At 44.3% G+C, this 72089-nt stretch overlaps 1 protein-coding gene across 1 annotated transcript; it reads left to right on the top strand.

Moving 5' to 3' along the window:
• The first annotated feature begins 38369 nt into the window (after nucleotides 1-38369).
• Nucleotides 38370-46588, top strand: COX7A2L (cytochrome c oxidase subunit 7A2 like). Its single transcript, XM_069954419.1, has 3 exons — nucleotides 38370-38584; nucleotides 45638-45766; nucleotides 45945-46588. Exons 1-3 carry the CDS (start codon nucleotides 38399-38401, stop codon nucleotides 46083-46085), a joined length of 456 nt encoding a protein of 151 aa, XP_069810520.1. The 5' UTR covers nucleotides 38370-38398; the 3' UTR covers nucleotides 46086-46588.
• The last annotated feature ends 25501 nt before the right edge of the window (nucleotides 46589-72089 follow it).

Genomic DNA, 72089 nt, shown 5'->3' with positions numbered 1-72089 from the left:
TTTAGCCACCAGTAATAAAATGCTGCATGCTTAGGTTCGAACCTCCAGCAGATGTGGTTGGTAAATCTACAATAACTGAGTGTAAACCTGCCTGGTATAAACATATAGTGGTACCTTGGTTTAAGAGTAACTTGGATTTAGAGAGATTTTCAAAATTGTGACTTGGTTTAAGAGCATTGCTTTGTTTTAAGAGCTCCCTGTACCGGGTGGGAGGGGGAGTAGGGGAGGGACATGGTCTGCATAGCGGGGTCTACAGCACTGTACTCTGACCCAGGAGGTCTCTCTCACCTTCCAAATCATAGCAGATCCACTTCAGGCTGGGGCGTACATCAGGGGACAGGACTGTGGAGGTAATCTCTTCATAGCTGTAACCCCTCTCTCCCCGGACAGAGAGTGCTGCTATACTGTGCCCACATCTGCCCTGCTCATTCTTCCCTGCAGTCTATGTCCGCCCATGTGTTTCGCATCCTCTCCATTCCTGCTATAATCTGCCTGCACCTAGGGCCCTATTACACCAACAGATTATCTGACAGATCTTTTTAAGCCAAAGCCAGGAATGGATTTGAAAAGAGGAGAAATCTCAGTCTTTCCTTTATAACCTGTTCTCTGTTTATAGTCTGGGCCCTTACACTCAGCTTTATACACTGCTGCTATAATGTGCCTGCACTTATACTCAGCTACAGTATATACACTGCTGCTATAATGTGCCTGCACTTACACTCAGCTATACACACTGCTGCTATAATGTGCCTGCACTTACACTCAGCTATACACAATGCTGCTATAATGTGCCTGCACTTACACTCAGCTATACACACTGCTGCTATAATGTGCCTGCACTTACACTCAGCTATACACACTGCTGCTATAATGTGCCTGCACTTACACTTAGCCATTTACGCTGCTGTATAAAAAAGTTTCTGTCACTGTCCTCCTGCACAGCAATGTGATTCTCACTTCCCGATTGGTCCATGCTGAACACCTCCCCTTCCCCATTGCTGTCATGTGACCACACAGCCCTCTGACAGCAGCCCTGCTTCTAGCCTGTTGTACTACGCTACAGCATTATGGGGATCTGCAGCTCCATCCTGTATCTACAAACTGCTGCTGCTGTGTTATCAGGTTTATGCAGTTACTATACATTATACTCCACATGCTGATTGCTTTACTGTACACTAACTTATCACATATTCCGCCCTTTCTAAATGTTTGTTTCATTTGTTCTACATGTTATTCAGAATTTTAAAAAAATCATTATTTTTGGGGTGTGGAACCAATTGTCTGCATTTTAGTGATATTTTATGGGAAAATTTGCTTTGGTTTAAGAGTGATTTTGATTACAAGCGCCGTCCCGGAACGAGTTATGCTCATAACCCAAAGCACCAGTGTATATATATCCTTAGATAATAAGAAGGGAAATACTAAAAGGGCAGACTAGATGGACCAGAGGGGCTTTTTCTGTTTCTATGGTAAGAGACCTATATAGCGGAGGAGTAGATGATGGCTGCTCTTTAGAAGCACATGACCTTGTCTTTCCATTGATTCCAAGGTAATCTTAGATGTTAGCATTACTGACATTTCTAGAGTAGTTAAGGTCATATACCGGTAGTAGATTTCCACCTGCCCACACATACAGAGATCAGGGACTCTTCCATGGCTAATATCTGACAACAGCACATCTGATACAATAGACAATACTGCTGTATGTATGGCCACACAATTCTTCACGACAATCCTGGAATTTATTGTTTGTGTTCATGTATGGAATATGTGAAGAATTGTGGGTTTATAGGCTCGGTGTGCGGTTTAGGCTTTAGTTATATGTGGAGACTCAGCGACCATAAACACAACATAAATGGAATAGTCAATGGACTCCGCGACATTAACATTTCAGTCATGTATTTCACCATCGGAAATATTTGCTTTATCTTAAGTTCACAGATGTAGCGAGAAGCTATAAAACATAAATGGAAAGCTGAAACATTTCACTAAAACTGTCAGCCGAGTGTGAGAGCGTTGAGGCAACACATATGCCACAATGTATATATAAGAAGAGTCTCCGACGTTATCATTGGTGGGCACCCTGGCTTACTTGTCTTACTACGAAAAAGACTGTCGGTAGCATAAAGTGCAAAAAGCATAAAAAGTGCTGCTATATTCTACTGGCATATCCATAGGGCTATACCAGAGAGCTTGGGTGCCACTCAAACTTATTTTGCTCCACCCAGACTCTTATTGTTACTAACTGGACATAGTCCCATGGTCCCAGGATTAGAAAACAGCACCACACCTGTCCCTAGGTTGTGTCTGGTATCGCAGTTCAGCTCCATTCACTCAATAGAGCTGAAAGGCCGTACCTAAACTGAGGGCCCTATTACGCTGGACGATTATCGCGTGAAAAATCGTTATATCGTTCGAATTTAAACGATAATCGTACTGTGTAATGCTGCGTTTACATGTAGCGATAATTTGCCCAATCGATCGTATAACAATTTTGAAGCACAGGGGAGCACACAGGGGGGCTATATACTACTGGGGGAGCACACAGGGGTCTATATACTACTGGTAGGGCACACAGGGGGTCTATATACTACTGTAGGGAACATACAGGGGGTCTATATACTACTTGTGAGGCACACAGGTGGTCTATATATAACTGGGGGAGCACACAGGGGTCTGTATACTACTGGGGCAGCACACAAGGGGTCTATATAATACTGGTGGGGCACACAGGGGGTCTATATACTACTGGGGGAACCACACAGGGTGTTTATATACTACTGGAGGAGGACACAGGGGTCAATATCCAAGTGGGGGAGCACACAGGAGGTCTATATCCAAGTGGGGGAGCACACAGGAGGTCTATATCCAAGTGGGGGAGCGCACAGGGGGGCTGAATACCCCTGAGGGAGCACACAGGGGGCCTATATACTAGTGGGGGAGCACACAGGGGGTATATCCAACTGGGGGCAGCACACAGGGGGTCTAGATACAACTGGGGCAGCACACAGGAGGTCTATATACTTCTGGGGGAGCACACGGAGGGGGGCTATATATAACTGGGGAAACACACAGGGGTCTATATACTACTGGGGGAAGCAAACAAGGGGTATATACAACTGGGGGCAGGACACAAGGGGTATATACTATTGGGGGCAGCACACAAGGAGTATATATTACTGGCGGTAGCGCAAAAGGGGTATATACTACTGGGGGCAACACACAGCGGTCTATTGTTTTGGAATGTGTGTCGAGGGGGGGGGGGACCCAGACATAACTTCGCTTGGGGCCCCAGAAATGCCAAGACCGCCCCTGGTTACGGTGATAGCTTTGTATGTTTTAACAATCTGTCTGCTCATAAAACGCGTTTCGGGTAACACGGTTAACAAGAAAGTGTTGTTGTTGGAGACCCTTGTAGACTTGTGTACTATATCGCTGCGCCTTATACAAAGTGCTCCAAACAGATGTAAATCTCGGTGACAGGGAGCAATACAGACGATTTTATGTGGAATATATCTGTTGGCTTATTGCCAGCGGAATTCCAGATTGGGTTTGGAGTCGTTTCATAAATGTCTCACTTGCGCCTGACATTTTTATGTGAGTTTGTGTGTGCCTGGAGAGATGTAACCTAGAGAAGTGAGGACGTTGCGGCTGATCAGAAAGGCTCATCTAAATGAGTCATCTAAATGAGCATGAGGAGCAGCAATACCTGGGATTATTCATTGTTTGCCTTGTATCGATAACACTTTACTGCACCTGAGGCAAATATACCATGCTCTATCCCTATAGTTGAAAGCCCCCCCTCCTCCAATTGGCACCCAATGTTACTTAAAGGGATATTTCACTCAGACATAACTTTTATACATTGCTGCTTATGGTGAGACTAACAATTCCTGCCATACTTGTTATTATCTAACAAGTCTCCTTCCCCCAGTTCTCAGCTGCTGCTTTCTGCTGAAAACACAAAAATCTGTGTGTGAGCTTTTCTCTCATTCTCCCCCCTCCCCTCCTTTCTAAGACTGATGCAAACAAGTTCCTGGCAGCCTTTACCTGCAACATTGTAGCTTCTTTGTAATGGTGGGAGGGTTCATCTGAAGTCAAGTTGCTGATGAACTCACCGTTATTAATCTTCCCAGCATTACAAATAAGCTACACAGTTGCAGATAGGGACTAGTTTACATCAGCTGTCTCAGAAGGGAGGGGGAGACAGAGAAAAAAGCTCATGCACAGATTTTTGTGTCTTCAGCAGAAAGCAGCAGCTCAGAACTGTGGGAAGGAGACTGAATAAATAATAACAAGTATGGAAAGAATTATTAGTCTAACCATAGGCAGCAACATATGAAAAGGTATGTTTTAGTGAAATACCCCCTTTAAGATGAAAAAGTAAAGCTATAGAAAGTTTCTAGTTTCTTTTATACGTTTGCAGGCTATATTTATTCTGAAGACGAAGCTTCGACAATGAAGGTAAAATTAGGCTCCTATAAATTCTTACCCTGACGTGAAAGCTGAAGCTGTTTCTATCATCTGCTCCTTCCATACTGACACGGCCTTGGACGCAGCTCGTATTAACACTGATGGATGCGGAAATCTTGCTGCCATTCATACTTAGTATTAGTTTACATTCTGATCAATGCCATCTGGTCTAATATGTGGTGAATGCAATCTGTCAGTCTCTCCTTTACTCCCCAGCCCGGATCATTCTGCCAGTGCTTCCTAATCAAGCAATCATTGTTCACGTTGCTGTCGATGGAAATCATAGCGGCGTGAACAAATATCAAGGGAAAGACTTCAAGAAAAAAAAATGTAGAAAGTGATGGTTGATAAAATTGTAGTTTTCTTGTCCGTTATTTTCTATGACTCTTATACTGCGCCCTCCAATGACTGCAATCCCTGAAACTTTAGTTTTCGCCTTTGAAAGATTGGGTCATAGCCGGGGCAGAGTGGACGTGATTAAGTAATTTTCTTTGGAAAAACCAAAGGTATCGGCTGGCACACCAGTCCCTGCGTAGTGCAAGCCCGGGCTATGTACTGTAATTCATACCGCTGTTACACCATCGGGGGGTGCTCTGCCGGGAGCATAATTCATACCTTCTTATGTAGAGAAACAGTAGCGGCACTCTCCCATAGGTACAAATAGTTTATTTCATAGGCAGAAACAAAGGACAGACAGTGCAATCCACAGGAAGAGCTACGAATCGTTTCGCGCTACACGCGCATCAACAGGCTCATGTTCCCATACGTCACTGGCGCATCTTAAATACGTCAGCATACGTTGATAATATACAATATAACAGTGCAAAAAATACATACACACATAGTTATAAATGATAAAACCAAAGGTAACCAAAAAGACAATGAATCTACAAAAACAAAAACAAAATCTATAAGAGGGAATCTACAAAAAAGCTGACATTTCGTTCCTATCATTTAGTCCCAAAGGGCCCATGGCCCCCGTCCGGATGATCCATGTCGCCTCTTTTCTGGCTAAGGTTTTTTGCCGATCCCCTCCATCTGGGTTATTGTGGATCAATTCCAGTCCTGAAAATTTAAGGACAGTGGGATCACTATTATGCTTTTCCCTAATATGCGCTATCAGTCTAGCTGCACCTACTCCTGTGATTACTGATCGCATGTGTTCCCTGAAACGGATTTGTAAATTGCGGATAGTTCTCCCTATGTAAAACATACCACAAGGGCATACTAACGCATATATTACAAAACCTGTACGGCATGTGATGAACTGCCTAACTTCCCAGTTTACACCTCCCAGGGAAATAAATTTAGACTCAGCATTGTACCTGCAATAGGAACAATGACCGCATCTAAAGTTTCCCCTAGGTAGGTCCCTGTCCAGCCAGGTGCGGTTTTTCTTCTCTTCCGTGTGAATAGGTTTGGATAACTGATCTCCTATTGTGCGTGTTCTCCTATAGGCAAATAAAGGTAGTCATTGTAATAAAGGTATAAATTGTAGGTCCACTCGGCTTTAGTGCAATGATGGATGTCCCCAACGACGTTATGGAAGGTGCACTGTTACTGACCAGTTTAACCCATGATGTGGACATGCAGGTACCTCCTACTGTAGAAACAGATGTGTTCGTGGGGGGGGTTAAATCATCGTTTTGCCCCCCTATTCAACCAGGAGGTGCATTGGACGTGTTCTCTAAATTAGTTACCAAAGACGTCCAAGCACTTATCTACCCCAGGGATAAACCAAATCTGTCTCCAGCGGAGCTATCAGCCCTCAAATGGCTAAGCCACCATCCCCTTCTCATCTGTAAGAAGGCGGATAAAGGTGGCAACATAGTGGTTATGTCCAAGGAATACTATTTAGAGGAGGCTGATAGACTCCTTGGAGACACTGAGGTTTATCGCCGTCTACAACATGACCCCACAAACAAGTTTTCTAATCAATTACAGTCACTGTTACATAGACATGTGGAACAAGGTACCATACTTAAAAAGACTGCTGAAAGATTGCTCCCACCTCACCCCAGGAAGCCGTCCTGGTACTTTCTCCCGAAGGTGCACAAGTCGCTGAGCCGTCCCCCCGGCCGCCCTATCGTGGCGGGGATCGGCTCGGTGACTGAGTGCCTTTCTAAGTACCTGGATTGGCTGCTGCGTCCACTGTTGTGTACGATTCCCACATATTTGAAAGACACAGGGGAATTTTTAGAGGCTATCCAGGATGTTGCTTGGCAGGAGGGATTTTCCCTGGCCTCCGTGGATGTGGAGAGCCTGTACACCCGCATCCCTCAAGATGCGGGTGTGCAGGCTATCCAGGAGGTGTTGTCTAGTACAGACAAACCAGGATCTTTTATACATTTTGTAGGAGAAGCCTTAGCCTTTGTACTGTCACATAATGCATTTAAGTTTGGGGATCGATGGTACCAACAAGTGTCAGGAGTGGCCATGGGGACCCCGGTGGCGTGTTCATTAGCTAATTTGTTTTTGGCCGTTTTTGAGAAAAAATATATCTTTACTTTAAATAATCATTTCATGCGTTACATTGTTACATTTTTACGTTTCATGGATGACATCTTTATTGTTTGGTCGGGCACCAAAGCCCAGTTTGAACAATTTGTTGAGTATTTAAATGAGGGGACAAAAATGAATATGAAATTCACCTCCATTTTTGGGGGTCAGCAATTGGATTTTCTTGACGTGAGGGTGGAAATTGTGGATGGTAAGTTAGTCACTTCTGGTTTCCGTAAGAAGACAGCTACGAATTCTCTACTCCATTTTGATAGTTACCACCCCCCTCACGTCAAGAAATCCCTTCCTTATAGTCAATTTCTTCGCCTTAGACGGCTCAATTCGACAGAAGAGAAATTTCTCATACAGTCACAGGAGCTAACAGACCGGCTTAGGGAGAGAGGCTATCCAGCTGGTGTAATACTGGAGGCTTTTGAGAGAGCTAGGACACAGAAAAGGGAAAGAATCCTAAAAAATAAAAAGAAGACGAAAAATAGAACTGATAAACGATTTGTTTTTACATTTACACATACCTCCATGGACAGAGTAATCCAGTCAGCCATTAGAAAACATTGGCATTTAGTTGAGCAAGACCATGAACTGAGAGAGGTGGCACACAGACAACCTTTATTTGCCTATAGGAGAACACGCACAATAGGAGATCAGTTATCCAAACCTATTCACACGGAAGAGAAGAAAAACCGCACCTGGCTGGACAGGGACCTACCTAGGGGAAACTTTAGATGCGGTCATTGTTCCTATTGCAGGTACAATGCTGAGTCTAAATTTATTTCCCTGGGAGGTGTAAACTGGGAAGTTAGGCAGTTCATCACATGCCGTACAGGTTTTGTAATATATGCGTTAGTATGCCCTTGTGGTATGTTTTACATAGGGAGAACTATCCGCAATTTACAAATCCGTTTCAGGGAACACATGCGATCAGTAATCACAGGAGTAGGTGCAGCTAGACTGATAGCGCATATTAGGGAAAAGCATAATAGTGATCCCACTGTCCTTAAATTTTCAGGACTGGAATTGATCCACAATAACCCAGATGGAGGGGATCGGCAAAAAACCTTAGCCAGAAAAGAGGCGACATGGATCATCCGGACGGGGGCCATGGGCCCTTTGGGACTAAATGATAGGAACGAAATGTCAGCTTTTTTGTAGATTCCCTCTTATAGATTTTGTTTTTGTTTTTGTAGATTCATTGTCTTTTTGGTTACCTTTGGTTTTATCATTTATAACTATGTGTGTATGTATTTTTTGCACTGTTATATTGTATATTATCAACGTATGCTGACGTATTTAAGATGCGCCAGTGACGTATGGGAACATGAGCCTGTTGATGCGCGTGTAGCGCGAAACGATTCGTAGCTCTTCCTGTGGATTGCACTGTCTGTCCTTTGTTTCTGCCTATGAAATAAACTATTTGTACCTATGGGAGAGTGCCGCTACTGTTTCTCTACATAAGGAAGTAATTTTCTTTATTTTTGATGTTCCACATTGTAACTTTATAGCTAAGCATAGCTTGACGCTTCATTCCCATTACCTCTGTGCATTTTGTACATTTTACTTTGTATCTTGTTGCTTTTGTTGCTCTTTAGCTTCACTTAACCCCTTAAAGAGGTAGTGCGGGGGTTTAACATTTATTCACTAAATAACACAACTTTGTAATGCTCAGTGATAGAAAAATGCAAGGGCACTCACCGGTTAATGCAGTAGTCTTTATTATCTTCTTTCTTTAAAACATAGTATAGCAGGCCTGCTATACTATGTTTTAAAGAAAGAAGATAATAAAGACTACTGCATTAACCGGTGAGTGCCCTTGCATTTTTCTATCACTGAAGATTATATGTGGAAGTGCTTAATTGCCGTTCAGCGAGTGAGCACCACCGAGCATAGTTGACAAGAGTGAATTACTCCACTCATTCTGGTGTGGATCCTGGCCGCATGAAGGGAGTTGTAGTGCCGGTGTCTGTGACTTTGTAAATAGGACAACTTTGTAATGCGTTTTTTTTAAGTGAATGGCCCCCTTCCCCGTGTCCCCCCACCCTGGAATTGTGGTGTGCTATACTTACTCAATTGCTGTCGACCGCCATCTTGGGTCGACGACATCATCTTCGGGAGGCTGTCCGCACTGCTCCAGCCGTCCCTCATGCCTCTGCCGCGTCATCACCAGTGTTATCTGTGATATTCACATAGAGTCTGCCTTTTAGGGTATGTAAACTTTTTTTAATGTGGATTCTAGCTCAGACCCAATTAAAAAAAAAAAATCTTGGATGGCCCCTTAAATTCCTTTAAATCAACTGGTGCCAGAAAGTGCCAGAGATTTGAAATTTACTTCTTTAAAAAAAATCTCTAGTCTTCCAAAACGTATCAGCTGCTGTATGTCCTGCAGGAAGTGGTGTATTCTTTCCAGTCTGACACAGTGCTCTCTAGTGCCACCTCTGTCCATGTCAGGAACTGTCCAGAGCGGGAGACATTTTCTATGGAGATTTGCTGTTGTTTCTGACACAGACAGAGATGGCAGCAGAGAGCACTGTGTCAGACTGGAGAGAATACACTACTTCCTGCAAGACATACAGCAGCTGATTAGTACTGGAAGATTTTTAGATTTTTCTAATAGAAGTAAATTACAAAACTATGTGTAAGAGTATTTTTATGCCCAATCTTAGACTATACCAAACAACACCTGTTCAGTCAAAACTATGAACCCCAATTTTGGTGACTGGGTTCTACCTGGTGGTTTTGGTATCTGTCACATGAGAGATTGAAGGGTGCGGGAAAAATTCTTCCCAGTGATCAAAGCGGCTTCCAGCTGTTGGATTAGCCGGCTACATGTTGTCCAATGCTTAGGTGGCAATATCTATATTGCATATCAGGATTACTTTTCTATCATCCTTAGGCCAGGTCGGCATTCGCTGCTCAGGTAAACAAGTGCATAGTAGTTGCAGCCATTCATGAGTATCGATAAGACAGAGACATAGAGGAATTCTCTTCCTTAGCTCCCCGTGTCATAACAGAATGACTAATTTCTCTCATCTCGTATTCTAATTCACTACTAAACCTGCAGGGGTGGGTGGGAGCGCCTGTAGATGAGAGCTGAAAATAAGCATATGGGTTTGTTTAAGAACCCAACAGAAGGACTGGATGAATAATGAGCGTGTTCTCCGATGCCAAAGAGTGAGAATGAAGTGGAGCATTTCCCATTGTTATGTCAGGGAGGCATCCCCCCCGTCTGCCCGGCTCGCCTGCAGTATGTGCGCCGCTGCTTGGATCAGAGATATTCCGAGAATATATGTAAATTATTCAAATGTCTTACTAATGGATCCTTCACTGTTTGCATCTCAGGATTTCAAAATATTAAGTATCATCCTGGGGACTGTTCACATTTGTTTTCAGCAAAGGCTTCTGATTATCCTCCCTGTACAAGGATGCGGGATGGTATGAGGGATAATACACCTACACTATTACGCCATAAGCAGAGATGATATTACAATGGATTCAAGTTAGAAAAATAGTTTAACAACTTGGGGCTATGTTCACACTGCGTATGTTTCCGTCCGTAGTGCGAACCGCGAATATACGCACTTAGTTTTGAGGTTGATGCGTTCGCTTGAAAGTATACGATATACGCCCGCACAATGCACACTACGTATGAGCTTACGGCCGGATCGTATACGGCGCTGTGAAAAATAATCAAGACCATTGTTTGAGGACGGAAATGTTGAAACTCACGGCCGTGGATTTCCATGCGGTCCCGTACGGAGAACTTATTTCAGCCAAATTGAACTTGATTTTTCGATCCAAAAGGTTCTGTGTGTTTTATTGGGCTGGGCGAAGATTTCCAAGTAAATGACCTGTTTCAGATCGCTTCGAAACAAGCTAGGGAAGCATAACTGTACTACGGGCGGCGTACGAACTACGGCAGGACTCATACGCAGTGTGAACATAGCCTTAGGCTGGGCTCACACTACGTATATTTCAGTCAGTATTGTGGTCCTCATATTGCAACCAAAACCAGGAGTGGATTAAAAACACAGAAAGGATCTGTTCACACAATGCTGAAATTGAGTGGATAGCCGCAATATAATGGCAAATATTTGCTGTTATTTTAAAACAACGGCTGTTATATTGAAATAATGGCCGTTATTTACTGTTATACGGCCATATAGTACCAGTATTATACAGTCTAACCAGTGTCATAGTGTGACAGTATAGTGGTGGTGACTGGGCATACACTGCTATATACTGTGCTACACTTTTTTGCTGTAAAAGTGGTGCAATTCAGGGACCTGTAAGTCTTTAAAGGGGTAATTCACTCATTTTTTTTTTCTTTCAAATCAATTTTAATTTTTAATTCACTTCTATTAAAAATTGCAAGTCTTCCAGTACTTATCAGTTGCTGTATGTCTTGCAGGAAGTGATGTATTCTTTTCAGTCTGGAGAGCAGGGAAAGTTTTCTATGTGGATTTGCTTCTGCTAAATAAACATAAACAGTTATAAACAGTGGTGGCAGCAGAGAGCACTGTGTCAGACTGGAAAGAATACACCACTCCCTGCAGGACATACAGCAGCTGATACGTTTTGGAAGACTAGAGATTTTTTTTAAAAAGAAGTAAATTACAAATCTCTGGCACTTTCTTTCACCAGTTGATTTAAAGGAATTTAAGGGGCCATCCAAGATTTTTTTATTTAAATTGGGTCTGAGCTAGAGTCCACATAAAAAAAAAAGTTTACATACCCTAAATTTCCCACCTTTGCAACACCACCACCAACCCAATGTTCCCCAACGGCAGTGATGTCACATGAACAATGTATGGACTTCAGCTATTCACAGGCCTCGGCAGTCTGTACATGCAGGAAGAGGAAGCTGAGGTCAGTGATTGGCTGTAGCATCACATGAACAATGTATATGACATCCTCAGCAGCATCACAGGGGACTATGGTGATGTAGCGGTGCGAGAACTTTATTTATTTATTCTTTTATTCATTTCTGTTATTCTAGAATTTTATAGAAGAATGACCCTATTTCATTCATATTACATTGTATTTCATAATTCCCTCCCATTCGGAATGCTCCCACACTCTGCCTCACCTGACCTCCCTTCTGCCCACACGGCAGTATTTTTAGGCCATGTCCGTGTATAATTTTGCACGCGGTTACTTGGTATGTGTCTAAAGTGTCCATATTGACTGTAACCATCTCAGCGGGCGCTAACAGCTCAAACGCTTATTGCTCAAACAAGTTTTTCATGCAGATCTAATGAAAATGAACGAGTGCACAATCCAGCGAGTAGCCTAAGTGTTATAATGGAAGCAAAGAGAATGAATGTCACCAAATTCAACAAGAAATCTGTTTACATCTAGAGTGCTTAGTGAGTGCTAAAGGGGACCCCCCACCTACGTCAAACATGAAAAACTGCCTGATACTACGGGAGTCCACACTGCATCAGGTCAGCTCCGGCCTACCAAGAGCCTAAAGTCATCCGGTGATATGTGGCACCAACATGGTAACAGAAGATCCCTTAGTGCTCGTTCACATGGGAAAAACATAAAATGTGTAGTCTTATAAAAAGAAAACCCATCTTCCAATGCTTTTAATAAATTTTTTAAAAAATTTCATTTTTTTTTCAAAGTTAAAGAGGAAGTCCAGCTGGGGGCGGGGGGAGGGGCTTTGATAAAAAACTACTATGGGCAGGGGGTTGGGGAAATTGAAAAAGACACTATGCTTACCGGTCCCTGAGCCTGCCCTGCGCAGCATCGCAGAGCTTCCCGGACACCGCCGTCTGTCATCTTCTCCCCGGTTCCGATTACGTCACGACTTGGAATCCACATCACAGACTGGTGGGATTTAGCCCCCTTAGCCAATCATTGACTGCAGCAGTGTCCAACCACAGTCACTGACTGGCTGAACGGGGCATCCATTATCCAGGTTGTGACGTAGCTGATGGGGAGCTCAGAAGAAAGCCGGCAGGGTCCAGAAGTGGGACGCGGCTCTGCACAAGCACCGGGACAGGGGACTATGACATGTTTTTTAATTTCCCCCCTGCCCATAACGATAATTTACTTCCCGGATGGACTACTCCTTTAATTTTCCTTTCTATAATAATAGATTCTATATTTTTTGTACTTGCAGTTCAAGTGAAGTATTACACAGTGTCCATTAAAGTGATACTGCCCCCCCTTACTCTCGCTTCATTTTATCGGTTAATAGTGTCACCTTGTCACGGCTTCACGCATACCGAAGTGTTTGAACACCGAGGTATTCCTGTAATGTGCAATGGTTCAAAGAAAGTAATTATAATTATTATATGTTTTTGACCTCGAATGCAACAATAGTCGGAATTTCTCATTTGGACCAAAGGTTTTTTTTTCACGTGAGACATCAAGGACAGACGTTCTGCAGAAAGGAAAGAAACCATTCATACAACTGTTGGAGACCACTTCCAAACCACTTACCAAACTTTTCCCCGACATACATTCTGGACATTTCAGGGCACTTTTACAGATTGCTGCTATAAAACACTGTCGCTACAAGACCCTAAAAGACGTTGTACCGTGCAGTGCTGCAGATACAAGACCCCCACTGCCATGGAGACCCATCTCTAGCGGCAATCACGTCACAGAGTAGCCAGTGGGTAAGAAGTAGTAGTAGATACATGAGTGGAGCATGTTTTAATGCTCACGTGCTCGACTCGAGTAATGGACCCAGAGACTGGAGCATTCAAAGAGAATCAATGAACTGAATAGAAGGGTTGAGAAAGAAGGGCAGGGGCCAGTAGTAGGAGGCACACATGACTAGGGATGTATACAGAGTAGAACTTGGGGAGGAGTAGGAGGGGGTGGAGATAGGATAATCAGGGGAGGGTATTCACTCCTCCTACAGGCGGGAAAAGCCAGTCCATGAGGTCTGCCAAGCTATCCCTAACTCCCGCCCTGTATTGCTAGATTTGGGGTGGGTTGACCCATTTCTTGCTTCTATTTGGATGAAATATTGTTGTAGGTCAGTAGTTGGCCTCAGGCATTGGTTTTGGGGGAGGTTTTGTACTTGGGTGGGTTGTTTCCGGGCATGGGGTTGTGGGGCCAGATGACCAGATTAAGGGGTCATCGCAGCTAGGCGGGTGGAGGTCCTTGGAGTAGGTGGTGAGATTTGGGGGGGATTCACAAAAAATATGGTCTCCACCTGTTATTATATCAGGATTTGAATGTTTTTGGGCTGGCACCTTATCGGGCTCTTGCAAGGAGGGTGGTCCCCCTTCGGAAGTCCTTGGTCTAAATTGCCAGAGGGGGATTAAAGTGAGGGTAGTAACAATCTTATTGGTTATTGGGCGGGTTTGACATGTTGATATATACTTGCATATTAACCCCTTAGTGACCGCCGATACGGCTTTTTACGGCGGTCACTAATGGGCCTTATTCTGCTGCCATCAGCTTTTTACGGCGATGGCAGAGAATAAGGCTGCAGGGCCGGGACGGCCCCCACCCCATCCCCCCAGCTACCGGAGGTAGCTGAGGGGTTGGGGCAGTGTGTGGGGTCCGTCCCGGCCCCCCCCCCTTACCGACGATCGCCGCTATTGACGTTATAGCGGCGGCCGTCGGTAAAGGGGATTACCGGTGCCGCCGCCGCCTTTCATCTCCCCCCGCTGTGAATCCACGGCGGGGGAAGATGAAATAAGTGTATATCAGACCCCAGATCAGACCCCCCTAGTGCCCCGATAACTAACCCCCCTCCCCCGGCGGCCATCATTTCCAAGATGGCCGCCGCCATCCCTGCGAACAAACGATGTTTGAGGGGTGCACTTTCCAAAATGGGGTGACTTATGGGGGGTTTTCTCTCTGCTGACACTACAGGGGCTCTGCAAACGCACCTGGCGCTCAGAAACTTTTTCAGCAAAATCTGCATTGGAAAAGCTAATTGGCGCTCCCTTCCTTCTGAGCCCTGCTGTGTGCCCATACAGTGGTTTACGCCCACATATGGGGTACCGTAGTACTCGAGAGAACCTGCGTTACAAATTTTGGGGTGCTTTTTCTCTCATTTTCCTTTTGAAAATGAGAAACTTTAATCTAAACGTATATATTATTGGAAAATTTTAATTTTCCATTTTTTTACTGCCTAATTGTGAATACTTTCCTCCAGCCCCTGTAGGGTTAAAATGCTCATTATACCCCTAGATTAATTCTTTAAGAAGTGTAGTTTCCAAAATGGGGTCACTTATGGGGGTTTTCAGGATACCAGACTTCTAAATCCATTTAAAAAAAGAACTGGTCCCTAAAAAAATCAGTTATGGAAACTTTCACGAAAATGTGATAATTTGCTGATGAATTTCTAAGCCCCGTAACACCCTAAAAAAGTAAAATATGTTTACCAAATTATGCCAGAATAAGGAAGACATATTGGTAATGTGACTTAGTAACTAATTTATGTGCTACGACTTTCTTTTTTTAGAAGCAGAGAATTTCAAAGTTCATAAAATGCAATTTTTTTTAAATTTTCATGATATTTTGATGTTTTTCACAAAAAACACACAAAGTAGTGACCAAATTTTGCCACTAACATAAAGTGCCATATGTGACGAAAAAACAATCTCAGAATCGCTAGCATACGTTAAACCATCACTGAGCTATAAGAGCATAAAGTGAGACAGGTCAGATTTTGAAAAATTAGCCTGGTCATTAAGGCCCAAACTAGCTGCAGCACGAAGGGGTTAATACATATACATTTAAGTATGTAAATGTTTTTTTGTTGTTTGTTGTAATAAAATGGCTGCTGTGTCCAGATTCATCCCAGCAATGTGTCAGCGTTTATTTCAAAGGAAAGAGGTAAGGGGTGGGTATGGTAGAGAGCTGGGCACATGGGCCGAGTGGTAAATGGTCTTGTGGGCTTGGGTTTACGGACCTGACTCCAGTCATGTTGAGAAAACATTTCCAAACTATATCTGAACGCATCTAAAGGACGTCTGCCCTGGATGAGTGAATCTACGTTGAGGATTCCGGCAGCACATCTCATGTTCTGTCTCTGCTCTGGTTGCCGGATCACTGTGGATCGCCTCAAGCCACAATCAAATGCAGTATTTGAAGACATGTGATCAGTGCACCACTTGAGAGTTACTTGTTCTGAGTTGCTCATACATTTTTTATTATCCCTGTATCATGTCAATATAGCTGTGCCAATAAAGTTTGTCACAATTTGTGTGATGTTTTGGGCTTTATGCCCCTCTTCAAGCTGTGCAAAGATGAATACAAATGCACAAAACTAATCAGCAAATAACAGTATATGGCTTCTATATGTAAGAAATGTATAGGCAACGGGGTAGGGGAGAGAGAAGTAACAAAAGTTCTGATCATAACATAGATGGATGGATGGATGGATGGATGGATAGATAGATAGATAGATAGATAGATAGATAGATAGATAGATAGGAGATAGATAGATAGATAGATAGATAGATAGATAGATAGATAGGAGATAGATAGATAAAAGATAGGAGATAGATAGATAAAAGATAGGAGATAGATAGATAGGAGATAGATAGATAGATAGATAGATAGATAGATAGATAGATAGATAGGAGATAGATAGATAGGAGATAGATAGATAGATAGATAGATAGATAGATAGATAATAGATAGATAGATAGATAGATAGATAGATAGATAGATAGATAGACAGATAGATAGATAGACAGATAGATAGATAATAGATAGATAATAGATAGATAGTAGATAGATAGATAGAAGATAGACAGATAGATAGATAGATAGATAGATAGATAGATAGATAGGAGATAGATAGATAGGAGATAGATAGATAGATGATAGATAGGAGATAGATAGATAGATAGATAGAAAAAGAGAAAACTGAGCAGCACTGCTTAAAAACGATTGCAGGTGCCTGCGGTCCAAGTCCTGACCATGGACCGACGTAAATATCAGCAGAAAGTCCGCGGCACACTAGGATCCAGTGAGAAAACAAACGTGATTTATTGAATCATAATGCAGCAATCCAGACGCGACGTTTCGGTGATATCATATCACCATTTTCAAGCGTGAAAATGGTGATATGATATCACCGAAACGTCGCGTCTGGATTGCTGCATTATGATTCAATAAATCACGTTTGTTTTCTCACTGGATCCTAGTGTGCCGCGGACTTTCTGCTGATAGATAGATAGATAGATAGATAGATAGATAGATAGATAGATAGATAGATAGGAGATCGATAGATGATAGATAGGAGATAGATAGATAGATAGATAGATAGATAGATAGATAGATAGATAGATTAATAGATAGATAGATAGATGGTTACCATTGTACTAGAGCCAGCATTACATCTCTATCTGTCCCTACCTAGTAAATAATTCATACTACTCTTTACCTCAGCTAAAAAAGCTTGTGAATCAATATTAAAGTTCTGTCTTAATGTATTTATTTATAGAGCCTAATAAATGCCGGCTGCCCATATTACGCCTGCGGCGGCCCAGCCGTCGCTTTCCCATCTCATCCGCAGGAAAGCCATTGTGATCAGTTTTCCAGTGGTGTCTTCTTTAATCCAGGAGAATTCATTTGTATAAAGGGCAAACATGAAATCTAAACCTTTTCACAGCGATCGCTCCATAAACAAAACAAGAGGACGCGCGGCAATTTCATGTTCAACATCCACCCACTCATTTGTTCTCTATTATATAAGAACAAACCTGCACGGGAGGATTTATGAAGGCTGAGAACAGACATCTGTACTAAAGTGATGGGGGATAATATCTGTGCCCATTACTGATAGAAAGTTCTATCTGAGCAGAAGCAACTACACCAGTGTGGAGATAGTACAGTAATAAGAGCGGGTTACACCTACATATACATTACATTGTTCATGTATTACAGGTGGTAATGCTCAAAGTCATATCTTGGAGTAGTATACGACATCCCATTGGTATTATAGAAACATTTCCACTACTATCTAGAACAAATGATGTCTTGATTTCATCTTTAAAATTATTTTTAGGCCAGATTCCAGCACACACATGGTGGGAGATTTATCAAACTGGTGTAAAGTAGAATTGTCTTGGTTACCCCTAGCAACCAATCAGATTCTACCTTTCACTTTTCGAAGAATCTGTAAGGAATGAAAGGTGGAATCTGATTGATTGTTAGGGGTAACTAAGACAATTCTACTTTACACCAGTATGATAAATCTTCCCCATGGTGTCGGGGTGGGTTTTAGGGGGGTAGAATACTGAGCAATATACTTGTAATAGACAGACCATATCAGATTTTAAGGGGTATTCCGCTTAAAGTGTCACTGTCGTTATGACTTTCAAAATCTAAATCAACAGTAGATGTGAAATGAAGAAAGTTTGTAATTTACATTCTTTATTTTTGTTGTTGTTATCCTGCTGTAAAACAAAGCTGAACTTACCAGAAATCCAGGTCCACAGGTAACAGCTATACTTACTGTATCCAGGTCCAGTCCCCTGAAGGCAGCTATATAACAGCTATACTTAGTGTATCCAGGTCCAGTCCCCTGAAGGCAGCTATATAACAGCTATACTTAGTGTATCCAGGTCCAGTCTCCTGAAGCCTGCTATATAACAGCTATACTTAGTCTATCCAGGTCCAGTCTCCTGAAGCCTGCTATATAACAGCTATACTTACTGTATCCAGGTCCAGTCCCCTGAAGGCAGCTATATAACAGCTATACTTACTGTATACACGTCCAGTCTCCTGAAGGCAGCTATATAACAGCTGTACTTACTATATCCAGGTCCAGTCTCCTGAAGGCAGCTATATAACAGCTATATTTACTGTGTCCAGGCCAAGTCTCCTGAAGACAGCTATATAACAGCTATACTTACTGTATCCAGGTCCAGTCTCCTGAAGGCAGCTATATAACAGCTATACTTACTATATTCAGGCCCAGTCTCCTGAAGGCAGCTATATAACAGCTATACTTACTATGTCCAGGCCAAATCTCCTGAAGGCAGCTATATAACAGCTATACTTACTATCCAGGTCCAGTCTCCTGAAGGCAGCTATATAACAGCTGTACTTACTATATCCAGGTCCAGTCTCCTGAAGGCAGCTATATAACAGCTATACTTACTGTATCCAGGTCCAGTCTCCTGAAGGCTGCTATATAACAGCTATACTAACTGTATCCAGGTCCAGTCTCCTGAAGGCTCCTATATAACAGCTATACTTACTGTATCCAGATCCAGTCTCCTGAATGGTGCTATGTAACAGCTATACTTACTATATCCAGGTCCAGCCTCCTGAAGGCAGATTTTCTGACTTGTGCTGGTTGAAAACACAGACTAAACACAGGAATTCCGGCCAGTACAGAGAGTCACAGCTCAATATGTCTGTCAATCACATGACTGCCTTCTCTCTGTGAGCGCTCACATGGCCTGGGATACACAAGACATCCTGTTTTCTGACTGTTCTCTGTTTTTTGAGAAAAAAAAAAGAGTCAGAAAACAGGAAGTGCCGTGTTCTCCATGATAACTAAAAAAAAAAAAAGAATGTAAAATGCAAATTTATTTTATATCACAACAACTGTTGATTTAAATTTTGAAAGTTATAATGGCAGTGACACTTTAAACATAACTTTTGATATGTTGCTGCCCATGGTGAGAATATAATTTCTTTCTGTTATTTTCTATTCACTCTCCTTTTCCCAGTTTTCAGCTGCTGCTTTTTGCTGAAGGCATTAAAATCTGAGTTATTCTGTCCGTCTCCCCCTACTCCCTTCTGAGACGGATGATGTAAGCAAATCCCTGACTGGCTTTATCTGCAACTTTGTAGTTTCTTTGTAATGCTGATGAACTCACTGTGATAAATCCTCCAGGCATTACAAAGTTGCAGCTAGGGACTTGTTTACATCAGCCTTCTCGGGAAGCGGGGGGGAGGGGGAGACAGAGAGAAAAAGCTCACACACAGATTTTTGTGTCTTCGGCGTGAAAGCAGCAGCTGAGAACTGGGGGAAGGAGACTGAATAAATAATAACATAGTATGGAATTGTTAGTCTCACCATGGGCAGCAACATATCAAAAATATGTTTGCGTAGAATTCCCCTTTAAGTTATCATGTCGCTGAGGAACATCTTGCTAAATGTCATAAATTGTGTCTGGGCACCATAAGTTTTTGTCATTTTGCAGTATACACAGGGGAGTGAGAACTAAGAGATTATGAGGGTGTGACTGCTGAGGCCCCCCTTTGATTTTGAGTACTCATGATCGCGGGTGACCATGTGACAGTGATTGCTGACTGTGGGTAGGGGTATGCTGTGGATACCTCAGATTTGAATATCCCTTTAACCCCCTCAGTACCAAAGGTCATTGATACACAGAGCCAGAATGCTTTTATTTTCTACCTATAGGGCTTGTTGAGCTGTTATTTTTTGCTACATGACCTATAGTTTTTGTAAAGTATTATATGTATAGTATTACATTGATGTAAAACTAAATTTTTGATCGCTTTTTATAAAAATAAAATGTTTTTTTTCCACTATTCATTTACTCTGTTCACTGTGCGAGAACAATATTATTTTATTATTTATTTAAATCAAATTTAATATAGTTTAACCCCTTAACGACAAAGGGCATATATTTATGCCCTATTGCCGGTAAGGGGCTTCAGAACGGGGCCGCGAGGCGACCCCGCTCTGAACCACCGCGATCCCGGGTGCCGCGTGTAGCCGTATGCAGCCATTCCCTGGTGTCTAGTGGTGGAGATCGCTCCCCCGGGACGTTGTCCCAGAGGAGCGATCTCCGTGACTGATGCCGGCCGGGGTCTCCGCCAAGATGGTGCTGATCCCAGCTCGGCACTTGTTTGTTATCGGCTGCAGCAGCCGAAAGCATCCGAGTGCTGATCTCATTGATCTTTGCTGTATAAGTATACAGCAAAGATCTCAATGAGAGATCAAAGTGTATATACTAGAAGTCCCCCAGGGGGAATAACCCCAACCCCAGGGGGAATAACCCTAACCCCAGGGGGGGAATAACCCTTAACCCCAGGGGGAATAACCCTTACCCCAGGGGGAATAACCCTTACCCCAGGGGGAATAACCCTAACCCCAGGGGGGGAATAACCCTAACCCCAGGGGGGGAACAACCCTCACCCCAGGGGGGGCTTCTAGTATAAGTGTAAAAAAAATAAATAAAGTGTTGTTGTCAATAAAAATCCCCCTCCCCTAATAAAAGTCTGAATCACCCCCCTTTTCCCATGTTATAAATAAAAATAAATAAACATATTTAGTATCGCCCGAACTATTAATTAATCACATTCCTGATCTCGCACGGTAAACAGCGTAAGCGCAAAAAAAATCCCAAAGTGCAAAATTGCGCATTTTTTGTCGCATCAAATCCAGAAAAATTGTAATAAAAAGCGATCAAAAAGTTGCATATGCGCAATCAAGGTATCGATAGAAAGAAGACATCATGGCGCAAAAAATGACACCTCACACAGCCCCATAGACCAAAGGATAAAAGCGCTGTAAGCCTGGGAATGGAGCGATTTTATGGAACATACTGTATATTTGTTAACAATGGTTTGAATTTTTTAAAGGCCATCAGAAATATAAAAGTTATACATGTTATAACTTATATATATTTTAATCGTAACGACTTGAGGAACATATATAACAAGTCAGTTTTACCCCAGGGCGAACGGTGTAAAAACAAATACCCCCCAAATAAACAAAATGCTTTTTTTTTTTTTTTTTTTATTTCACCACACATTTATTTTTTTTCTGGTTTTCCAGTGTACTTTATAAAAAAAATTCAGGCTGTCATTGAAAAGTACAACTAGTGGCGCAAAAAATAAGGGCTCATGTGGGTCTCTAGGTGAAAAAATGCAAGTCCTATGGCCTTTTAAACACAAGGAGGAAAAAACGAAAACGCAAAAATCGAAATTGGCTCTGTCCTTAAGGGGTTAATAGATTTGACAATTCTGCACTCTACAATACCAAATACTTTTATTTATTTATTTATTTTTTCTTATATATTTTAACTAGCATAATAGGAAAGGGGGTTATTTTAACTTTAATGGGGGGAGAGGTTTTCAACATTTTTAAAAACTTTTATTTTTATTTTTTAACACTTTATAAGTCCTCCTAGGAGACTTATAAAAGGAATCATGAGGTTATATATTAGGTTATATATATACCATTGCATAGCATTGATTGGTATCATCTTCACTCTTCTCATAGAGTCTGCCTGCCAGCAAAGTCACCTCTGTACATCTTACAGAGCATGCCTACAAAAGTCAATGGTTACTTTTGGCTGCTGTAAAGCAAATTTCTGGAACTGCTGTTCACTACTCCGGGCTATGTTCCCACAGTGTATCTTTTTGTAAATGTACGGCCGTTGTTGCAATTGGCAACAACGGCCATACTTTGTACGAAAAGACACGCTGCTTTATCTTCTATGGGATCCCGGATGGAGCTTATACACATAGTATATGCTCAGGCTGGGATCCCTAGTGGCGCCGCAAAGAACTGACATGTCAGTTTTCTGCGGCCGCTATTCACTGAATACTGAAAACCATGTCAGTGCACACTATTGAGCGAGCAGCTGTGGCCGCACGCTCAATAATGTGCAGTGGGGAGTTCTGATGCGTGCGGGCGCGGATGCTCCCGCATCAGAACTCTGCGGCAGGAAAGATCATCCGGCTTCTCTCTTACGATGCGTGCACATGGCCCAAAGCTGCGTCTAAATTCTATTTTAGCGGTACAGTCTCTTTAATAATTTTTCTGTACTTCTGTATTTATCCTTAGATACACAGCCCTTCACTTGTATCTATGTAGGTGTTTCAGGAACTGATTATATTGGTGTCTATGAAGATAGATGCACCTGTGTATACACTCCAGGCCTCATAGCCAGCAATCCCTTTAAATGACATTATCTTTTCTGTAGCATAGAATAGAATAGAATATAACATTGCTTGCACTTTGCTACATAGCGATGTTTCATACACTGTGATAAATAATGCTCTGTACAGATGTGGGAACACATTATATATATATATATATATATATATATATATTGTGGATTTCAGTTGCTTTATATAAGATAGTTCTTAGCTATGGCAACGGCATAACTTGCAGTGCAGCACTGTATATGAAAGTACAATTGAAGGGGTATTCTGTATGCTAACATTATTTATATAATGATGGGGCTGGTGAAAAAAGGAGAAAAAAAATTATACTCATCTACCGTGGTCCCCCACAGCTCAGTTTGCACCTCCTTTCGGTCTCTCGATGCTCCTGTCTTCCGAGATAAGAGAGGGGGCGCATGACCTGACTGCTCAATCAAATACCAGAGCAAGTGACTGAGTTATTGGGCAGATTCTGTGCCAACCTCTCTTCTTAGCAGATTGGAGAGGAGTAGTAGGAGAATGGAAGGAACTGGATGGGAAGCTGTAGTGGGAGCTGTAGGGAACCAGTGCAGTAAAGTGAGCCTGTCATCCCCTCTTACTCTCACTTCATTTTATCAGTGGACAGTGTCATCTAGGCGGGGCTTCATGGCAGTTAGGCCCCTTTTCCCTGTGAAGTCCCGCCTAGGTGACACTGTCCACTGATGAAATGAAGTGAGAGTAAGAGTGCGTGACAGCTTCTGCCGTCCGTGCCTAGAATGAACCCATTCATTCTTCGGGCGGACAGCGGAATCTGCCTGACCATAGAATGGAGTCTATGGCACAGACGGGAATGTGTTTGGCCGTGAGCGTCGGCAAGCTGCGGAATCTGCGGTGGGTGATCTGCCCGGGTTCCGTAGTTTGCACATAGCCTTAGTTAGGAGAAAAGGGTCTGAACATTGCTGGGCTTTTGCAGTCCAGGTGAACACCCCATGGGCTTTATATCCCAAATTAAATATATCTCCTAAAGCTTATATCTCAGCGCCGGAGCGAGAGATTGCAATAAGAGTTATATCTCCTGATCCAGAGTAGAAAGCCCTGTCGTATACTGCCTTGTTACGAGACAGAAGAAGGCAATTACTGACAGTACCTGGACACTGGCATCGACCTCTAGGGGGCATAACTGGATAGTATTCCATGTAACAAACAAAGGTGAACACCGCTCATCACTAAATAATGTAACGCACACAATACATATTTATGAAATCATTTCTACGCCTGACGGATGAAATTGCTCAATTAAAATAACACTTATTCTGCACAACCATCCATGAAAATGACATTAATGAGACGAGACGTCGCAGCTTTCAAGTTCTGTGGATTGCAGATTCCGCCATAGAAGCCATTCACTTTGATTTGTTTTAATTCTCACCATCAGGAATGACTGGAGTCGCTTCCGTCTTCCAGGTGCCGATTCGACACTAAACAATAACAACTTTGTTGTCTGACGAGTCGACTTCTTAAGCGAGATGAAAGCTCCGTCATCTGCCGGGGTCGGGGAGAGACTGACAAGTGGCATTTACAGGAAAGGTTAGCACTTGTAGCTCATTAGGCTCTTGTCTTCTTGGCACAGAAGCCCTTTAGCCATGCATTACACTCTCTGAGAGGTTAAGGCACTCAGTAATGTCTGGCTTCTTGCCTATGGTCTTCCCGTATAGAACTAAGCAGCCAAACATCAATGGAGAAATGCACTCTCCTGCTCGGGTTTTCATTAGAGCCTGTCACATCATTCAACGAAAGTACAAGATCAATAAATTCATTTGGTTTCTATTAATTGCCGTAAAGCTTCTCTTCAATTACTATCACCTTCACTTTAAGGAGTATACTGGCTGTCACCTATCCTTAACACCTTCAGGACCGGTCCAGATAGTGCCTTAAAGGGGCACTTTGGCATAATCTTTGTCTTTCAAATCAACTGGTTTCAGAAAGTTCTATAGATTTGTAATTTAAAAATCTCAAGACTCCCAGTACTTATCAGCTGCTGTATGTCCTGCAGGAAGTGGTGTATTCTTTCCAGTCTGACACAGTGCTCTCTGCTGCCACCTCTGTCCATGTCAGGAACTGTCCAAAGCAGGAGAGGTTTTCTATGGGGATTTGCTGCGGCTCTGGACTGTTCCTGTCTCAGATAGAGGTGGCAGCAGAGAGCACTGTGTCAGCCTGAAAAGAAAACACCACTTTCTGCACGACATACAGCAGCTGATAAGTACTGGAAGACTAGATGTTTTTAAATAGCATTAAATTACAAATCTAGATAACGCTTTGAAACCAGTAGATTTGAAAGAAAAAAGATTTTCACTGGAGTGCCCCTTTAAGGGCTAGAGCCCGTTTCTGAATTCTGACCTGTCTCACTTTATAGTTCATTGAAGTTATCCCAGCGATTCACAGTTTTCTCACGACATTTTGTACTTTAGGTTATTGGTAAGTTTTGACCGATATCTGTACAATTTTCTTGTGAAAAATGCCCCCTTTCATGAAAAAGTGACAAAATTAGCTTTTAAAATTAACTTTTTTTAAAACAAAACTAAATTACAAATCTATATAACTTTTTGGCACCATTTACTTTGAAATATTTTTTTTCACTGGAAAGTGTCTCTTTAAAATGCTAATTTTTTTGCCGTACTATGGGATTTAACCATATCATCCTTTTACTGTTGTTACTAAAGATGAGCGAACCTCAAGCATGCCTGGGCTTGTCTGAACCCAAACTCTCAGCATTTGATTACTGGTATCCTGGAAGGCATGGATATAGCTATTGGTCATAGGATATATCCATATGATCCAAACAGCGTTAGCGCTGCATCAGGGGCGTAGCTAATGTCTCCTGGGCCCTGGTGCGAGAGGCCAACTTGGGCCCCCCCCCCCCCCCCCCCCCCCCCTCCTTTCACGACCAAGTGATGCTATTGTTGTGTGTGTGTGTGTGTGTATATATATATATATATATATACACACAGTGGTGCCTTGGATTATGAGCATAATTCGTTCCAGGACCGTGCTTGTAATCCAAATCCACTCTTAAACCAAAGCAAATTTTCCTATAAGAAATCATGTAAATGCAGACAATTGGTTCCACACCCCAAATATATTTATTATTCTGTACTGTACAGTAATGGAGAGGATGGGAAACACAAGGGCTGACAGATACTGCAGGGAGCAGGAAGGAATGAGCAGGGCAGATGTGGGCACATACATGCAGCACTCTCTGTCCGGGGAGAGAGGGGTTACAGCTATGGAGAGATTACCCCCACAGTCCTGTCCCCTGATATAAGCCCCCGCCTGAAGGGGATCTGCTATGATTTGGAAGGTGTTTAGAGTACAGTGCTGTAGACCCCGCTATGCAGGCCATGCCCCTTCTCCACTCGTGCTCCCACCCAATACAGGAAGTTCTTAAACCAAAGCAATGCTCTTAAACCAAGTCACAATTTTGAAAAACTGTGAGCTCTTAAACCAAAACGCTCTTAAACGAAGTTACTCTTAAACCAAGGTACCACTGTATGTATACTGTATGTACACTGTTACCGACCAAATCCTGTATACTGAGACCAATATTACCAGTAATACCAGTATATTGGGAGGAAACATTACTGCCACACCACAACCACTACCATCACCACCATATTGTTACTGACCAAATCCAGTATACTAAATCACCTCATCCAGTCATATAGAGGTGGATGCAGCTGTACACAGGCTCTATACACCATATACATTACTGTGCAGTTATATCAGGTGACTCACAGGGGGACGTCTTCTCTGATCGGAGTTCTTTCCTTTTCATCTTCTCCATCTGCACTGGGCCGTTATGAGAACTTCTCCGAGCCACGAATCCACAGAATCTGCCAGACAGATATATTAGGCTCCACACTCTGACACCATCTCCATCTCTCTACACACTGCACATCTGTACTGTCCCCTTTACACACTCCTTTAGTGGGTAGCCCTGACTCTATGTGACCTCCTAATAATATATGCCCCCCTCTGTGTATTCCCTCTCCCCCTATGTTGCCCCCCCAAAATAGATGGCCCCCTCTACCCCCTCCCTTATAGATGGCCCCCTCTACCCCCTCCCTTATAGATGGCCCCTCTCTCCTCACCCTCCCTTATGGATGGTCCCCTCTCCCCCCACCCTCCCTTATAGATGGCCCCCTCTCCCCCCACCCTCCCTTATAGATGGCCCCCTCTCCCCCCACCCTCCCTTATAGATGGTCCCCTTCCCCCCCTCCCTTATAGATGGTCCCCTTTCCCCCCCTCCCTTATAGATGGTCCCCTTCTTCCCCCCCACCCTCATAAATGCCCCCCTCCTTCCCCCCCACCCTCATAAATGCCCCCCTCCTTCCCCCCCACCCTCATAGATGCCCCCCTCCTTCCCCCCCACCCTCATAGATGCCCCCCTCCTTCCCCCCCACCCTCATAGATGCCCCCTCCTTCCCCCCCACCCTCATAGATGCCCCCTTCCTTCCCCCCACCCTCATAGATGCCCCCCTCCTTCCCCCCACCCTCATAGATGCCCCCCTCCTTTCCCCCCCACCCTCATAGATGCCCCCCTCCTTCCCCCCACCCTCATAGATGCCCCCCTCCTTCCCCCCCACCCTCATAGATGCCCCCCTCCTTCCCCCCACCCTCATAGATGCCCCCCTCCTTCCCCCCCACCCTCATATATGCCCCCCTCCTTTCCCCCCCACCCTCATAGATGCCCCCCTCCTTTCCCCCCACCCGTACAGGCTGATAAAAAAACAAAACTTAACTCACCTGACAACGCTCTCCCACGTTGATCCTCACTCCTTCGATCTGTCCCCGGCTGCTGCGCGGCTGCCGGGGGTGTCGCGTCTTATCCCCGGCAGCGCGCGCATCCCAGAACTCCCTGCGCGCCGGAAACCGGAAGTCAGGGCCCAAGGCGCGCAGGGAGTTCTGGGATGCGCGCGCTGCCGGGGGTAAGACAGAGCCAGACTCTTGTGACCGCAAGCAAAACAATGCTTGCGGTCACAAGAGTGATTGATCGGGGGGCCCCGTGGGCTACGCCACTGCGCTGCATCCAGCTTCTGCAGCCACTGGTAATCAAACGTCTAGAGAAGGGATCCCCAAACTACGGCCCGTGGGCCACATGCGGCCCCCTAAGGCAATTCATCCGGCCCCTGCCTTGTATATGTATGTATCTGTGTGTAAGTCTGTGTGTTAGTGGAATCTTTGTGTGTTAATGGAGTGTGTGTGAGAGAGTGTTAATGTTCATGTGTGGCTGAGGTAGAACTCAGCATGATCCTGTTTGGCTTTGGTAGAACAACTCTCAGCATGATCCTGTGTGGCTGTGGTAGAACTACAGCTCCCAGCATGCTCCTGTGTGGCTGTGGTACAACTACAGCTCCCAACATGCTCCTGTGTGGCTTTGGTGGAACAACAACTCTTAGCAGGATCCTGTGTGGCTGTAGTAGAACTACAACTACCAGCATGATCTAGTCTGGCTGTGGTAGAACTACAGCTCACAGCATGCTCCTGTATGGCAGTGGTAGAACTACAACTCCACCACAATACTCCTTCCTCGGACCAGAGACAGAAGAGCAGTATGATTCTCCTTATGGGCTGAGACAGTGTCCTCCACCGCTCTGAGGTACAGTAACTGTACTGTGTAAAAAGTTTGGGGACTCCTGGTCTAGAGCATATTCAAGGTTCGCTCACCTCTAGTTGTTACTTTAATAAATTGCCTTACTCCTCTACTACAGTGTATTATGCCTGTCAGTGCTACTCTGACACTAGCCAGGTGTGTGTGTGTGGGGGGGGGGGGGGGGGGGGGCTGTGGGGCCAAGGTGGCCCACTGAAGAGATAGTCTGTTATCGCTGCTCCTATTACACGGAGTGATGGGCTGCAGATCATGATCGATTTAATTAAAATCGCTTTCAAAAACGTCACTGTTGCCTGTATGGCGTTTTTTGGCCCAGCAATAAGGTCATGTGATGGTAGAGGAAAAAAAGTTTAGCACAAAAAAGCGCCTAAACCACAAAAAAGATTATTCATACATAAAGTAAAAAATGCTAGAAAAAAATGCATTGGCAGTAGGGATGGTCCGAACCTGCTGAGGTTCGGGTTCGTACGAACCTGAACTCTCGGCAATGATTCCCGCTGTCTTCCACCTCCGTGGAGAGGGTGGATACAGCCGGAGAACCGCTTGGAAAACTTGGAATCCGGCCTATGGCTATGGCTGTATCCCAGGTTTCCAGGCGGTACTCCGGCTGTATCCACCCTCTCCACGAAGCGGGCAGACAGCGGGAATCATTGCCGAGAGTTCAGGATCGTACGAACCAATCGAAACTTGTGACATGTCTAAAGATTAGTAAAACTTTAGGTGCACTTGTTGTAGCTTTAGTTTACAAAGAGTGATTCATACCCTCCATTCTTCACTCGTTTCCCAGCAGTTGGTTGCACAATCCAGATTGATGTAGAAGTAATAGGTACATATGCTTTCAGCCCCGCTTCAGAGATTTCCCCTTATTAATGGGAAAAGTCTGCAGATTCTTGGAAGTGCTAATATACCGTGCCTAACTTTTTCCCCACTCAGTTTTACATCTGAACTTTACAAACAGACAAGAACTAAATGATGATAAATTGATCTGATGGGGGATCGTGCTTTATTTTATCATGCTTTACACTATTAGGCCATGTTCACATCACATATTTTTTACGACAATAACGACAGTGTATAGAACAAGGGCCATGGAAATAATTGACTTGTCAATTATTTCTGGCCATTGTGCGTTGATTTCAATGCAATTTTTTGTGCAACAAGGGCTGTTGTTTTTGACAGCCGTTGTATGTACCTTATGTGAACATAGCCTAAGGGTGCCTTCACACATCCTTTTTGTGTGGTGTTTTTCAGGCCTCCAAAAAAATACCAGAAAAACTGCCAATTAGAGACGAGCGAACCTCGAGCATACTCGAGCTGGGGCTGCTGAACTTGGATAAAGCTCTAAGGTTGTCTGGAAAACATGGATACAGCCAATGACTATATCCATGATTTCCACATAGCCTTAGGGCTTTATCCAACTTCAGCAGCCCCAGCTAATCAAATGCCAAAGGATCAGGTTCGGATGAACTCGAGTATGCTCCAGGTTCGCTCGTCTCTAATTGGCAGTTTTTCTGGTATTTTTTTGGAGGCCTGAAAAACACCACACAAAAAGGATGTGTGAAGGCACCCTTAGGCTATGTTCACATAAGGTACATTCAACGGCTGTCAAAAACAACAGCCCTTGTTGCACAAAAAATTGCATTGAAATCAACGCACAATGGCCAGAAATAATTGACAAGTCAATTATTTCCATGGCCCTTGTTCTATACACTGTCGTTATTGTCGTAAAAAATATGTTGTGTGAACATGGCCTAATAGTGTAAAGCATGATAAAATAAAGCACGATCCCCCATCAGATCAATTTATCATCATTTAGTTCTTGTCTGTTTGTACAGTTCAGATGTAAAACTGAGTGGGAAAAAAGTTAATCACGGTATATTAGCACTTCCAAGAATCTGCAGACTTTTCCCATTAGTAAGGGGAAATCTCTGAAGCGGGGCTGAAAGCATATGTACCTATTACTTCTACATCAATCTGGATTGTGCAACCAACTGCTGGGAAACGAGTGAAGAATGGAGGGTATGAATCACTCTTTGTAAACTAAAGCTACAACAAGTGCACCTAAAGTTTTACAAATCTTTAGACATGTCACAAGTTTCGATTGGTTGGGGTATGGGTGCCGAGACCCCCGCTGATCACTTCCATCAGGCATGTCCAAACTTTTTTCGAAGTGTGCCAAATTTGATGAAGTGAACATGTGCGAGGGCCGACCATTTTGCTTGACATTCTTTGGACCATTAAAATGAATGCAAATAAACTTTTTTTTACAAAGTTTATTGAAAACGGCATACTTTTTATACTTAAAAAAATCCCGGGGCACACCACCAACCAAAATGGCACAAAATGACACTAAAACAGTACATATTATACATATAGTTCATAATATAGATTCTAAATGTATTTATACTCACTCAGTGTGAAACCTGGGCCTGTTTCGATAAACACAAAAGGGATATCCCTGTTTCTCTCCCCCATCCCCATGTTTCCCTCCCCCCTGCTTCTCCCCCATCCCCATGTTTCTCTCCCCCCTGCTTCTCCCCCCTCCCCATGTTTCTCTCCCCCGTTTCTCCCCCATCCTCATGTTTCTCTCCCCCCTGCTTCTCCCCCATCCCCATGTTTCTCTCCCCCCTGCTTCTCCCCCATCCCCATGTTTCTCTCCCCCCTGCTTCTCCCCCATCCCCATGTTTCTCTCCCCCCTGCTTCTCCCCCATCCCCATGTTTCTCTCCTCCCTGCTTCTCCCCCATCCCCATGTTTCTCTCCCCCCCCCCCTGTTTCTCCCCCATCCCCATGTTTCTCTCCCCCCTGCTTCTCCCCCATCCCCATGTTTCCCTCCCCCCTGCTTCTCCCCCATCCCCATGTTTCTCTCCCCCCTGCTTCTCCCCCATCCCCATGTTTCTCTCCCCCCTGCTTCTCTCCCCTGTTTCTCCCCCATCCCCATGTTTCTCTCCCCTGTTTCTCCCCCATCCCCATGTTTCCCTCCCCCCTGCTTCTCCCCCATCCCCATGTTTCTCTCCCCCCTGCTTCTCCCCCATCCCCATGTTTCTCTCCCCCCTGCTTCTCCCCCATCCCCATGTTTCTCTCCCCCCTGCTTCTCCCCCATCCCCATGTTTCTCTCCCCCCTGCTTCTCCCTCATCCCCATGTTTCTCTCCCCCGTTTCTCCCCCATCCTCATGTTTCTCTCCCCCCTGCTTCTCTCCTGTTTCTCCCCCATCCCTGCTCACCTTCCTTGAGATGCTCGCTGCGGGCGCCGTACCCCTCACCTACTGGCCCGGACGTGCTCCTCCAATCAGGGGAGACCGGGAGCGTGGTGTGTGCCGCGGCACACTGGTTGAAAAACACTGCTCTAGTGCACGGGAAAGAAAAGCCGAAATCTCGGACATCGCAAGATTTCGGCTTTCCTTTTCTGTGCACTAGAGTGATGTGGCGCAAGGTATCTGTTGCTGCCGGATACCTGGGGGGGCGTAAAAGTTCGGAACGCGGGCCGCAAATGGCCCGCGGGCCGGACTTTGGACATGCCTGGCTTACATGAACAGCAGACGGACTCGACTAAAGAATGGGCCGCCTCGTTTCTGTTTGGCCGTTTCATTGACTAAAACTTCTAACATGTCACTATGATAAGGCACACATTTCTTAATACTCTAAGTACACTCAATCATTGATCATCTTATAGACAGCTGTATATTAGGTATTGCTGCCTTAAATGCTATGTGTAACCTCTATTTTTTATTTTCTAACTCTTTTTTTTTTGTAAATACTTAAAGGGGTTGTCCAGGATAGAAAAAAGCTACAGCTACTTTTTTTCCCCCCATAAACAGCGCCACACCTTTCCTCAGGTCGTATGTGGTATTACACCTCCGCTCTATTCCCTTCAATGAAACTTACACACGCAAACTGACAAAAAGAGTGGCACGGTTTTAGAAAGAAATCAGCTTTGTTTTCCCAATCCTGAATAATCTCTTTAATTTCTCTCTTTAACTGTGCTGAGTGGGGATGGCTGCTTCCTGTTGTGATTTCAGAGCTGTAAATCATCCGATGATCAGTCAGATGTCTCTTTTCTTTCCTTAGAGCAGGAATCTCAATTTTAACACATAGGGAGGCATTTATTAAGTCCAGCGTTTTTTACGCCGGACTTATAAATACCCCCGCAGCTCCGGCGCTACGGGGATTTATGTAGAGGCGGACAGCCTCTACATAAATCCCGTGCGCACCGCCGAAGACCTACGCCAGCTGAGGACTGGAGTAGGTTTTCGGCGTACATTTGGGCGGAACGGATGGTAAATCGCGCGGACTCTGAGTCCGCGCCCTCCGTTCCGCCCACTACATGCCCCCTTTCCGCCCCCCTGGCGTACTCGGCGGAAAGTGCCGATTTGCGAATATTTTATTCGCAGATCGGCCATTTGCGTATAAAAAAATACGCAAATCGTCACTTTCTGCCGAAAATCATCCGTTCGCCGGATGATACATGTGGCCCATAGACAAAGAACCTGTAGCATACTCCCTATGAGTGCATTTACACTGAGGAAAAGAGTCCGAAATTCCAAGCGGAATTCCTGCCGAGGACTCTGCTCGGAACTTCGCTCTCCGTGGCCCTATACTTAAAGCGACTCTGTACCCACGATCCGAAACAACCCCCCCGCCCCCCCCCCCCCCCCCCCCAAAAAAAAAAAAAAAACAGCTTGAACCTTCAGATACTTGCTTTAAATCTAAGATCTGACCTGGGGTCCATTCGCCAGGTGATGCAGTTATTGTCCTAAAAAACAATGTTTAAACTTGCAGCTCTGTGTCAAATTGGTGTGGCCTAGAGTGTCTGTGCCCTAGGTTTGCACCGCCTCTCTGTCCCTCCTCACCATATCTCCTATTCCTCACCTGTGTGAACACTACACATGTTTTCGTTAGGGCATCTGTGCACTGCTCAGACAGGTGAGGAATAGGAGAAACACTGCCTGGGGCATTCCTAATGATGAGGATGTCAGGGAGGAGGGACGGAGAGGCGGTGCAAGGCCTGGGCACACACACTCTAAGCCACGCCAATTTGACACAGGGCTGCAAGTTTAAAAGTTGTTTTTAGGGCAATAACTGCATCAATTGCCGAACGGACCCCAGGACAGATCTTGGATAAAAAGCAGCTATCCAAAGGTACAAGTGGTTTGGGGGGGGGGGGGTCAGATTGTGGGTACAGAGTCACTTCAACATTAAGACACTGAGGCAGGTGGAATTCTGAGTCCGCGGCAGGGACTCTGCTTGGAATTTACACCACTTTTCCTCAGTGTGAATGCACCCTTTGTGTTACTTAATAAAACTTTTTACAAACCGAAGATTTTTATGTAGTAACCCAGGGGGTGCTAATTGTCACTTTCCAAGGCAGGTGTTGTGATACCGCTGCATCATTTGTGGTGTATGGTGGTGTATGCCTTCCGTGGGTCCCAACACACACCCATTAAAGGTATAGTCCCCGTGTCTCTGTAGTGTGATGATGATGAAGGACACGGAATCCAGTGTACTTAAACAGATTAATGTTTTCCTAAAGGTGCAGTACACAAAATACAAAAGTCTCTTTGCACACAAGCAGTCGAATAATAGTTGGAGAGTTAGCTTGACAGAGATCTCTGATAATTTTTGAGAATACATAGGAATCCTTGAATCACTGTGTTTCGCAGGTAGGCTTTACAGACACTGGATAAGACTTTAGAGACTTTCTAAAGTACAGTTACTGAGATAAACTTTAGAAGACATGAAGACTGAGGACTAAGTGGGCTACCTTAAGGGGGACCTATCCAGACAGTATTGTGCTCAGCTGTAAGGGCCCTAACCACCTTGGCGATAAAATTGGAAGAAACACCAGTACTTATGGCTATGACTCATCCGCCTAATGCTGGTCAAGGGCACAGAGTGACACGTCCAGTAGTACAGGCCCCATCTAAGGGTGAGCCAGCCGTTGGGGTTCCTCGTGATGTTCTGGTGAGTTACAGTGGTGTTAGTTGCACTTTCCCAATCTACTGACTAAACTAATGTTCCTGGAGACATAGAGAGAAGGACTTGGAGAGAGCAGGATAGTCCCTTAGCGTGGATAGAATCCACTTTCCCCAATCCTTGAATCATTCATGCAGCCATGGAAACAAACACGCGGTGCATACTTCCCACATACAATCCCACATTGTCAACTCTAGTCCTGCCCCTGCTGTAACTACAGGCCACGGCTTTACCTCCTCCAGATTGATTGACAGCCAGAGGAAGTGGGGCGGTGGCTGGTGAAAGGCAGAATGACACAGCATATCCCCTCCCCTCGTTAACATGGCTCCATTACAATCCCGCAAGGCCCCGTCACCAAGGGGAGGGGATATCATTACACTGGGGGCGCTGGGCCAGCCTCCACTGCATATAACCGGTTGGTGCACAAGAAGAAAACAGAACCAAGCGCAGGGATCAGGCATCGCTTTAAAAAATGGAACCTGGGACAAACTCGCCGTTTCTGACTGAGTAATGAAAAAAAATATTTTGACTTCCGAGATGGTTGATTTGCTCTAAATACTCTAAGATCTCCAGAACTCCCCCATCTCTTGAATCACTTATTAGATGTAAAAATTTTATCCCCATGAATAAGACGTGCATGTGTGGGAACATCTGTCACTCATTGCTGGGATCCGGCTCTTATCAAGGTAAAGCATTAGTCACTAGGTTGTTATGCACAAGGTTAGATACTGCCGCATGCCTGTGTGTTTTACCTTTCACTACAAGAATTACTGATTCCGAGCAATGAGAAGTAAAACATCAGTTATGAGATTCGTTAAGGGGGGAGATTTATTATAAGGGTAAAATGCCTTATAATAAATCTCGTAATGCACGTAAATATATTCACAAACACTGGTTTTGCAAAAAAACTTTTTTTGCATCGGGTCCCTCTGCGCCGCTTGTGCCAGAGGAGAGGGGAGGGGGCAGAATAGAGGGGTGCAGCTGCATGCAGAGGGGGTGCGGTCTCTGTGACACTGTCAGCCCGGGGATAAAGATAATTTCTGCGAAACACGTCGGTTCACAAAGCACCGCCGAAGGTAAGTTTGCACCGCTCATTTAATCAGCAATGGGAAACTGGCAGCACAGATATATGCGTCTCTGTGCTGTCAGTTTCCCTTTGACATTTCAAAAGTTACTTATCGCACCAGATCTCACTCCTGAGACATGTTGTTATCCCAAGATGCACTCACCAGTCTGCAGAACATCGGACTCATTCACTCCATAAGACTCTAAGTGAATCAGTGGGATTGACAGCCGAGAGACGTGCCCTGCTGCACACTTCCCCTGGTTGTATCTCGGGATCGCAGCAGATCTCAGGAGTAAGATCTGGTGTGATCAGTAGCTTTTTACATGTCAAAAGTTACAACAAATGATAGCTTTAAGGACTCTCTCATCAGTATATTGTGTGATTGTGTCAATCTGTAGTCATCCGAACTATAAGGCCCCATTCACAAAGAGCAAGAGAGGCGGAATGCCGTTAGCCTCCGTGTCATAATGATACTCTATGGGAGGCACGTGCACCGCATTGCCCAGTGTCTCTCAGCGCTGAGGAATGAACATGTTCATTCTTCAGCGCCGAGAGATGCAGTGTGTGCGCCTCCCCTAGGGTGTCATTATGACACAATGGCTAACGGCATTCCGCAGCGGACAATTCTGCTGCGGAATTCCGCCCCTCTTAGCGTATCGGGGCCTTATCCTTGCAGGTGGCTCTCCAGTTGTTGCAAAACAGCTGTAAACATGCTGGGAGCTGTAGTTTCATAATTGCTGGAGAGCTAGCTGCCCGCCACAAAGCCATCCTCTGTGCTGGGTATTTAACTATTTAGATGCTACTGTCAAAATTGACAGCAGAGTTTAAATGGCCTGAATTACCTTTATTGGTGATCCGGTGGCTCAGATGGGCAGGGGAGTCAATCTGTTCTCAGTGTCCAAGGCCTCAGTGAGTTCGGAGATTGCTGAAGAGTTCCCCTCAGAATCTTGTAGCAATTGACCACAGAATTATGATCAATGTACTATATATTGATCCCTATGTGCAAATGTGTAAAAAAAAACTACTTTTTTTTAATATATACATAAATCCATTCTATAATAAGTTTAAATCATTCCTCTATTTCTATTTGTTAAATAAAAAAAATAAACAAAAACAAAACATACTTGATATTGTCGCTCCAGCAGCACATAGTAATCGAACACTGATCTCAGAGATCAATGCAGTGCATATGTGATCACATAGATCACTGCAGTTATCATAGTAGGGCGGAGTTCACCCTGTTTTTGCAGCCCATGTAACAGAACAGTTTTAAAATGGTTACTTTTAATGAACACAAAAACCACGTTTTTATGTACGCACAAAAACAAAACAAAATAAAAACATCCGTTCTGATCAATTTTTTTTATAAGGAAAGTCAATGGAAAAACTGGATACACACAAATGCATCTGTTCTTTCTCTTAAACAGACACATTAAACAGACTGCAAAAACGCTGTGTGAACCCAGCCTTAGTGAAAAAAATATAAGTTTTCTTTAATAAAAAATCCCTGCCCAAGAACAAAAGTTTGAATCACCCACTTTTCCCATTTCATAAATAAAAATAAATTAGATAATTAACATATTTTATATCGCCGTGTGCGCAATTGCCCAAACTACTATTATTAAATTATGGCATTTGCATAAGCGCAAAATAAAATACCAAAGTGCAAAACTGCTGATTTGGGTTTTTTTTTTTTTGGTCACATCAAATCCAGGAAAAAAAATGTAAAAAAAAGTTATAAAAAGCTTGCATATATACAAGTAAGGTACCGACAGAAAGTACAGATCATGGCACAAAAAAATGACACTTTAAATAACCCCATAGACCAAAAAGTAAAAGCGTTATAAGGATGGTAATAGAGCAATTCTAAGAACATTTAGAGGAAGATTTATCAAACTGGTGTAAAGTGACACTGGCTCAGTTGCCCCTAGCAACCAATCAGATTCCACCTTTCATTTCCCAAAGAGTCTGTGAGGAATGAAAGGTGGAATCTGATTGGTTGCTAGGGGCAACTGAGCCAGTCTCACTTTACACCATGTTTGATAAATCTCCCCCAGTTTTTTTTTTTTTAAGCAGTCAAATATAGAAGTCGACTATGGTAATCGTACTGATTTGAGGAATATAATGAAAATCGCAGTTTGTTTTTTTTCAAATTCACCAAGCAAATAATTTTTTTGCAGGAAGTGGTGTATTCTTTCCAGTCTGACACAGTGCACTCTGCTGCCACCTCTGTCCATGTTCAGGAACTGTCCAAAGCAGCAGCAAATCCCCATAGAAAACCTCTCCTGCTCTGGACAGTTCCTGACATGGACAGAGGTGGCAGCAGAGAGCACTGTGTCATACTGAGAAGAAAACACCTTCCTGCAGGACATACAGCGGCTGATAAGTACTGGAAGACTTGAGATTTTTTAATTACAAATCTATATAACTTTCTGAAACCAGTTGATTTGAAAGAAAAAGATTTTCGCTGGACAACCCCTTTAAGTTCAAGGAGGAAAAAGGTGCAAAAACTAAATGTGTCTGGAACATCAACAAAGGGTTAAATAAGTTAAAGCAATAAAAGTGATAAGTTAATGAAAGTAGTGACATCCAATCATTGTGAGCTCTGGAGACACCAGCTCCAATGTCCTGTTACACAACACAGCCCGGAGCAGGTGACCAGCAGCAGTCACAGGGTGACCCGGGGGCCTCACACACAAGGTGACACGAGATAGCTGCCCGGGCACTGCCTGTTACTTTACCTTCTGTAACTGGCACACATAACACCATATAGTTCACCAAATGTATATGTAACTTATATATAACATATTTATATAATCCAAAAGCGTTAAAAATGGGCAGGAGACTGAATCTAAGCACGACAATGGCAGCAGGCAGCCTCAGGACAGCCTCTACGTCATCAAGCTGCGACGCCTCAGCCTGTCAGGTCCTTCCCGGCGAAAAGATCAGCGTCCGGAGACTGAGGGAGGTCGCCAACATGTATTATAAGTTCAATGGCTTCACCCAGAAGCTGGTTGGGGCTGCTCCGGGGGAGGCGTACAATCCTCAGGTGAGGAGGAGGCGGCTGAGGGAACAGCGGGAGCCGGCACTGACCTTCACCGGACAGGAGCCTTAGGGACTGTCACTAAATATTCGGGGCTCATTAGTAACGCAAAGAGATGTAATATTATAGATTTTATTTACTGTTTTGTGTTGCGTTTCAATAAACTTTATTTATAACCCGCATTAGTTTGTATGGGTTGGGGAACCTTCGGCCCTCCAGCTGTTGCAAAACTACAATTCCCATCATGCCTGGGCAGCCGAAGCTAAAGCTTCGGCTGCCCAGGCATGATGGGAATTGTAGTTTTGCAACAGCTGGAGGGCCGAAGGTTCCCCTATCCCTGGGTTACAGTATAGAGATCCCTATCCCTTACATCGCAGGTGTCAGACTGGCCGCCCTTCAGCTCCTACAAAACTACAGTTCCCATCAGCACTTATACCCCCAACTATTTGTATATGTCTGTAGTGCTGGCGTATGTTTGTAGACTGACACTTTAAGTAAACTCCCTTAAACTCTGAAAATAGGGTTTCTGAAATGGACAACAGTAACATTTATAGTTATTGCAGCACACACAATCCTACTGACAGCCGCCATCCCGCATCTGTGTACTATATGATGTGTAGGGGGGTCTCTGGATCAGTAGTTCTGTGTCAGTCGGTGCTTGATCACAGTGGGGATCAGGACTTGAGCAGCCCTGCAGTGCCCAGCACAAACACTGGTGGCAGCAGAGAGACCCATGTCTCCCCTTATTCCTGCCGCATAACGTATAAGATGGTGTTCACACAACGTAAGTTTTGAATCAATAACGGCCGATGTTGCCGATAACAACAACAGCCGTGATTAATTCAAAACTTTCGTGGACTTAAAGTGACTATACCACCAGGCCCAGGCTGAAGCACTGGAAGCGGCCGACCCATCCTTAGTGGGAAAAAACCCTAGCCCCTTCATGATATGACTCCATTAGAATCAATGGAACCCTATCATAGAGGGGCTAGGGTTTCCTCCCACTAAGGGTGGGTCGGCCGCTTCCAGTGCTTCAGCCTGTGCCTGGTGGTATAGTCACTTTCACGCTGAGTGAATCCCGGCCGGAGTGTATCCACTCCAGCCGGGATCCCTAGCGGCCGCACGCTCCATGGAGAATTTGGATGTGGGCGCACACGGATGCACTTGCATCCCAATTTAGCACAAATAAGGATCATTCAGCCAGTACTGCAGTACCAGCCAGGATGATCTTCACTGACATCGGGCGTTCTGTGACACAGCCAAGTCACAGAGCGGCTGGTGTCTTGCGTTGTCTGAATATAGCCTAATAGTGTATTAATCAAAAACTCTACTTATTTTAATGATGTTATATTGCCAAGTAATAGCTTTATTAATGCAGTATCTGAAAATATGCATTAGAGTACCCCTTTAATGCACATGAGCAGTGGGACCCCTTCATGGGAGACTTGTTGTCCATGAGGCCAGTGAAGAAGTGAAATGGGCCGCCTGGTTTCTATACTCCAGGGTCCTTCTTGTTTTGAAGGTGTTATTTGGGCCATCAGTATTATAGATTTCCTGGGTTCTTTTATAGTAACTCTCCTGTACTAAATATCCAAAAGTACTGTGCAGAAACTACTGTGGGTTTTGGTACCCATTGACTTCAGAGGGTCGGTATCAAATATGCAAAACCTGCGCTGTTGTAAGTTTGTTGTGAACCCATTGTAGTAAAACCACAGCAGGGTATGTACCTGTGTATATATCCTTATACTGTATCCAGGCTCATAGTATTCCAGCACATTGTAATGGTGTCTGATGGGGTGGAGGTCTATTCAGGTTAGTCAAGTTATTCCACAAAAGGAAGTAAGAGAATTGTTTGTTTAGTCCCTATAGATACTGAAAGACACTAAGCGGCCGCTAGGATAGGGCGTCCCCCTTCACCCTGCGGAAATGATTCTACGCTTGGTGGAACAGTTTGGTTGTCTGGTCCCCTACTTGGGTCAGAAAGGTCCAACAGGTATCCCGCTAGGTGATGATAGCATAGAAACATATAGGGCAGTATGCACTCATGACCCAAGTAGGGGGCTGGAAAACCAAACTGTTTCCCAAAGTGTAGGGTAATTTCCACAGGGTGAAGGGGACACCCTATCCTAGCCGCCCCTTAGTGTGTAGGCAGGGTGTGATAGGTACACGTACCTCCAACCTCATCACTCTACTGTCTGAAGTGTCTTCATCAGAATTGTATACATCCCAGTCTGGCATAATTTACACTGTATACATGTAATACCTCTTTTGACTCTTATTTCTGGTGTCAGTCCACCACTTTTTTTGCTTTAGGGTGCGTTCACACGTACAGGATCTGCAGCAGATTTGATGCTGTGTTAAGTTTGATAATGCTTGATAATGATCTTGTGAGGAGGTCGAAACGTCGCATCTTTTGTACTTCTCTGTATTTTTTTGGAATAAATCACCTTTTACACGTATGCTGGTGTGCTTTGGAACATCTTTACATGCTGTTAAGTTATTTAGTTTCATTAATATCAAATCCGCTGCGGATCCTGTACGTGTGAACGCACCCTTATAAGTTTTTCTACCAAAGAACCTTATCGTGCTGAATTAGGAAAATAGATCAGATTTAAGGTAGATGAAACCAGCAGTAGCGTGATTTGGGGGTTCTAGTGTCAAGTCATCACTGATCTGATACTTTGCATCTATAATAAGAGCCAATTCAATCTCAGTAAGAACACTATTCAATCTTCTAGCATGTGCCAGATTTCTTAGGCCTTGTTCACATCTACACGTTCCATGTATACGACAGTGACCTGTCAGAATGGGATGTCGATGTATATGTCGCAGTGAAATGATAGAATTTGATCAAATCCCGGGAAATTATGGAATGACCACACCGTTCCATCATTTCCCTAGGGATTTGATCAAATGCCTGACCCCTTTCAGGGAAATGATGGAATAAATGATCGAGGAGTCACCTGGCTCTATGTTTGGCGGCGGAAGGGGGAGCAGAGCACCACACCTTCCCGGCAGGCATACGGCGGTGGACTGGGATCAGAGCGGACAGGCTGGGGGAGCAGGAGGCGTGTAGCAGGGGAAATAAACGGTATGGGCGCAGAGAGGAGGCACACGGGGAGCAGAGCGGACAAGCTGGGGGGAGCAGAGAGGCGATACAATAAGCAAATACTATGTTGCAGGGGGAAATGATAAAGTTCATTCCATCATTTCCCTGAATGGGCTCAGTGATTTGATCAATTCTTAGGGATTTAATCAAATCCCTGATTCTATCATTTCACTGCAGCATATACGTGAGTAGACAGGTATGTGTCCCAGTGACTTCAGTGGCCTGTACTTGGTCAACTAGTGACAATGTTCGGGTCAGAGTTTTAAAGTGATATCTGCTGTGCATTGGGGTCCAAGGACACATTCTTATATGCTTAGAAAATGATGTGAACTTATTCACTAGTGGATTATGTTTGGGCCTTTGCAGTCAGTGGGACCCATACCTGTGTGTTCACCTATACAGGGTGAGAGAAATTAAAGGGGTTCTCCAGCGTTAGAAAAACATGGCCACTCTCTTCTAGAGACGGCAACGCTCTTGGCTTCAGTTTAGGTGCAGTTTGCAATTAAGCTCCATTCACTTCATTCCATTCAAACTGGAAACAAGAGTGCTGTCTCTAAAAGAAAGTGGACATGTTTTTCTAATACTGGATAACCCCTTTAAACTTTTCTTACTCGGAGGGTTCTGGCGGGTGTCTGCTGCTCCAAATGAGATAAAAATCAGACCGGACACTTTAGAGCAGACCCGGGCCACATCCGCTGATGTAACCAGCTCTGACCTGCCAACGTAACATTTACCCAAACAATCCTGTGGCAATCTGCTGTCTGCTGTCTGTCTGCATGATGGTAAATTCCTGGCCGGCACCATCTTGGCTGTATGTAAGCATTTAGAAAAATTTTCAAGAACAGCGGCACATAAAGAGACATAAGGCTCGAAATACTCACAGGGACTTAGTATGACCCCACTCCTGCTTTATATAGGATTTAAAATAGATATATTTTGTTCAAAAAGTTTCCTATAGGTGGCGCTGTTTTCTGCTGGGCCAGGTCTATTATGACAGACCTGCATCAGTGTCCTCTTGCTGTGTCTTTGGTTCCCCCATGAATTAGATACTTCTTTTGTCAATGGTCAGTGATTGACTGTCACTGCTAAAAGGAATCCATCTCATTCATCGGGGGAGCCGAAGAAGCCACAGGAGGACCCCAGGGGCGGCTGCTTAGGTAAAAATGGGATGTTTATTATTTTCTATGCAGCCCCGGCAGTAGATAAAATTTTTTAAATGACGGAGTACCTCTTTAGGGTATAAACACACTCACCGTATACGCAGCGTATTTACTGCTGCAATACGCAGCAAATACGCAACAAACACGCAACAAATACGCAGCAGATTAGATCTAAATAACTGAACACAGCATCAAATCTGCTGCAGATCTGCTGCGTATCTGCTGCGTATACGGTGTGTGTTTGTACCCTAAGGGGGAGATTTATCAAAGGGTGTAAAATTTAGACTGGTGCAAACTGCCCACAGCAACCAATCACAGCTCAGCTTTCCTTTCAGCACTGCCTAAAGCTGAGCTGTGATTGGTTGCTGTGGGTCTAAATTTTACACCCTTTGATAAATCTCCCCCTAAGGGTATAAACCCACACACTGTATATGCAGCGTATTTACTACTGCGATACGCAGCAAATACGCAGCAGATTAGATCTAAATAACTGAACACAGTATCAAATCTTCACCATCACATCTGCTGCATATACAGTGTGTGGGTTTTTACCCTTAGGGTATGTTCCCATTGAGTAAAACAGGTGAATCCCATCTGCCTCAGTGTGCCGCTGCTCTCCGTTTAAAGAAGTGTAATGTCACTTGCCTGGCGGAGAGCAGCGGCAGCGGAGGAGCACACGCTCTCCCACAGACAGGCTATGGGACACTGAGAGTTCCGCCGCGGAATTCCTCCTGTTTTACTCAGTGTGAACATACGCTAAGAGTGAATTAACTGCGTTAAATGGTGCCAAACCTGGTTATGGGAATTGTTATATGTGTGTGTGTGTGTGTGTGTAGCCAACTATGTGGGACTTTTTGAACAAATTTTTTTTTTAATTTAATAAATAGGGAACACGTTATATGAAGTGCCTGTCTGAGGTTTTTTGTTTTTTTTTTTGTTTTGAATTGGAGCAGCAGACGTCCTATAGCGCCTCTGAATTGTACATTGACATCTCATCTTCTGCCCGCCACACATACGTTTAACGTGTTGGCATATTGAGGTGGGAACGCAGCCAAAGGCTAATGTTTAAGTATTTACAGGTTTTTGTGTGTGACATGGTCCACCTGTTATATCCGTGCATTAGTACTGATACAATACACTGCATAAGTGTGTTACTACTGGAGGACTGCAGAGCTTCGGGGGCAGCACAAGCAATGTCCATGCACTGCTGTATATAGGGTCCGTGCACAGGGTTTATACTGATACAGAATATGATCACTTGAACAAAGAGGACACCTATTCTGCAGTGGTTCACCCTTCTGTATGGTGGGGAGGACGCTTTCAGGAGGGATTTTATGCCTGGGTGACATTGAGAGGCTTCTTCATGTCACTAGACACCTCCATGCGATGGGCGTACAGCCGGTGACCCCAATTGTAGCTGCAGCAGCTGGAGGTGTTTGGCCAAAAATAGGCCACTTCTCCTGTTGTCCTGACTACTGACAAGTATATCTGAGGGGCTGGTGTGTGAGCGGGACGAGACACTTCTGTATGCTATCATTATGTTTTATTTTCAGCAGTCAGCAATCCCCATCTTCTCTTCTCCCCCTGCCGGGCTCTGCTATATCTGGAATCTAACAGAATAAGATAAAATAAGCAGGACTGTCGTAGACCTGCCACATTGTCATCAGCAAAGCTTCATTTTTTCACAGTAGTTCTTACCTTGATAATAAAGGCCCTATTCCACCAACAGATCTGACGACAGATTATCTGCCAAAGATTTGAAGCCAAACCCAGAAGTGGATTTGAAAAGAGGAGAAATCCAGTCTTTCCTTTATGACCTGATCTCTGTTTATAGTCTGTTCCTGGGTTTGGCTTCAAATCTTTGGCAGATAATCTGTCAGATCTGTTGGTGGAATAGGGCCTTAAGAGTCGTCAGCCTTGATGATGATGATTTTTTTTTTTTTTTCAACCTATCTATCGGGAGGGGAAAAAAAAGTTTCAAATCAACTGGTTTCAGAAATTTATACACACTTGTAAATTTCTTGTATTTACTCAACTCAAGACTCCCCAGTACCTATCAGCTGCTGTATGTTCTACAAGAAGTAGCGTATTCTTTCCAGTCTGACACAGTGCTCTCTGCTGCCACATCTGTTCATGCCAGGAACTGTCCAGAGCAGCAGCAAATCTCAATAGAAAACCTCTCCTGCTCTGGACAGTTCCTGACATGGACAGAGGTGGCAGCAGAGAGCACTGTGTCAGACTGGAAAGAATACACCACTTCTTGCAGGACATACAGCAGCTGATAAGTACTGGAAGACTGGAGATTTTAAAGTGATTTACAAATCTGTAACTTTCTGGCACCAGTTGTTTTTAACAAAAAAAAATGTCTCTAGTTTATAGTTACGCTTTCAGTACAGATGGTGCTTTTACACAGAGATTGATCTGGCAGATTTTGAAGCCAAAGCCAGGACAGACTATAACTAAAGAACAGGTCATAAAGGAAAGACTAACATTTTTCCTCTTTTCAAATCCATTCCTGGCTTTGGCTTCAGTAATCTGTCAGATAAATCTCTCTGTGTAAACGCACCATTATTTGTTTTGCTTTGTCTGAAGCAAAAACCGATCTGCGCTAATCTCCCCCAGGCGGCCGACATGGATATAGCTATGGCTGGTTCACTCATCTTTACCTTTAAGTAGATACGCACAGTGAAGAAATGGAGAAGAAAAAAAAAAAACTTGTATATGGGCCAATAAACCACAGTTTAAACACCAGTCCTCCTAAAACTGTGCTTTCCTTCATTGTATTTACAGGGGTTAAGACCATTTGTTTTCCCAGAGGCTCCTGCGCCCATTTTCGCCACACCAACAAAGCTTCCAAGCGAGGCGGGTTCTGAATACCTTGGTAAAAACAGAGTCCCCGAGCTTCAAAGATTGTTCCAGGTAAGAACCAATTCATCGGGCCTTAAAATTGAGGCAGACTTATTCAAAGAGTGTAACAACACAGTGCAAGATATGCTCTAGCATCTAGCACAATTTCATGCTTGCATTTTTTATTTTTTTTTGTACTTTTATTATTTGGAATTACTTTGTAATTTAATTTTTTTTCTCCCCCTTTAAGAAACCAGATGGGATTCCTGTCCACTTAAAGCGAGGATATTCTGATAAACTCCTCTACCGAACCACTATGGCATTGACAGTCGGAGGGGCCATTTATTGCCTCGTAGCAATCTACATTGCATCGCAACCCAAAAAGAACTAACCACAATGGTTACAGCAGACCTCTCGAGTTGTGTCCATAGATCACGTTTTATTGCTTATTTTATGTATGTTTGGTTATAAATCTACAGATTTTTGCTCCCTATACGACAGTACGACTGGTCTACCACTTCCACCAGTCTTTGAGTAAATAACAGATTAAGAATGCATCTTGCACAGATGAGCCAGAACCAACCAGGCGGATAACCTCACGGGAAACATTTGTGCGATGGTTGGCGCCCGTTCACAGCTGTAGATCCGATACATCAGGTCTCCCGCTTCTTGGTTTAGAAAGGAAGCGACCAGATGAGATCCTGGATGTGACACTTTGTCACGGGCTGCTCCACCAAATGCTTCCGTCAAGTCTTTGTAACATAAAGGGTTAATGAACGTAAAGATTAAGTGATTGTGCTGCAAAATTACAAGGGAATAAGTCATATGTACAATAAAAACCAAGAACAGAGAGAGATATATGAAAATCTTTAAATAAAAAGTGACCATAAATCACTGGTGAGATTGTCGCGTTTCAGTGATAGAAGATACAGAACTTTTCACAATGAGTAAGAGACCTGCAAACTCCTATAACATACCAGGTCCCATCATTCTTTCACTTTTGCTCCCTCAGGCTATGTTAACCGTGGTCCAGGTTCTGCATTTTTTGCTATCTGCGTGCACTTGGTCTTGACAGCATACTCTGAAAAAATCCTGCCGGTGGGTGCACCTTATGGTACGCAACTCCCAGAATGACTGCTGACTGCATTTTAACACTTATGATACCGTCTATGTGAGTTCCGTCCTTTGCCCCCAAAACAAAGGAGAACTGAGCACCTGCAGGATTTTTCAGGGTATCTTGCAGCAGCCCCGAAGTGATAGGGACTAGAGATAAGCGAACCGGGTTCGGGTTTGAGTCCATCCCAACTTTCGGCATTTGATTAGCGGGGGCTGCTGAACTTGGATAAAGCTCTAAGGTTGTCTGGAAAACATGGATACAGCCAATGACTATATCCATGATTTCCACATAGCCTTAGGGCTTTATCCAACTTCAGCAGCCCCAGCTAATCAAATGCCGAAAGTTCGGGTTCGGATCGACTCGAGCATGCTCCAGGTTCGCTCATCTCTAATAGGGAGGGACACTTAATGGTTATGTTCAGGCAGTGTAATAGAGCGGCCAATGTTGGACGCTGCCATTGGTTTCAGTGTCAAACAACGACCACTGTACTATGTGTACCTACAGCCAATATTGCATTATCGGCGGTAGGGACGTTATCACCCACCCCTACAATTCTACTAACCGTATCGGTGTGAATGAAAGTTAACCATTGACTTGCTTTCACACTGCGGGGGGCAGGACGATCAGTGTGTCGAGTCTGTTTTCTATGGCTCTTAAAACCTATCCAAACCACGTACTGGGAAGGAGCAACCAAGCCAAGAGGGGGGTGCTCTCTAATTAAGGAAACCACCTTCCAGCAGCTGTCTGTGGATAGATGCCTCCCTTGGGTATTTCTCAGGTCATGTCATGCTTGTTGGAAGGTGGTTTCCTTGACTGGAGATCGCCCTTGGCTTGGTTGTTCCTTCCCGGTAGGTCTGGCTAGCTCACTGACGCTGAGAAACACGTGATGGTGTCTCCGCAGTATTTTTGCATATGTCTTCCCAGGGGGGCAATGCTTCTAGATTCACTGATGTTGAGAAACGTGTGACTGTGTCTTTCTGATATTTTGGTTGATCTTCCTGATGTCAGGCATCGTTCCTGTGAATTACCTTCTCACATATGACTGAAGCTGCGTCTCTCAAACTTCCATGGTGCTGGGACTGGCCTTTAATTTTGATGCCTTCTTCTGTATATAAACTAAAAAGCTGGGAGAATTATCAGAAAGTGAGCAGAGAATACTCCTTGTTACCAGTACTGTGTACAGAGGAGGGGGACATCTAAGATACAACTGCAGTCAATAGCTGCATCAGGCGGGGGGACCTCTGCTGTAGGGCTCAATAACATCAGCAGTTAGGGTCCATTTACACAGAAAGATTATCTGCCAAAGATTTGAAGCCAAAGCCAGGAACATACTCTAAACAGAGAGGAGGTCATACAGAAAAGCCTGAGGTTTCTACTCTTTTCAAATCCATCCCAGGCTTTGGGTTCAAATCTTTGGCAGATAATCTTTCTGTGTAAACGGACCCTTACTACTTGATGCCTTGCAATATACAGGCATGGAGAACCTTCAGCCCTCCAGCTTTTGCAAAACTACAATTCCCATCATGCCTGGACAGCCAAAGCTTTAGGTTCCCCATCCCTGCATCAAAGGGAGTAAAGAGAAACTCTTGCTTGGCTGTATGAGCAAACCCACCATAATAAGTAAGTGCCATGAATGACTATAGAGTCAAACGTGCCCTCCAGCCTGGTTTATGTAGGTGGCTACTATGGGCTCTATAGGCGTTGTTAATCTTTTGTCCCCTTTAGTTCTGGTTACCTTGTATAAGATTGCATGACTCTGTGTGACAGCTTGAACAAATACGACGGATTAAAAATGTTCATAAATGCAAGCTTCAAGAGGAAACAAAAAAAAAAAGGCAGATCTTGTCCTTGCGGAATTGTGCCCCTGAGCTCCTTTACATTGCTACAAGCAACACTTCACTCCCAACTCCATACTCCGTTTGACTGACTGGAGAAGACGGTCTCCATTATACATCTATGGAGCCTGACTCTAGCAGTGAGTTTGGAGTGAGGAGTGTTTCACCTGGCTGTATCGGAGGGGGTCTTAACCCCTTCATGACCCAGCCCAAAATAACCCATATGACTGTGCTAATTTTCACTTTTGCAGGGGTTTTTTTCCTCCTCCCCTTCTAAGAACTATAGCACTTTCATTTTTCAATTTGCCTATTGCAGCCGTCCCCCACCTGCTATGAAGCGCACTCCCCTCCGCAGCACACTTCATAGCAGATTAGACACCCAGGGCGTACATGTATTCCCAGGGTCGTCTGGTGACAGGGAGCCAGGGCATACATGTATGCCCTAGGTCACCTAGGGGTTTAAGGGGTTGTCCAGACATAGAGAACCATGGCCATTTTCTTCCACAAATAGTGACCTTCCTGTCCTCAGGTTGGGTGTGATTTTGCAGCTTCATTCCATTGAGGTAAATGGAGCTGGATTGTAATACCACACACAACCTGAGGAGGAGGGTGACACTGTTCTTGCAAAGAATAATTTTTTTCTAATCTAATGTTCAGGAATGTCATCTACTATTACAATGGGTATAAAAGGACCCAGCATGTCTGCGTTACATGAACATCCCACTGCTTGCATAGCAATTCCCCCTTTTGTTCCTAGGTTCACCCATCTCTAGCAATCCCAGCAGTAGGACTTTGCATGTGTTAGCTGTAATGTAGGACCCCTGCTCCATAGTATAAGAAGCAGATCAGTGGCCAGTATTTTGATTGTGTGGCTACTGGCTTCCATGTTTGGATTTGGTCTTATTAGCATAAGGTAGCAGCAATATGGGACTAGTACCCTTCTACTATGTTAGCCAGTATTAGAGGAAAGAAAGCAAAATCTAAAGTGCCACCTCAGGTCGTGTATGTCATCAAAATTCTCCATTCAATTTTTCAGATCAACTAGTGTCAGAAATATAGATTTGTAATTTATTTCTATTTGAAAATCTCCAAATATTCCAGTATTTATCAGCTGCCGTATGTCCTTCAGAAAGTGGTGTATTCTCTCCAGCTTGACACAGTGCTCTCTGTTGCCACCTCTGTCCATGTCAGGAACTGTCCAGAGCAGCAGCAAATCTCTTTAGAAAATCTCTCCTGCTCTGGGCAGTTCCTGAAAAGGACAGAGGTGGCAGCAGAGAGCACTGTATCAGACTGGAAAGAATACACCACTTCCTGTAAGACATACAGCAGCTGATAAGTACTGGAAGCCTTGAGATTAGTAAATAGAAGTTAATAACAAATTTGTATAACTCTAGAATTGGTTGATAAAAAAAAAAAAAAAAGAGTTCCCCTTTAATGGAACTGAACTACCACTCACAATCTCAGGATAAGAGTTGCGCTATTTGTTGAAGAAAGCAGCTGATTTTCCTAATCCTGGATTGATGCATTTAAAAGTTATCAACCATCCCACCCACTGTGGACACAATTGCTCCTTTGGATATTTCAGACTCAATGTCATAGTAGCAGAATGTATTGATCCCATTTATTGTAAGGGTTTTATCTTTATGATATACTGTATCATCAGATGCATCCTTATTATCCTGTAATGTTAAACAGTCAGGTTTATGAGTTCTTTTTGGCACCTTTATTAAAAAGGGAATCCGTCACTGGGTTTATGCTGCCTTAAATGAGGGCAGCATAAACTAGTGACAGAAATGTTAAACAGATCGGGGTATCATTCTGTTCAGCCGTTCTCCTAATATGCAGGAGAGTAGGATTCTTGACAATTACTGACTGTAGACAACATGGATAGATAACTGCCAATCAGCAACTGGTGGGCAGAGATTTGTTTCTCATGAATATCCAGGACTACTGGGCTCATGCACATATTAGAGAGGACTACTTATTGTTTATTGTCTATGTTATTCAGGAGGAGATTTCTGAATAACTTAAGTGATACATTATTCTGTTCAGCTTTTCTCTCACTACTTTGTTACATTTAGATAGGGCTGCCTAAACCTGCTGACAGAATCCCTTTAAGTATATACGCTGCTGCTTGTGTAGCATCGCTGTGATGCCTTCATGGCTTCTTCCTCCTGACTTATTCATCTCCGAATAAGAAGGTGGAATAATATGATTTTCGTTCTCAGCTAAGCGTGAGACAAAACTAATTGATGATTGAAGGAACCTGCGAGGTGTGAGAGGCTCCTGGAGAAGAAGATAAGTAAAATTAGCATTGGTTAATCTAAAAGGAGCACGCGGTCATGTGGTGGAGCAGAGGGATGGGGACCCGCTCGTAGAACGCTATTCATCATAGAAATGGAACTTGTCGTTAAAGTGAGAATTCTGCCGCTAAAATCCAGGTTGTTGTCAAGAGAAGTGTTCCTAAAATAGCCCGAAGATGACATGTCCTCCTTATCGGCAGCATGTGACCGGGCCTGGTCATCCTCACTCACTCCGCACCTCTCTAATGCACTGAAGTGGTTTCTGTTCTTACATGGCGGCGATAGACTTGTTTGTGTCTTGGTTATCGGACATCCTAAAATAGCTTCAGGGCTCGTGCTCCTGGTCGTACTATGGCTCCATTGTACGGTCACTGTGCCACCATGTGGTGACTTCTTCAGCAGCTGACATCTTACAATAAAGTATGGCTGACTGTGGGTCCGAGCGGTGTGTGTGTGCATGAAGCCTAATGGTTAGCTACATGACGTTACCGCTTTCTTGCACAAAATTTACTGTGCAGTTCTGCTATTTGAGGTCATCGTAGTCGCATTCCCTAGATATGTCTGTTAGTGGCCATTATTCATCTCTGATGAGAGGAGGGAAAGTTGTGAGGCCTAGAAGAAGAATATCTCACGTGTCGTTATGCTTTAGGGTCCTATTCCACCGGACGATTATCTAAAAAATAATCGTTCGGTTGAAATGCAGTTAACAATTAACGACCGAACGAGAAATCGTTGATCGCTTTATAAGACCTGGACCTATTTTTATCGTTGCTCGTTTGCAAAACGTTCGCAAATCGTTCGCATTGAATAAGACGTCGTTCGGTCGCTTGCAGTAGATACGAACGCAATAGCGAAGAAAAAACGATCGCAAATACGATCATAAGTAACGATTATCGTTCCATAGAAATGAGTGAACGTTTTAAGGTCTTTTGCAATAGCAGTCGTTTGAGATCGTTAATCGTTAACGATTATGCGAACGATAATCGTCCGGTGGAATAGGGCCCTTAGTCTTTGGATCAGTTGCTTTCATACGTTATACCCGTTTTTCAGACCCTGGATGAGAACAGGCGGGGTGATAGGTGCTTCCACGATCCTCTCTGGCCCCATAGACTTACATCAGAGGTCCGTCCTGGAGTCGGGAGAGAATGTGCTGAGTACTTAGGGCCCTATAACAGCCCTTACACCAAATGATTATCAGCCTTACTTGGCCGGTTACCAGCTGTTCCAGGCGATAACCATCTAGTGTAATAGGATAAGGTTAAAGGAGAAGTCTGGTGAAAATTTTTATTAAAAGTATTGTGTTGCCCCCCCAAAAGTTATACAAATCCCCAATATACAATTATTACGGGAAATGCTTATGAAGTGCTTTTTTCCTTGCATTTACTACTGCATCAAGGCTTCACTTCCTGGATAACATGGTGATGTCACTTGCTGGATAACATGGTGATGTCACTTCCTGGATAACATGGTGATGTCACTTCCTGGATAACATGGTGATGTCACGACCCGACTCCCAGAGCTGTGTGGGCTGTGGCTGCTGGAGAGGATGCTGGGAGGTGGACACTGAGGGACACAGGGCACTGGAGGGACACTGAGCATCCCTCTGCCATCATACTCTCCAGCAGCCACAGCCCGCACAGCTCTGGGAGTCGGGTCGTGACATCACCATATTATCCAGGAAGTGACATCACCATGTTATCCAGGAAGTGGCATCACCATTTTATCCAGGAAGTGACATCACTATTTTATCCAGGAAGTAAAGCCTTGATGCAGTAGTAAGTGCAGGGAAAAAAAGCCCTTTATAAGCATTTCCCGTAATAAGTGTATATTGGGGATTTGTATAACTTTTGGGGGGAAATCTAATACTTCAATAAAAGTTTTCGCCGGACTTCTCCTTTAACCTCTTAAGGACGCATGACGTCATGCGTCCGCAAGAGGTGTTCAGAGCGGGGCCGCGCGGCGACCCCGCTCTGAACCACCGCGATCCCGGGTGCTGCGTGTAGCCCGGGGCCGTGGCTATTAGCGTGCACGGTCCGATCGCCGTGCCCGCTAATTCAGTAATCGGATGCAGCTGTCAAAGTATGCAGCCGTTCCCTGGTGTCTAGTGGGGTGGATCGCTCCTCCAGGACGTTGTCCCGGAGGAGCGATCCACAGATCCTTTACCTGCCGGGGTCTTCTCCAAAACGGCGCTGATCCCGGCTCGGCACTTGGATGCTTTCGGCTGCAGCAGCCGAAAGCAAACGAGTGCCGATCTCATTGATCTTTGCTGTATAAGTATACAGCAAAGATCTCAATGAGAGATCAAAGTGTATATACTAGAAGTCCCCCAGGGGGAATAACCCTAACCCCAGGGGGGAATAACCCTAAGCCCAGGGGGGCTTCTAGTACCAAAGGATAAAAGCGCTATAAGCCTGGGAATGGAGCGATTTTAAGGAACATATATTTGTTAACAATGGTTTGAATTTTTTACAGGCCATCAGATAAAAGAAAAGTTATACATGTTACATATCGTTGTAATCGTAACGACTTGAGGAACATATATAAAAAGTCAGTTTTACCCCAGGGCAAATGGCGTAAAAACAAATACCCCCCAAATAAAAGAAATGCTTTTTTTTTTTGTTCAATTTCACCACACATTGAATTTTTTTCTGGTTTCGCAGTGTACTTAATGCAACAATTCAGCCTGTCATTGCAAAGAACAATTAGTGACGCAAAAAAAAAGGGCTCATGTGGGTTTCTAGGTGGAAAAATGCAAGTGCTATGGCCTTTTAAACACAAGGAGGAAAAAACGAAAATTGGCTCCGTCCTTAAGAGGTTAAAAGGCAACGATCAGCTGACGTGCGTGATGTCGCTGGTCTTAAAGCATGTTTTAATAAAACGATAATAGGAGCGGTGGCAGCAGACCGCCACTCTCTTCTATGGGCCATCCGGACGATATAAAGATTGTTTGGGCAGCCCCTCCCACAGCTGTTCAGCTCCCATGTCCAGTGTGAGAACCAGCGCCATAGTCTTACATTACACCGGGTCTTGTGCTGGAGACGGGAGCTGTGGAGATGCATTACTGGAGGTAATAAACTGATTATTACTCCTTTATCTGTTCTTGTTTGACATGGTTGAAGCCACTGCGTCCCTGCATAAACATAACCGCATTAGGATGGCTTGTACGTATCCCAGGACGGTTAGGATTGCTGCCCCCTATTGATGAGTTAGTATACTCTGCAATAATTACAGGGAGCCGCGTGATAAACAGCAGGACGCCAGATTATTTAATATGGAGAATAAGAACAATAAGAGTAGAGAGAGATGTCCCTGAGATGCTTCATACCATAAGATACAATCCATGTCCGTTCAGCCCCTTTAGAAGACATTACTCCTTGTTTTATAAAAGAGATTTCATAATCCAGTAATCTTATAATACATCTCACTGAATTGGTGCAATAATGTAATGAATTCAGCAGCCTGGGCTCCAGCAGCATCATCCTCCTTCCAGCCACCATTAAATCTTGCAGCAGGACGGCTATATGCGTCAGCGTGGCTTTCTGGTGGTCCAATATCTGCTATATCCAACTTTTCCCACTTTATATAACCATAGGCCATAGGCTGTATCCATGTTTTTTCAGGACTCCTAGGGCTGCATCCAGCTTCTTGGAGGAGGTAAGAGTTTGAGGGCTGGGATCCAGGCCATGCTGGCAGGGTGTGCGGTCTGCTCCCAGGGTAAAGGGCTCCAGCTTCAGTTTGCCGTCCCTAGTCCGCTGTACAGGTACTCTCCCTCTATGACATACTGAGCCTTGTTGTCCCCTCCCCTGTCATGTTGAGCCTTGTAGTCCCCTCTATAGCATGCTGAGCCTTGTAGTCCCCCCCATAGCATGCTGAGCCTTGTAGTCCTCTCTATAGCATGCTGAGTCTTGTAGTCCTCTCTATAGCATGCTGAGCCTTGTAGTCCCCTCTATAGCATGCTGAGCCTTGTAGTCCCCCCCATAGCATGCTGAGCCTTGCAGTCCTCTCTATAGCATGCTGAGCCTTTTAGTCCCCCCTATAGCATGCTGAGCCTTGTAGTCCTCCCTATAGTATGCTGAGCCTTTTAGTCCCCCTATAGCGTGCTGACTCTTGTAGTCCTCTCTATAGCATGCTGAGTCTTGTAGTCCACTCTATAGCATGCTGAGCCTTGTAGTCTTCTGTATAACATGCTGAGCCTTGTAATCTTCTGTATAACATGCTGAGCCTTGTAGTCCTTTCTTTGGCATGCTGGGGCTTGTAGTCCTCTCTATGACATGCTGGGCATGGTAGTCCCCTCTATGGCATGCTGAGCCTTGTAGTTTCCTCTATGGCATGCTGAGACTTGTAGTCCCATCTATGGCATGCTGAGACTTGTAATCCCCTCTATGGCATGCTGGGCCTTGTAGTCCCCTCTATCCTCTCATCCACACCTATAGTGCATATCTTGCGGTCCGGCAGCCACACTTTGGTATCTGGTGCCTGGCCTGCCTCCAGTTTGAGCCCCAAGCCACACTCCTAGGTCCGTAGGGAGTTGCAGAGGCGGTGGACACTCAACACTGGGCCACACGAGCTGCCCGGGGCACTTGTTACTGATATTGGCCAGGGAATGCCCCTTGCAGTCAGCCGGCCTATCACCCACCCCAAGCAGTCACCCACCCCGGCCTGCCCTGGGAGAGCAGAGGTCCTGGGGCCCTTCCAGCTGCCTCTCCCAGCTGTCAACAGAGTTGGTGACACAAGTCCTATTATTTCCTGCCGCCCAATCCGGGATTCTGGAAACTCCCATAGACTTCTATAGCGGAGTCTGTTCCGGAATTCCAGATGAAAATAGGACAGGCTCTAAAAAATCCTCATCTATTTTCCGTAACAGACACCCTTTAAGAAAAATCCTGAAAGGTGTTCGGCACTAATGTAATCCTATGGGTCCGGAAATCCACCTGGGGCCTTAGGGTATGTTCACACTGAGTAAATCAGGCGGAATTCCACGGCAGAACTTTTTGCTGCCCGATCCCTCCTGTCTCAGTGTGACACTGCTTCTCTATCAGAGCACGCGCTCTCCCATAGACAGGCTATGGCACACTGAGACAGGCGGAAAGCTCTGCCGCGGAATTCCGCCTAATTTACTCAGTGTGAACATACCCTTAGACTTTACATTTTTATAAACGCTGTACTTATAAAGCAAATGCTTGTATTCTTTCCTTTCGTCACTTGATCTGTTCGGCGTCCTTAGAGAGTACCCAGATTTACAGTCACCTCCAGCAACAATAACCTGCCAGTTTGGAAACTATTTCGCGAGTGATTCAGTGCAGCCGCTGGGTGAGACGACGCCTTGTGGTTTCCATATCGCTGTTTATCAGCTTTGTCCATTTTCTTTTCTCACTTTTCGCAGCACTATTCAGGGTGTTGCTGTTCTCAATCACGGACTGTCAAAGACTGCTCGACTCTGTGTTAGATCATTGTTCTACAGGAATTCTGCTGTACTAGGTGTTATCTGAGCTATTAAATCTATGGGGAATAGCTATATATACTTATTATAGTGTATTGTCTACTACAGATGGGATTCTGGGAAGAACTATCAAAGCCCAAGAGCGTCTAATGTGATAGCGACAGCAGTGGGAGACAAGACTGTAAGTGAAGACGGAAACGAGGGGAGATTTCTACACGTGATCTGGAATTAGAGAATGGAGGTCGCCGTGGCGGTGGGGGGATTGATGTAAAGGTCATTGTCTGAAAAGCTGAGATATTCCGTATGAAATGCCGGAGAGTGTTATATAGCCTGTGGTCGAGAATTCTAAATGAGTCCTGGGAAAAGTCCCGGTGAACGTTAAGGAGGTAAAGTTAGGTCTGGTGTCTGGAGATTAGAGAAGAGATGTGCGGAGAGGGATGAGATGGACAATGGAACATCCTTTACCTTAGGCGTCTCTTATGGCCACCGGGACTTTGTTAGTCTAAGGACTATGTGGTGGTTATTTTCAGGCTTATTCCCCAAATAAATGTCCACACACTGGAACATGTGATCGCCCGTAGCCATGCTAAATTGTACAGATCATATACGCTATTATCAGCAGGTATCAGCAATTGCATGTAGTGAGGAGTGATATTGGGAAGAATGGGCATCATATGATAAGGGGTTCTCTGGGACTAAAACACTGATGACCTATTCTTAAAGGGGAACACCAGCTAAAAAAAATATTATACAACAACTGGTGTCAGAAAGGTATATAGATTTGTAATTTGATTCTATTTGTAAATCTCAAGTCTCAGTAATTATTAGCAGAGATGCGCGGACCGTCGGACCAAAAGTCCGTCGGTCCGCGCATCGCTACTAATAATTACTGCGCTCGATCGTGATGCCTGTGATCCCGGGTGCATAGTTGCAATCCCGGGAATATGCGGCCAGGATATTCCAGGGAATTCCAGATCGATTCCCTGGAATATCCTGGCCGCATATTCCCGGGATCGCAACTATGCACCTGGGATCACAGGCATCACGATCGACCTAAAGTCCGAAAGGTTTGCTCATCTCTAATTATCAGCTGCTGTATGTCCTGCAGGAATTGGTGTATTGTTTCCAGTCTGACACAGTGCTCTCTGCTGTCACCTCTGTCCATGTCAGGAACTGTCCAGAGCAGGAGAGATGAGATTTTCTATGGGGATTTGAGGCTGCTCTAGACAGTTCCTGACATAAACAGAGGTGGCAGCAGAGAGCACTGTGTCAGACTGGAAAGAATTCACCACTTCCTGCACGGTATGCAGCAACTGATAAGTACTGAAATACTGGACATTTTTAAATAGAGGTAGATTACAAATCTATATAACGTTCTGATTCGAAGAGAAAAAAAATTGCTGGAGTACCCCTTTAAGGTGCTCATAGATTTGAGGGTTTGCAGGGTGACATTTAGCAACAAATTTTAGCAGACCAAAGGCGGTCTTTGGAGAAGAATGCTCCGGAACATTTCTAGACTAAACTAAACCAGACTAAAAAAGTGTAACAGGCATTATGGATACCACGGTTGTCTGGTTGCAGCTGACTCCTCCCCTCCCTATGGAAAACACATGACAGTTCCACCATGCTAAATAATCCTGTGTATGGGAAACATGGGAGAGGTAAATGTTGGCCAAGCGAACATTCCACAGACAGTTATTGAAACAAATAGTTGAACCATAATGGGTATGGTCCTCCATCAAGTACAAGAGTCCCTGGATGCAAGGACTATAAAACTACAGAGTGGCCCTTATAGAGGTATTCCCATCTGAGTACGTAGGCTTCTAGAAACTTTGCTCTATCCGGATCAATTCCTCTTGTTATCAGGATACTGTCCTGCACCTTTAAACGTGTTCTCGGTGTGGGTTGGGGTTTCTCTGACTTGTCCTCTTCTTGGAGTAGCTTAACACTGCATAGTGTGTAGTGCTGCTTTCAAGAAACTGGTGTCTGCATCTCCCATGTGCGTCTGTTCTGCACAGGAACCTGACTAAAATTGCAGACTAGTTCTCGAGTGGGGACCACAGCAGGGACCAACTTGTTTTGCGTCTTCTCTGCTCAACAACCAGACTAAGACAGACTAAGAGTAGGTGTATACTTAGTGTGGTGGAGAAGAAAGCATAGAAAGAAAGGAGCTCAGGACAGGCAGAGAAGAAGAAGAGGTCTTTTTTGCTGTACTGATCATAATAAACAATAATCCTTTAGGACCTGTTTTCCCTTTAGAGAAACTGAGACTGCTAGTATGCACTGCAAAGCCCTTAAGAGTGGGGTAACTGTGGGATGGGACATCTCTGTCTACGCCGTTGATCTTCGTAAATGTCAGGACAGTCACCACCTAGAAGAGAGGAAGAGGGACTGATCACCAGTAAAACGAAGCTGCTAAGTGCCGACGTATCTTACTGACAGCGCTCATCTACTTAGGGGAATCTTCAGTAGGAGCTCAACATAGACAGAGACCTAGGACTTGTATTACCATATTGGCGGTCTCCGAGCAGAAGGCAGTCATACAGTATATGCCCAATTCAAGCAAGTATCTACACGACAATCCCGGCAGAGGGCTGCTCTACTTAGGCAAGGGCCCCTGCACGGCCCCTATACTACTCTCACTACTATGTCTTTCTTTATTCTTCACCACTACTTAGGGCCCTATTCATTATCGTTCAGATTATCGTTAAATCGTTCGAATATAAACGATAGTCGTTCGTTTGCATAGCAGTTAACAGTTAACGACCGAACGAGAAATCGTTGATCGTTTAATAAGACCTGGACCTATTTTTATCGTTGGTCGTTCGCAAATCGTTCGCGTTGAATAAGATGTAGTTCGCAGTAGTGACAAACGCAATAGCGACGACAAGACGACCACAAGAACGATCATAAGTAACGATTATTGTTCCATGTAAATGGTTTATCGTTAACAACTATGCGAACGATAATCGTCCCGTAGAATAGGGCCCTTACAGTCTACCGAGTTGTGTATTTTTGCACCCAGAACCAGAGAGCAGTTACCCACTGTGTGTCTTTTGTATTGCACCAGTTTTCTCAGTAAAGTATCAATTATTGGTTAGGTGCTGGACTCTGTCACCTTCTTTGTGGCTCACCTGCACCCTCACACCAAAGGACTGGTGCCCGGGGGTGGGTGCTGCCACTCCTGGCCACTGTGACAAAACCAACCACCCCAAACACCATAAGCCCTCCTGCTGCCACAACACCAGTGTCCAGCACCCGGGCCACACTGTAACAGCTGCAGTATAACATATATGTGTAATGGAGGGGCGCGATTTATCTTTTTTTTTTTTTTTTTTAAAGATACGCCAAAAACCTACTCCGGTCCTCAGCTGGCGTAGGTTTTCGGCCGTGCGCACCGGCTCGCACGGGATTTATGTAGAAGCAGTCCGCCTCTACATAAATCTCTGTAGCGCCGGAGATGCGGGGACATTTATTAAGTCCGGCGCAGAAAACGCCGGACTTAATAAATGTCCCCCTAAGTATATGGAAAGTTGTCACTTGTCAGGTAATATATAAGATAGAATTGCACATTGCAGCCTGACTATTAGCATCTGGAGCCGTGCTTTTGCATCTTCTTATATAATGATAGCGATGGTTCTTGCGTCATGAAGGAGTTTGGGGCTGTGTCTCGGGGAAGGTATTGGGATAGATTACACTTATACTGGAGCAGATGACAATGTATATAATCTGAGACCTGCTGACTCTTCAGGGAATTGTACAGGAATGAATTCTGGCATAGTGAAAGTGAGCGGCACAATATATCCTGTAACAAGTGCTGAGTCCTATTCCTCCACTGGTCGCTGGGATATATGGCCGCTGTTAGGCAGGTACATGGCTGTTTATTATAAGGCTCATGCAGCAAATTAATATGGACTCTCTAAAGCAGTGTTCTCCAGCTGTTGCCAAACTACAGATCCCATCGTTCCCTGACAGCATTGGTGATTCACTATGCGCCTCAGAACACAGGGAGTTGGTGCAGTTTCTAATCACTTTCATTTCTTAAAGGGGAACTATCAGCAGGTTAGACAAATCTAACCTGCTGATATGTCCCTATTGCACATGAGATCCTCTGTTCCGGTCCAGTGCAGTTAGTCGTGTGCACCATGGTCCAGTGAGACCATTAGGAGCGCTGTCCGCCCCGGCTGGCCTGCTCCATTCATTATCATTAGAAAGGGATAGGCTGGCTGGGCGCAGATCGATGCTATGGGAGGGCGGTGCTCCTAATGGTCTTACAGAACCAAATATTGTTCACAGTCTGAAACTTCTTTCTCCTGAGGAAACCAGTTGCTATGGCTGACATTCATCTATTGTTCTAGAACTTTCATTATGGATGATAATTGTCTCCAGAGAATAATGTGGTGCACTACTATGAGGCTTGAACGGTCACTGTGATGGTACTGTGTGACGCCACTACTGTGGTGGTTGGTCAGAGTATAGCTGAGCCAGATGGTAGGTTGTCATGATGCCAGTGCCGGTTGGGCACACAGGTATGGGGGCACACCTGCTTTTAGTTTAGTGAGGCTGGCTATACCCTTTCCCCTGTCGTCGGTGACCTACCGGGTTGTGAGGGGGTCCTTTGGGCGCTTATCACTGTGGTCCAGAGTGGAGTTGTAACCTACCCGGACTTTCGGTACCGCCACCCACAGAAAGGGGAGATGACCCAAGGAAGGTGCAATTACTGTATCGGTGTTAGAGCAATAATCACTGAGTCCTGTTACCATAAATAAACTCGTCTTTACTTCAGGAATGCTTAATACAATAGTAAACAATAGACTTCTGACTTGATAATATACTGTGGACTTGACTGAAAAGACTTATGCTGAGAGCTTGAGAGATAGTAAAGCCGTACTAGCTTGGTTGCGTGCTGAGAAGTAGAGTGAGTACAGAGAAGTGGAGAGGAGGATGTCACGAGAGTCTCAACCCAAGTAGTAATGTGCTCTGCCGGAACTTTAGAAGAAGAAGAAAGTAATAGAATGCTGAAGACTTGAAAATAGGAGTTTACTTATGCTTGTGTTTCGACCTTTGTCGTTATACCTTTTGCCCTACATTGTCGGGTGACCTGTCCTCCTAGGGTGACACAAGCCCCAGACCTCGTTACCTGGGTTGAGAAGAGTGGCCAAGTTTACCTGGTTACACCCGTGCTGCGAGATAGAATATGTAGGCTTGTAACAACTTTGCTTGATTTGGATCAGTTGCTCTTGTTTCAGGATACTGTCCTACACCTTTAGACTTGTTCTCGGCGTGGGCTGGGATGTTCTCTGACTTTATCCTCTCTGTGAGTGTTTAGCATTGCATAGTGGGTAGAAGTGCTGCTTTCAAGAAAAGAGCATCTGTGCTTCCCATGTGCTTCTGTCCACTACCTCACTCCGGACTAGACTACACTGGACTTGTCCTTTAACAAGAGACCTGGCATAAGCTACCAGGGACTTGTTTACAACAGCCATGGAATACCTCTTTAATTTTGCTCTGTGAGGTCACACCAAACAACAAGCCCTCCAGCTGTTTTAAAACTACAATTCCCATCATGCCTGGACAGCCAAAGCTAAAGCTTTGGCTGTCCAGGCATGATGGAACTTGTAGTTTTAAAACAGCTGGAGGGCCTGAGTTTGATATCCCTGTTCTAGACCTTGGTTTCACACTATATCTAGTGGTTATCTTTAGTAACACAACAGCTATAGCAAAATCACAGACAAGTACAGACTTTTACGGGGGGTGTAAAGAATAGCAACACCCACAGTGGGACACCACAGTAACAAGTATTGAATTAATTGTTAGTCTCACCATGGGCAGCAACATATGAAAGTTATGTTTGAGTGGAAGACCCCTTTATTATTTTACCCTTCAAAATAACACTAGTAAAGTGGAGTTCTAACCAGTATTGTTTTTTTTTGTTAGGTTTTAAGGAGCTTTAATGTTTAAATGAACAGGATATACTTTTCTAATGAGGATTTTGTGATTGAACTGGTTGACAAAGGTGAAGCTGTGATTTAGGAGGAAGACTATTATTTTAGTGTTTATGAAGCATAGGTGACACATGAGATTATCCCAGAGCCCGGCCTCTCATGACTTCAGATAACTTCATCCTTATAAATAAGCTCGGATAACATTTTGCTAGCTCTGATATCAGATTTATAATGATATTTACAGGAAAACAAAGAACTGCTTCAAAGTTGAAAACAAACAATTGGCAGAAATCAAGATAACGGAAAAAAAATTCTTAAAAAAGGTAAAAAAGCTGAAAAGCTGAAAAATGCTGGTGCTTAGACAGCATTAACATTAGGTAAATACAACCTTAGATGAACAAGAACACATTGGGGGAGAGTTATCAAACATGGTGTAAAGTGAAACTGTCTCAGTTGCCCCTAGCAACCAATCAGATTCCACCTTTCATTCCTCACAGACTCTTTGGAAAATGAAAGGTGGAATCTGATTGGTTGCTAGGGGCAACTGAGCCCGTTTCACTTTACACCATGTTTGATAAATCTCCCCCTTAGTATACACTTCGTCCAGGATCCCTAGCGGCACGGCAGTAAAGATCATCCGGCCGGTACTGCAGTACTGGCTGGGATGATCTTTTCTGACATTGGCCGTTCCGTGACCCGGCCGGGTCACGGAACGGCCGGTCTCTTACGCCATGTGAACATGGCCTTACTGTGCAAGTTTATCTGTGAATTGGGACATAGCTGCCAGCTAAAAGCTCACTATGTCCTATGTATGGCCAATGGAAGGAAATTCCTTGTGATCTCGTTACTTATTTTACTGGCCTTTACTTTGTTCAACGTTATAAAGAAGCTATTCAACCATCAAGAATCGCCCCTCAAACTACTATCCACATAGAAGCTTAATTGTATCCATGTCTAATTCCTCCCGTATACACTAGAATAGCCCCAGGGCCCTATGCATCAGTCCAGGCTATGTTATAAATTAAACAATATAGGTGACCTAAAAAACATAGCAGTCTACCAAGTAAACCTATCCTCATAACCTGAAAAAAAAAATCCCGCAATACTATTTCCAGTAGCAGTAACTTCATATAATACATTAAGAGCTTTACGTCTCTGGCAGAGTTGATGTAATCTGATAATCTGCGTCTACATTATAATAAACATAAAACAAAAGTCAGCATAAAACTTTCTTTACGCTTTTTTTTTTGTTTTGTTTTCAATTCCAGAGAAACAAAATAATCCCCCAAATAATCCCTGCCAGACGATTAAGCACATCTATTCATAGCAGATTCCTGGGGCTGGTACACGGCTGAGAGACGGGGAAAATCGGATTCATTGCTAAAATGGAGAAGAATGTTGTCCTGGGTTTGATATAGAGATTAAATCCAGAGTAGGAACACCTGTCACCTGCCCAGTAGCCACAACAAGTATACATAGTATACATTGTATATGTTGCAGTGAAATGATAGAATCCAGGGATTTGATCAAATGAACCCCGTGCCGGGGTGAAGGCCGCCCGACCTCCGCTAGAGCCCTGAATACTTACCCCATCTCGCCAAGTCCTGCTCCTGGAGCCGGTCCCAGGACGGAGATATCCTTGTCGGAAGCCGGGCGCGCATGCTGCAGAGTTGAGTCCAACGTCTGTAGAGAATGAATGGAGACGTCATTCTCTATGGGCGTCGAACTCATTTCTGCAGCAACTTGGCGAGATGGGGTAAGTATCCAGGGCTCTAGCGGGGGGGGGGGGGGGGGGGGGGTCGGACGGGCTTCACCCTGGCAAGGGGGGGGGGATGGGGTGACAGGTTCCCTTAAAGCAATATCCAATGCTATCAACTGAGCCCCCATGGCAAATCAACTAAAGGAGTTTTCCAAGACTTTGATATTTGTTGACTATTTTTTTTTGCAAATTTATTGAACAAGAAATAGTTAAATATCACATAGCCATAAGTATTCAGACCCTTGGTGTCAGATGTGGTATCCCACTGTTAAGTGCCCTAGGCACCTGTCGCAAAGTTCTCACTCTAGGTTCAGTGGTGATGAAAATAGTATGCTCTAGTTTCACCACTAGGAGTAAGTGTTATTTCTAAACCTTGTTATTGCATGCACAGCTGTAGTTAGCCAAGGGTTACTGTTATTGTTATACCATGTGTTCAGTGCTGACATATAGGAGATGCTCTTTCTTCCTCTACCTATCCCTGCTCTCCACACACACACAAGCCCCTGGGGAAGTAGCTAGCTAGCCCTGTATGGGAGGAAGTACAGTTCAGTGTGGTCTAGTGAGTGAGTTGGTTAAGACAGGTGTATGCAGAAGCAACTGGAGACACTCAGTTCTTCCTGTCTATCTACTATATCTGTTATGCAGTGCTAGAAACTACAGAGGGAGAAAAGTCGGGGATCATCCTAGCCCACGCCGAGAACAACTCTACAAAGTGCAGGGCAGTATCCTACTATACAAGAGGAACTAGACTGGATAGAACAAAGCTACCAGAAGGTCTATGTATTCAATCTCACAGTGCAGGTTAACCGATACACCCTCGGCAACTTAGCTTCACCCAGGTAACCAAGGCTGGGGCTATTAGCACGGGTACCTCGACACTATGGGGAAGAAGGTAGTCAGACCATACTCTAAACACGGGTACAAGTATCTCTCTCTCTCTCTCAAGTATCTCTCCAGATATTGCAGAGCACAGTACTACTTTGGGTTAGGACTCCCTTAACAAACTCTTCTCCTCTACGCTGCTCTACTCTACACCTTTCAAGCACAGCTGCAACTGCCTCTGTTCTACTCTACTGCTCCAAGTATCTCCGTCCTCAGCACAAACAGGTTCGAGAACTAAAGTCTATTTCTGCAAAAGTTTTCTGTATTTTCCAGAGAATGTACATTAAAACTGTTCTATTTTTTTCATCACTGGGACTCTGGGGACATTTTTTCCTATGCACCAGCACCTATATACTATAACCGTACACCTTGGGTAAATTTTCCCCTTTCTGTGGGTGATGGTACTGATAGTCCAGGTGGGTTAATTGCCACTTAGGACTACCGTAACAAGAGGCCAAGGGACCCGCTACAGCCTAGCAGGTCACCGACCATTTGGGGAACAGTGCAAACAGGTGTGTTGGACTAGCACTGGCGTCACGACAACCACCATCATTGGCCTAGTACTATAACCATTCCACCATACACTAACACAGAGATATCATAGATCTATGCAGTCCATGCCTCGATGGGTCAGGGCTATTTCGGAGGCATCAGAGGATAAAAATGTGACAATGTCCATATTTCCATGTTATAGTGGAATAATAAGAGTTTTCGACAAGAATATTGACATCTGCAGCTGAGAAAACTCATGTTAAATAATCCCCTGCTGCTGGTTCATCGCTAAAAGGCAAACGTAATCTCTATGGAGCCTAGAGAGTCACATTATCCAACCCATTGTGTACCAGTGCATGAATCCAAGGTTATCGGATCCCATGCTTGAAAGTGGTGTAGTGAGTGGTCCCCTACAGGGTAAGGATGTCACCGGTCAGATATCCCGGTAGGTGATCTGATGGGATATATAGATGAATCATTTTATGTCTTTACTGCAGCTCACAAAATGGGATAGAAGCAAAGCCCGTCAATGGCCCCAGCATCACACAGATGCCATTTATCCAGAAACAGTGGGATAGTATTAGATTTCAGGCTTGTTCCTCTTTAATCAATGACTCGTGACTCAGTTATAGATGCTACCATTAAAGGGGATTTTCAAGAAAAGAGCTAGATTTTTTTTTTTTTTAAATGATACTTATCTGCCCCAATCCTTCTTGTTGCTGCTCTGATGCTGCCCCTATTACTTGCTGTGATGGTTCTGTGGACTAAGCAGCTTCCAGACACCACATATCTTCAGGGAGAACAAAAGGATTGGGCATTGAAACTTACATTGAAACAGAAAAATTACTGCAATACTTGTGACTAGTGCAAGTGAAAAATCCTAATAAAGGGAGTCTATCAGTCTAACAGCTGATGGCTGTTTGTAAAGTTATAAAATCCTGTTTTGCTTCCGATCTCAAACGTTGTTAAGGCCCTGCTGAGCTGCAGCATGCATGCCTTCTCCCTCCCCTATCCTTTTCTGCACTGTTTGAATGATGTATAAGGCTCCATGTAGGAAACAAATCCAGGAGGGGTGAGGAGGGAGGAGGCATGCATTCTGCAGCTCAGCAGGCCCTCAAATACTTTTAAGATTAGAAATAAAACAGGATTTTATAACTTTGCAAACAGCCATCGGCAAAGAGACCAGAATCATTTGTCTTTTCTCATATTTCTCATATCTGGATGCTACAGCTCAGCCTGGCCTCTACAGCTCTTTAGCTCAGATGTAAAACATGATTTTATAACTTTACAACAGCCATCATCTTTGTACAATCTTTGTGCCATTGCTGTTCTGTATGTGTGTAGACACTGAAGGAAGCCATAGGCTGGCTGGGTAGTAAAGTGCATGTTGCATTTTTACAGTGTCTCACTGTATTGAAAGCACAGCTGAAGGTATCATTGTAAAGAGTTAATGATGTGTGTCCTAAACTCATGTTTTCACTTGTCTGCCACCAGCTTAGAGTTGACTAGCTGGCCTATCCTTGTCAAGGTTACCTCCGCGGTATACCAGTCTCTTAGTCTCCCTAGGTCCCCTCCACCAGGCTCTCTGAGGTATATTTATACAGGTTCTCAGTCTGGATTAGCTAAGGACAAGTGTAGTAAGGAAGTGTGTCCAAATTCTATTTCTTAAGTGTTCATGTGCTAGCCATGCTAGGTTAGTAAACCCATGGTGTGGCAACTGTCAATGGGGACTAAGACCTATCCACGCTGAGGGACTTTCCTGAACTTTCTCTCTTCTAAAATCCCTGCATCATTCTTGAGGAGCTTCAAACTGTTAGCAGTCTGTAAAGTACAAGTAAAGCCGATTTACTCTGCTGCAACTCACTAGGACCTAAGGGGATACCCTAATGGCTAACTCACCCTTCAGTAGGGCCTATGTTTCTGGATTGTGCCTGTCAGGTAGGGTACTTTAAAGACACGTGGACCCGCTGTCCCTTTCTACTTGCCTCAGACAGTACTAATATTACTGCGGGCAACTGGTCGACAAAGCCTTACACTAAAATAAGTGTAACACAGAACAATACAAGACAAACAAACACAATAGAGAATGGTCAGAATATCAGGTCAGCAAAACATGGGGAGCAAGGTACAAAATCAGAATCCAGGAAGCAAAGTCAGGGTACGAGATCCAAAAGGTCGAGATAAACAACAGCAAACAAGTCAGGAGACCGCTAGTTCAAGGCACAAGGCTCTACCACAGGCAATTAATGAACATCAAGGGCTGAAACTTATAGTGAACAGGAACCTAGGTGCTGGCAGCTAACTGGCTAGGTCAGCTGTCAATCAGAACACAGCAGAGACAATTAGTGAGTGAGTCACAGCAAGAAAGTGCAGGGAGAACTAAGAAAACATGGACCGGATCACTGAAGTCATAAACAAAGAACATAATAAAACCAGGAACGGACTTAAGGTCAAAAGCGCAGCGGTCGGATCTTCGCCGCAGAGGTTGGCACTGATGTCTTTTCAGACACGATCATGACAGTGCCCTCGACCAGTGAAAGGCAGATCATCATAATCATAGATACAGGTATATTGACTATGACTGATATTCTTTTAAGTATATTGTAAGTGGTTAGAGCCCCTTACAACTATCTACTTTAATGTCTGTATAGGTCTCCCTTAAGGTAGCTCAGTAAGTCTCACCCTAAATCTCCTTAAAGAGACTGGACCAAAACTCTCTAAGCTATATCGGTATACCTGCTAAAAGCAGTGATTCCAAGTATCTCAAGTATCTTAAAGGGATATTGCCAGCCAACTCTCAAACTACAGTATATTGTTGCACCTTGCTTACAAAGGAGCTCTATAACTTGTATCACACCTTTAACCCCTGGACGACCCTGGACGTACAGTTACGCCATGTAGGTCTGTCACTAGACGACCCTGGATGTAACTGTACGTCCTGGGTGTCTCTACTGCTATAAGGCGCACTCCGGAGCGGAGCGCGCTTCATAGGAGGTGGGGGCAGGCTACAGTGAGCACCTCACCGTTAATGATAGGCTGCAGCAATCGCGCTGCAGCGTGTCATTAACTCCTTAAACGCCGCGATCGCACAGGCAGGCTCAATGAGCACATCGCCTATCACACTGATCAATGCTAAGCCTATGGCATAGCAATGATCAGTGTATGAAATCAAACTAATGAATGTGAAAATCCCCCAAAGAGACTTCAAATGTGTAAATAAAAAAAAAGTTAAAAACACCAATACACTACCCCAAAGCCCCTCCCCCAATAAAAGTTTAAATCACCCACCTTTCCCATTATATAAATAAAACATATAAAAATAAATAAATAAACATATAATATACCGTAGCGTGCGTAATTGTCCGATCGACTGAAATATAACAAGCGAACTGCGTACACGAAAAGAGGGAAAGTGCGCGGACTACCGATTTGATGTTATATTATATATAATAAAAATTAATAAAAAATGATCAAAACGTCCGATCTTCACAAATATGGTATTAATAAAAACTAGAGATCATGGCGGAAAAAATGACACCCCATACACCTCCGTAGGTGAAAAAATAAAACCGTTATAAGCGTCACAATAGGCCCATTTTATTAATATTTAATTGCCAAAAAAGGATTTCATAAAAAAAAATATATATATAACATTAGAGAATCCGTGTAAACCTGCATGTGGTTGTGTTCGTACTGACCTATAGAATAATAGAATCATGTCGCTGTTATCATATACTGCATTACGTAGACACAGGAACCCCCCAAACGTTACCATATTGCATTCTTTTTTACGATTTCACCTATTTATATCTTCATAAATAATATATTTCGAATTCCGTCATACATGTTATGGTAAAATGAAAGACGCCATTACACAGTACAGTGGTACCTTGGTTTAAGAGTAACTTGGTTTAAGAGCGTTTTGGTTTAAGAGCTCACAGTTTTTCAAAATTGTGACTTGATTTAAGAGCATTGCTTTGGTTTAAGAGCTCCCTGTACTGGGTGGGAGCGTGCATGGAGGAGGGGCATGGTCTGCATAGCGGGGTCTACAGCACTGTACTCTGACACAGGAAGTCTCCTTCACCTTCCAAATCATAGCAGATCCACTTCAGGCTGGGGCTTACATCAGGGGACAGGACTGTGGAGGTAATCTCTCCATAGCTGTAACCCCTCTCTCCCCGGACAGAGAGCGCTGCATGTATGTGCCCACATATGCCCTGTTCCTTCCTTCATGATCCCTGCAGTCTGTCAGTCCTTGTGTTTCCCATCCTCTCCATTACTGTACAGTAACTTATAATATCACATATTCTGCTGTTTCTGAATGTTTGTTTCATCTGTTTTACATGTTTTTCAGAATAATAAATCATTATTTCTATGATTTCTTATGGGAAAATTTGCTTTAGTTTAAGAGTGGATTTGGATTACAAGCGCCGTCCCGGAACAAATTATGCTCGTAATCCAAGGCACCACTGTACAACTATTCCTGTAACAATAAGCCCTTACATGGCCTTGTAGATAGAAAACTGAAAGTGCTAGAGCTCTTAGGCTGGGTTTACATATATAAGTTGGCATCAGTTGCGTTTTTTGCCTAAAAACTGACCACAACTGATGTCACAACTGATGCCAAAAATGCATCAGTTGTGATCAGTTTTTCTATCCTTCTTTTCATTAAAAACCATCAGTTTCCATCAGATTCCATCAGTTGCCATCAGTTGTCACAAGTTCATCAGTTCATCAGTTGACATTTTTTTCCCCAGTATATTTCCTGTCATTTTCAATGGGATTTGCGGGGGAGCGCACAGGGGGGCTATATACTAATTGGGGGAGCTCACAGGGGGCTATATACTACAAGGGCAGGGCGCACAGGGGGGCTATATGGGAGGGGGAGAGCGCACAGGGGGGCTATATGGGAGGGGGAGAGCGCACAGGGGGGGCTATATACTATTGGGGGAGAGCACACAGGGAGGCTGTATACTAATTGGGGGAGAGCACACAGGGAAGCTAAATATTACGAGGGGGCAACAGGGGGGCTATATACTACTGGAGGAGAAACAGGGGGGCGATATACTACTGGGGGATCAAGGAGGGGACTATAGGGGAGAGCACACAGGGGGAGATATATGTTTATTTTGTGCTACTATTTGTCTGAACGCCGGATGCCAGAGCCGAACGGCATGCGTCCTGCCCGGCGAGGCATCCGGCGCTCTATTCGATTGAATTGGTGCGGCGCTGCATCACCGGAGCGGCAGTCCGCCAGGACGCTGCAAGTTGGGTCCTAAGGCACCGACGGTCCGGCGATGCGGTGGCAACTAGTTCACCGCCGCACATTTTGAACGATCCCATTGAAAACAATGGGATCAGTTCAAAGATGCGTTTCCCTCCGGCGCTTTTCTCCTGCGCCGGAGGGAAACGCCGCCGCACCGCCGGACATATGTAAACCCGGCCTTAGAAGGGGAGGAGGGAAAAAACGGAAACACTAAGTGGTCCACTGGGTCATTTTGGGCCTGGTCCTCAAAGGGTTAAGAAACACTTCAGTAAAAGTTCTAACTTTTTAAAGTTATCCTGGACTCTGTGGTTCCTCTGCACTGCAGCACCTATATCTTCACCCATACCTTTAAGAGCCATACGTTGGGATCCAGGGGGGCATATACTACTCCAAGCCATGTGACATAGATATACAGTACTGCAACACCTGCCCTTGCACGTTCCACCTCGGGGGTTACCCCATTAGTATGCTATAGAGCTGACATATTCCTTATAATTGATAGAGTAACACAGGGCTAGTTTATAGGATACTATCGGCTGCTCTGTGGTCAGGAGAGTGTTACAGAACAAAGACTCCCCAACGTCCCTCAGTAATAATAATCCTAAGAAGACGTTGCCAGCCTTACATCTTATTGACTTTCTGCTTTTGATACTCAGATCCAAGGGCATTATATATCACACGGCTTCTTTGCCCAAACTCAAAGGCCTGGCATTTACAAGTAACGGAGCTTCTGATTCATTTCCTCCCCTTTGCTAGATGACATATGTTTAACCTTTTCACTACTTGGGAGAGAATCCCCCTCATGTCGCTATAATTAAGTTTTATATGTAAGCAAATGTATTATTGACCTTTTATTTCCCATTATAGCTATGTAACTGGTATTTATGCTTTGACCGTGCGTGCGCCTGATATTTCCATATTTCCTCCAGGGATTACTGTTCTAAAGGTGGCAGATGTATCCTCAATAACTCCTGACAACTCCTAATTGACTCCAGTGAAAACCAACAGCGTCGTAATATCTTACCTGAGCTTCTTTAACAGCATTTAGAGAGATGCTTTACAGCAGCTACACAGTCCTATATCCTAGAGCTGGATAATAGTCTAGTGTGGGAGAATGTTGTGGGAATGCTCTGTGACCTGTGCAGAAGTCACTGTGAAGATAGGAATAGAAGAAGACAAAGATTTGGGACTTCACCTATTGTACAATGTCCCAGAACCTTTGTGCCATTGCTGTTCTGTATGTGTGTAGACACTGAAGGAAGCCATAGGCTGGCTGGGTAGTAAAGTGCATGTTGCATTTTTACAGTGTCTCACTGTATTGAAAGCACAGCTGAAGGTATCATTGTAAAGAGTTAA

Source organism: Dendropsophus ebraccatus, chromosome 15 (genome assembly GCF_027789765.1).
Source record: "Dendropsophus ebraccatus isolate aDenEbr1 chromosome 15, aDenEbr1.pat, whole genome shotgun sequence".
Taxonomy (NCBI): domain Eukaryota; kingdom Metazoa; phylum Chordata; class Amphibia; order Anura; family Hylidae; genus Dendropsophus; species Dendropsophus ebraccatus.
The sequence above is the reverse complement of the archived record's forward strand: the minus strand, read 5'-3'. Positions and strand labels throughout refer to the sequence as shown.

What these genes read in the sequence shown, in the direction of transcription:
- COX7A2L (XM_069954419.1), top strand. Translation starts at nt 38,399, where the DNA reads ATGGCAGCAGGCAGCCTCAGGACAGCCTCTACGTCATCAAGCTGCGAC. An exon ending in GGGAGGCGTACAATCCTCAG is followed by an intron (nt 38,585 to 45,637) that starts GTGAGGAGGAGG and finishes TTGTATTTACAG; the next exon opens with GGGTTAAGACCATTTGTTTT. An exon ending in AGCTTCAAAGATTGTTCCAG is followed by an intron (nt 45,767 to 45,944) that starts GTAAGAACCAAT and finishes TCCCCCTTTAAG; the next exon opens with AAACCAGATGGGATTCCTGT.